The 70,674-nt window shown below is 48.5% G+C and overlaps 2 protein-coding genes across 3 annotated transcripts in view; both read left to right on the top strand.

Annotated features, from left to right (window-relative positions):
- Nucleotides 1-759, top strand: part of Smchd1 (structural maintenance of chromosomes flexible hinge domain containing 1) — a 112,957-nt gene extending 112,198 nt beyond the window's left edge. Inside the window, exon 48 of the mRNA XM_055610118.1 lies at nt 1-759. This exon is cut by the window's left edge and continues 128 nt beyond it. The gene's annotated coding sequence lies outside the window, so the exon portion shown is untranslated.
- A 21,325-nt stretch (nt 760-22,084) lies between these two features.
- Nucleotides 22,085-70,443, top strand: Emilin2 (elastin microfibril interfacer 2). Of its 2 annotated transcripts, none has more exons than XM_055610099.1 (8): nt 22,085-22,324; nt 22,724-22,846; nt 46,115-46,290; nt 51,147-53,039; nt 66,462-66,827; nt 67,161-67,193; nt 67,773-67,901; nt 69,868-70,443. In XM_055610099.1, the coding sequence occupies exons 1-8, from the start codon at nt 22,179-22,181 to the stop codon at nt 70,203-70,205; spliced, it is 3,204 nt and encodes a 1,067-aa protein (XP_055466074.1). In that variant the 5' UTR covers nt 22,085-22,178; the 3' UTR covers nt 70,206-70,443. The 2 variants fall into 2 exon arrangements, with proteins under 2 accessions (XP_055466074.1, XP_055466073.1); XM_055610098.1 differs by having other exon boundaries at nt 66,459-66,827.
- The last annotated feature ends 231 nt before the right edge of the window (nt 70,444-70,674 follow it).

Here is a 70,674-nt window from a genome sequence, read left to right as displayed (position 1 = left end):
AGATTTACTAGAATTAACCCAGTCATTGTGTCCTTCGGTTGTTAGCTTGCAAATATACACTGTTACCGAGTGGTGGCTAAGCTAGCACTGAAGAAATGCCTGCCCTGAATATGTGTAAGCTTCTTTTTCTCAGCATAATCATGACTGTATCAGAACTATTTCTTAAAAACAACCTTTTTATAGCTTTTTTGTGAACTTATTTAACAAACATGTTTTGTCTTGTGTAAGGAAAAGTTCTAAAACTAGGTATTTAATTGTAAATATGTGTGGAAAGTTGAACTCTGCATTAAAATGGAGAAAGCACGGGTGTCTAGGAATTTAGATGTTCAAATACATGGAAAAATAAATTGATGGTGATTGGATAGCCCTCAGATTGTGTCCTGTATATAAATAAGATACGCAGCAGCAGCAGCAGTTTTTATAAGGATTGTCTGAATTATTAATACTAGATCTATAGCCTCAGCTTTAATTCTATTTACATTATTTTCTAATTTTTTACAACTATTTTTAAGAGGTTAAAGAAAGCATACCTGAATGCAATAAGATTTTGTTAGGAACCTGTTATATAAACATCTAAACTGTGTATTAACTCAAGCTAACATACACTGTGTGTCTCCGTAAGTGCAAGACTTTTGGTCTATGATGTTATTTTGTAAGGAATACTTTGGGTACAGTTTTCTGTTCCAGAAAATGTGTGTGTTTAATCCTTTCTGATTATGCAGCAAGGTTAATAAACAATCATTTTGCCTCCAAAACAAATTGGTGGTTTTCTTTATTGAAAGCTCTGAGCTGGGCACTGGGTAGGGTGGTACACGACTTTAACCCCAGCGCTCAGGGAGGCAGAGGAGAAATTTAAAGCTCTGTGAGAGCTACCTTAGCACTATGACACAACTCCTCCGCGTTGTTGGAACTCAGTATCTGCATTGTTGAAGAAAGAAATAGTAATAGAATTAAGTACCACTGTGAAGAAGCACTCCCGTAATCCCAGGACCTGAGAGCTGAAACCAGAAAATCCAGAGCCAAGGCCAGCCTGAGTTATGTGAGACCCTGCCTGTCTTAGAAAATCTGAAGACAAGTTTTTGAAAATGAGCCTTTGCCCATTTGCATATGGTGAACCCTGAGATTGGTTATTTACTAGAAAAACCTGTTTCTAGCTATGGTGTGGCTCAGCCCTAGCACACACCTTTAGGAGTTTTCTTCTTGAATATTGTGAACAGGATTAAATAAAGTCAACCATAGGTCAAAAGGCAGAGCAAGGAAGCAGTTGACAGGGAATGAACACAGGAAAAAGCCATAGAGAGTAAGAGGAAGTCGGAGGATGGATAGAGAGATGCACAGCAAGTGGAAGGGTTACAGGATATTCGATCCCATCGTGAACTATAAATACCTGTCTGTTGTTCACCCCTAACACACCTTTAATCCTACAGCTGTCTATACGCAGGAATTAACAAAGTTAACCCTAGGTCAAGAAGCAGAGCAAGAAACCAACTAACAGGGATTAGCAGAAAGGAGAGACTTTGAGAGAAGAGTATTTAAGACAGCATGGAGAATAAGAAGGGCACTTTAGCTCTCTAGCTCTTGGGCTTTTAGCTGTTGCCTCTTTCCTCGTGGGCTATTGGCTGAGCTAGTAAGCTTTTAGCTTTGCACTTTTGGCTTTTTCCTTCTGAGACATGAGGCAGTTTTACCAGGACAGTAATAAAGAGACAGGTTGCAGAGAAAAAAAAAAAAACACAGGTGAAGATGGAATGAGCCAGACAATGAGAAGGAGCCAGAAGATTAGAAAAGATTGCTGGATTTAGTTTGAGGCCAAACAGCAATTCAGAGGCTGAGAGAAAAGCCAGATTGAACAAGTCAGCTGGCAGAAAGTTTTGAGCCAGAAAGCTGAGTTGAACCAGTCAGCTTTGAGATCAGGAAGAACAAGAAAGGGGAGCATATTCAGCAGTAAGTCTCAGAGACTGGAAACATTCTGGGCCTCGGTTATATTGTAGAAGCTAGAAGCTTCGGGCCTCGGTTATATTGTAGAAGCTAGAAGCTTCCAGGACTAGGCCTAGGATAGCAGACAGATAGTAATCCGTACAGAAAACAATTGAAGCTGGAATAAAAGTTCTTTTTGCATAGAAGGGAGGAACACTCAGTTTAAGGGTTTTTGGAGATGGCATGAAGGAGCATTTCTTCTTTTGGGACATCGGCCAAGTAGGAAAGTCAGCCAGGTGATTGCTCTGCCTCACTGAGCTGGCAAGCTTTCACCCAAGAATCTGGCTCCTGAATCTTTATTAGTAAAATTGAACATTTGAGATTTTGCTAAAAACAACATTTCATGCTCTGTCGGGAAATCTAGCTGCTAAGGTCGAAGTCTGGGGTTTCCAGATAGCCTCTGTATAAAACTACAAACTCCCTTTCTCAGCAAGACACCCCCTTCTCTGATCTGGGGAGCCTGACTGCCCACATCCTCTACCTGAGGACTGTCACATAGTCCTTAGGAAAAATTGCATGTTCAACTCCCTTTCTTCCCATAGAAACTATTCAGCAAGTACCTGGGGATTCTGGAAATACAAATACCCCACCCTATGCTAAGGAGATCTTAGCTTTCCGTAAATGACCTTCAATTGTCCCTGAAGCTCCTTACACACACACACCGTAGGATAATTAACCACTGTGTTTTCCTTCTTGAGATAGGACCATGCTGCCGCATGTAAATGAGGTACTCTACCACTACATCTACGTCAAGTATCCCTAGCACCTCTAGCCCCAGCAGATCAAACACATTCACCCGCAAAATTCCTCCCACTGCCCAATGGTTGTAAGACCCTGATTTATAAAATAAAGTCTTTCTGTTGTGCTTGTGCCATTCTTCCACCATGATGGCCTGAGACTTTTTCATTTATTCTGAGGAAGGGAGGGCTCCCTCCTCCCTGAAAATTTGCTGCTGAACTCCAAGGCTTGGCTGCCTTGGTTGCCAATGGACCTTTCTGACTGACCTCCTTCCAGTCAGACCAGGAGCCTTGCCTGACACATGGGCCTTGTTCTAAAGTGCACTAGCTGTTCCTGAGAGAAAGGAGACCTTTGATCTTGGGGTTCCTCTGTTCTTCAGAAATCAACCACACTCCTGCTGCATGAAGAAAGACAGTGTTCCAATGCCTGCCATGACCACACAGAAACCATGCCAGCTGAGGACAAACTGAGAAGCCATCAGATTTGGTAAGTCACCTGGAAAGTCCTCAAGGAAAGAGTTGGGATGGGAAATACCATAATAAAAGGAGTCAGACCCTGTATATTACTACTTGATAGCTTGAAAATAGAAGCAGAAAAAGAAAAGATAAATTACTTAACTGAGATTGATATTATGGTGATTATAATTAATATTAGTCTCATAATTCATATTTTAACTTTGATAGCCATAGTGGTTTTTGTGTGCCAAATATGAAAAGTAGATTGATAAGAGACAAACCTTAGAAAGACTTATACATAAAAATAAGAAAAATACTTAATCATCAACAGAGGAATTTAGACAAGAACCTACCACATCACCACATGATGAAACTGAAGAGGGGAGGCCCAGGGCTGTTAGAAAACCATCCTTAATTTATCCAGTTACCATGCAAAAACTACCAGCAAATGATAGGCACTCCCAAGATCACAGAGAAGTTAAATGAAATCCTATAGAAATATTGGATTTAAGGATTTAAGAAAGCAATTATTTCCTATGGTGTGCATTCAACCTATGTGAAGCAGATATTAAATTCAAGGGGAACTCAGAACAGAATTCTCTCCTAAGACTGGAAAGATTTGGCAATAGCAATATTGGAAGCTGATCCTCAGTTACAAGGTCTAACATGGTGAAAAGAGGAAGCTAAGGCCATAGAACATAAGGCTAGAGGTAGTAATATTTCCCAGAAGCAGTTGCTAAATGAAGGTCAATATGCTGAGTTACAAAGGCAGCTTAAATCTGATGATTACATCTTGGTGCTATGCTGTTTAGCTTCAAACACTTGGAACAAGGTTGAAGAATCAAGAAAGAGGTCTGAGGTATTCACTAAAATTATACAAGGCCCAAAAGAAACCTTCACTGATATTTTGCAAAGATTGACTTCACTTGTAAATAGAATAGTATCAGTTCAGAAGCCAGATAAATCATAATTGTATCTTTGGCTTTTGAAAATGCTAAATCAGAACGCAAAAGGGTGATCAGGCCTTTAAAAGCAAGATTAGCACCAATAGATGAATGGATTAGAAATACGGCTGTTATAGGCTCTCATGCGTGTGATGCTGCTCTGATAGAAGTATTTCTAAATGTTTTTAAGAAAAATCAAAATGTCAGTTGTTTTAATTGTGACAAACCTGGTCATTTAAAATTGGCAAGGTGTTCCTAGAAATAGTGTTTTTGTTTGTTTGTTTTTAAAGATAACCCAAAAAGAAGGGCCAACCTTCTGGAGAGAAGATATCTTATCATGGATATTTTTGGCACACAGAAAGCGTAAAAAATTAAAGACCTGTGTAAAAAAAGTTTTCTGAATTGATTCTGAAAGAAAAAAAGAGACTTTGTCAATTAGCAGGAATAGACCCAGGAGAAATTGTGGTACCCTTTACTAATGCTGAAATTGTCTCATTATGGACAGGAAATGAAGAGCTTGCAGTAATTTTTTGGGAGAGATTAGCAACAAATATCACAAAAGCAAGAGACTTCAATTTATAAAAAGAATTAATTGGATTCTCCCTCATAGAGTAAAAGGGACACCAATTTTTGGGTCCCCTACATTTTATACTGATGCAAATAAATCAGGAAAGGTAGGTTATAAGTCATAAAAAATAAAGTGGCTCAGAGCCTTTGTGATTTAGTTCAAAAATCAGACCTGTCTTTCATTCTTTAGGTACTAAGTGATTTTCATAAATTTCTTAATATAGTTACTGACTGGCAGTTTGCAAAAAGAGTTGTTTTACATATTGAAACTGCTAAACTTATTCTGGGTGTCAGAATTAATGTTGCTATTTATTCAACTACACGTAATCAGAAATAGATATCATCCATTGTATATAACACATACCAGATCTTATACAGGTCTACTAGGCTCTCTAGCACAAAACAACAATGAAATTGATCAGCTACTAATAGGAAATGTGTTAGAAGCTTTAGAATCTCGTAAGAAACACCATGTTGACAGCATAGGTTAGAAGAAAAATTTTCTATCACTTGGCAACAAGCCAAGAAAATTATAAAGAAATTTCCTACTTGTTCTTTGTGCAAACAAACTCAATTACTTGCAAGAAGTAACCCAAAAGTACCCAAAGGAATTAAATTTGGCAAATGGATGTTTTTTTTGTTTCTCAGAGTTTGGAAAATCAAAGTATGTGCACCACACTATAGACATTCAGAATTTCACTGGGCAACTAACTGCTTTACGTTCTGAAAAGACGGATGCTAAATCAGACATTTATTAAAAGTTATGACTATTATGGAATGCCTGTACAAATTAAGACTGACAATGCTCCAGCATATGCCTCTACTAACATGCAACGCATTCTTGCATATTACAACATGAAGAATATTACACGTATACCACACAATCCCACGGGACAAGCAGCTATAGAAAGAGTTAATTGTGCTTTAAAGGAGATGCCTAACAAATAGAGAGGGGTGAGAACGCCCTCCCCAGGGACAGACTACACAGCGCTTTATTAACTTTAAAAAAATTCAATGCTAATGAGAAAGGAACAACAGCTTTGGAAAGACACTGCATAGTAGGAAAAAACTGCCGAATTAAATCAGCCTGTGTATCTTAAAGATGTGTTGACCTCAGAATGGAAACTGGGATATGTGTCAAGTTGGGAAAGAGGTTTTGTTTTTGTTTCCACTGGAGAAGATCTCTTGAATAAGGAGAGGTGATAATTCATCAGTACAAACTTATTTAAAAGATTAACAGATGGCTTTCATTTGATCAGGTATGAAAAAATAAAAACCAATGTTTTCAAATGATAATTTACCCAAAGACATACTTGCCTTACTGGCATGAAATGAAAACTAGGTTTTCTTAAACCACGTGTCTTAATTCCATCGTAAGAGGTTAGACCGTAGATGGCCACATGGTTCATGCCCTTTTGGACATCAGCTTTTGAGTTTTCTTCTTAAATAAATAAGATATTTTTGTTGTTTGGTATTTGAAACACAGTTAAGAGATTTAAAGTGTTTTAAGTAAATTCAAAGGATTACTACAGTTCAAAACTGTTTTCTAAATAAGACTTAGAGTGACTTGAAGCTAAGATAAAATGTTTGGACAGGGCAGTGGTAGCCCATGCCTTTAATCCCAGTAGAGACAGACAGATTTCTATAAATTAGTTACAGTGAAGAAGGTGGTGGTGGCACAGGCCTTTAACCCCACCACTGAGGGACAAAAGTCAGCTACAGCTCCTAACTGGTATGTTTGAACACTAGAGAAATCACGTACCATATTTACGGATGATTATAAAAACCCTCTACAGGGTTACTAGAAAGGCAGCTAATTTCCAATGGGGACAGGAACCAAGAGCAGCTTTTGTGACTGCCGGCAAGCTCATCTCTGTGCAGGCAACCCTGACCAATATTGAACCAGATGATATCCTAATTATGGCACCCCAAAAAGAGGTGCCTATGTAACTGTGGGGACAAACAATGGTCATAACATTTGGCTAACACATGGTTTTCAGATGGTTCATCAGCCACTGATGGAACCAAAACTAATAGAAAGCAGCAGCCTCTAGCTAGAGGGGGGAGGGGTGTGGGAAGGGGGAGGGCAGACGGAATGGACAGTACCGAAGAAGGAACCACAAAACCAGAGCAGGACTTTTGGGGATAAGACAACAACTAGGAAAGCAAAAGGAAAATCTCTGTCCTTTCCCAATTAATTGGGCATAAGGTTATCAAATGGCAAACCACTAGCTGGCGGATAATTGGCAAAGACATCTGGTCACAGGAAGAAGGGATGGAAATGTTAAAACCTGGCAAAACTCAGCAAAGACTAAAATTTTATGTAGCTCCTACAGGCAAGACAGACAAAACATCTGAAAATAATGAAATAGTGGACAAATTGACATGATGGTTAACTAAGACTAGAATATTAAAATTTTGTCAGGGAACAAATTGAGAATAAATCAGCAAGAATGATAGATTACACATTCAAAAAAACTTTAGCTCTAACACTAAAAATTAAGGAGAAATGGAGAACTAAATTAAAACAGGACAACCCTGTGAGAATAACTATTATAAGGAATTCATAGCCAGATGGGGTTCACACCTTTAATCCTAACACTTGGGAGGCAGAGGCAGATACATAAGGATTATAGGGATTTAAATTTAAAAGCTTCTTGCAAAAGGCATGCTGAAACTCAAAGTGGATGTCTTTTGTAATCTAAAAATAAATACACTTAAAGAGAAAGGGGGATATAGGTATATTCATCCACATATACCAAGGTAGATTTAGTTTCAAATTTTCAAAAGATTAAAAAAAAAAAAAAGATTTTATTTATTTATTTTGAATGCTCTATGTGCTTGTACACCTGCATGCCAGAAGAGGGCAGTAGAGAGTAGAGATGGTTATAAGCCATCAGTGGTTGCTGGGATTTAAACTCAGGACCTCTGGAAGAGCAGACAGAGCTTTTAACCACTGAACCATCCCTCCACCCCTTCAACAGATTTTTTTTTAACTTCAATTAAAATATAATACTTTTTATGTTGCCAAAAAAAACAAAAACAAAACCATTTTGCCCTAGGAAAGATATATAAAAAAGGAATCCCCTCAGTGTTAGGATCAGGGCAGGGTTTTGCTTTTATGTTTCCAGGAGAATAAAAGCATCCAAATAAGGAGTCCAGAGACCACTGGACAAATGAAACATCTGAAGAAAAAGGATGGATCATCAAGAGAATATGTCCCAAGAAAAAGAGTAAATTGGCTGAGTGGTAGTGCCCACTTGCATCTTGTCTCTGCCGCCCTCTAAAGATGTAAGTGGCAAATAGGTCTTTATGTGGTCCCAATTCAAGTAAAAATTAAAGCTTTGGGGTTGGAGCATGGCTCTCTCCTTGTCTAAATTCACACATGCTTGTTAAAAGAAAACCCCAAATCTCTGTCTCATGTCAGAAGTGCTACCTGGTATGGGACAGAGGACAATAAAAATAAGGGATTGATCTCATAATCTTTTGGTTTTCATTTGGCTCTCTAAAACTTTTCTTAAGGTAGAAATATCTCAAAATTTATAGAATTATATATATATTGTTGTTATGACTACGTAGTCAGATGGAGTATTAACAAATTCTAAAAATAAGCTTCATCTAGCCTCCTGATGTTTTCAAGTTTGAGTCTAAAGCAGGTAACTAGGAACAAAGTTTGTGTACCTCAGATGTTCTTATTTATTGAGACACGGTTTCTCTGTATAGCCTTGACTGTTCTGGACTCACTTTGTAGACCAGGCTGACCTCGAACTCACAGAGATCTGCCTCCCCCTGCCACCCAAATTCTGGGATTACAAGCGTGAGCCACCACACCGGGCCCATCGGATGTTCTTAATAGATTATGGTCCTTAAACCTTTCAGGCATCTACTGAGTAGGGCATTTTAAATGTTTACATTTTCTACCATTCCTAACAGTAACCTTTGAGGTCTCCAAGAAGATGAAAGGACCCTACAATAATGTGTTCACCTGGATTGTGGTTTTGATACCACTGGGCAAAACTGCCCTGTGCCTCTTCTGCTGCAAACAGTGGACACCTTTGGGTTTGACTGCTGTGTTCACTTAGACAGGATTGCCACTAGGCTGACAAAGATCAGCTTTGGACTACAAACTGCTCAGGACAGTCAAACTGCTGAGTTCCTAAGAGACAGACAAGAACATTTTACAGAGCACTGAACTAAAGAACTACATAATGCTGACTGCCAAGTACAATCAAGCTGGACATTGCAGAAAGCTTGGCAGAGAGAGTTTTATTATTGTAAATGGTTTTACTGCGTTAGAGTTAAACCTTTCCCTTTTACTTAGACAAAAAGGGGGAAATGTTGCAGGATATTTGGTCATCTGGGGGTTTTCTCTGCTTCTCTGAGCTGGCAGGCTGGCTAGCCCAGCATCTGGCTCCCAAGTTTTTATTGGTAAAACCGGACGTTTGAGATTTTGTTAGAAACAACAGGTAAGCGCATGTCATCTACCGGGTTGGCATTTTACAAGGAAAATCCCTCCCCACCTCCAGACTTTATTCCCAGAGCCGACCAGGGTGGGCGGCTTGTTGCTGTAAGGGCCAGATCTGAATGCATTAGGGGGTGGAAAACAGCTATATAGAAGGAGAAGGGGGTAATGGGGCTCCCTTGCCCTCAGCTCTCACTCCTAGCACAGCGGTCAGGGTTAGTGGGACTGCTAAAAACATTCGCCCCTTGGTGGCGTCAGTCCAGAAGAATGGCTCTCGCCTTATGACATCTGCTTAGCGGAAAAGACAAGCAAGGTCCTGGGAGGTTGCCCTCGGCAGCAACAGCGGACAGGACTATAGCTGATAAAGGTCCAAAGAGAGACGTGGAGGTTTAGATTGACTCAACTCGTTTGTGTCTGTTAAACGGGCAGATGAAAGAGCATTCTTCCGCCATCCCCCGTACCTGAATAAAAGCCGTATAAATAAAACGGGTTTGTTCTGTTCAGCTTGATTTCAAGTTAACATGCTCAGGTCAGAGCTCCACGCAAATTCCAGGAATCGGTTCCCCAGTTTCCATTGTGTCCTGTTGAGCTCTCAGGACTCCGAATGGCACGGTCCACTCTACAACCCTCACGTACCCCACAGACCATGGAATTAACTGAGGAGCAGTCTTTTAGGTCTCATGTCTCCCTCCTCTGTTTTCCTCATCCCATCAGTAAGTACTAGGAAAGAGTGAGAAATAATCCCCTTCAACCATCCTGTCTGTGTTGGAGCGCCAAGGAAGAAGGTTCGGTGCTCACTGCGCTGGTCTGGTCGGTGGGAAGACAGCGGTTCTAACGCCCTGGGTCCGCAGGAATGCCGACTTCTGTAATCACAGCTTTGGAGGTGTGGCCTCTTAGGGAGTGGTGCTATTAGGAGGTACGGCCTGGATGGAGTGGGTGTGGCCTGGACGGAGTAGGCGTGGCCTTGCTGGAGGAAGTGTGACTGTAGCTGCGGGATTTGAAGTCTCCCATGCTCAGGGCAAGCCCAGTGTGGCACAGTCCCCTTCTGCCTTCCAGTCGAGATGCAGAACTCTCGGCCCTGTCTCCAGCACCGTGTCTGCCTGCATGTTTCCTACCTTGATGATAACGAACTATACCCCTGAGCCTGTGTGCCAGCCTGCTGCCCACTTTTCCCTCAAGGTAGCCAGGCCGGCTGGGCGCCGGGCTGGGCTGGACCGAGGGAAGCTTCACTGGGGCGGATGGGTGCAGTGCAGAATCTTGGTTGATGATGAGTGTTGCAAGCAATGAACATACCTGGGAACGGTCTCGGAGAACTGGTTTGGTTTATTGGGGTGGAGATTGGGGGTGGGGGTATTTATGCCTCTGGAAGGTGGCCAGGGTCTCTGGGACAAGGTTAGTGTGGCCGTGTGTCATTGGCCAGGGCAGGGGTGTTGGAAAGTGCGTCATCTGAATACTCAGGGTCTGTAGGGTCCAGAGAGAAACACCTTTACGGTCAAGCAAGGAGTGAGGCCTAATAACGGTCAGGGAAATAAATTCTTGATGGTGGGAGAGCGGACTTTGTGGAGCCAGGTTGGGAGGGTGGAGGTAACCAATTTCTGCCGTCCTCGTGTTGAAGCTTCCTCGACCCCTTCCTCTGTAACCATGGGTCCCAGTTAAATGTTTTCCTGTATAAGAGTTGCCGTAATCATGGTGTCTCGTGGCAGCGATAGAAACACTAAGAGACAGAGCACCTAGCAGTAGCCCCCACATCAGGTGGCTCCTAAATGCCTGGAACTGGGTTTCTGATGCCCTCTGGCCTCCATGCGTGTCTGCACACAGTATATATAAATCGAGATACTGCCTCACACGTGTACACAAAAATAACAATTTTTAAAAGAATACTCTTCTAAAACAAAGACTCCTAGCCCTAGTGGTTATTTCTAGGTCTAATTTCAGGACCCTTCCTCAATGAATCAGGTGGAAAGGTGATCAAGAATGACTTCCAACATCAACCTTGGGGCTCTACGCTCAAACACATTCATCCCACGTGTGTACCTACACACACAGGCAGACACACAGCACATATGCATACATACACGAGAAGGGAAAAGAAGAAAGCAATCAGTGTTGAAGGGCAGGATAGATATGACTTTAGGGGGTAATGACCACAGGAAACTCAGGGTGCTCATGTTCTGTCTCATGGTCATGGTCAGTGATGTTTAAAGGGCGCAGTTCTCTTTCTGAAGGAATGTTAAGCTGAGTGTGTGTGTGTGTGTGTGTGTGTGTGTGTGTGAGTGTGTTGGTGGGGGTAAAATTCGTGCCCTAGCACAAGCTAGGCAGGGCTGGCCTCTGCTCTAGGTTCAGGTGGATTTACAAATTTTTTTTTTTTAACTCTGAATATTACACTTAAGAGAACCTCAGTCTGGGCCAGAGAGATGGCTCAGAGGTTAAGAGCACTGGCTGTTCTTCCAAAGGTCCTGAGCTCAATTCCCAGCAACCACATGGTGGCTCACAACCATCTATAGTGAGATCTGGTGCCCTCTTGTGGCCTGCAGGCCTACATGCAGGCAGAACAGTGTATACATAATAAATAAATAAATAAATCTTTAAAAAAAGAGTGTGTGAGAGAGAAAGAACCCCAATCTGAGACACTGCAGATGCGACTCAGTTCGAGGAGGCTTGTTTAGCTGTGCAGAGCTGTGGACAAGCGTGAGGGAAGGACAGACAATTCAGCTGTGTGGTACACTCCTATCATCCCAGTGACACTTGGGAGACAGAAGAATAATAAACCAGAGCCCGATCCAAGCTACATCGTCAGATCCAAGCTACACAGTCAGATCCAAGCTACATAGTCATATCCAAGCTACCTTGCACTAATACCTGGGTGGGAACTGGGAGAGAGAACATTCAGATCTCCTTTTAAAAGAACTTTTTATTTGTGTATGTGTGTGTGTGTTTACATGAGTTTATGTGAGGCAAGTATGTAGGAGCCTTCAGAGGCTAGAAGAGAGTACTTGCCCTCCTGGAACTGGAGGCAGTTGTGAGCCACCACGTGGGTGCTGAGAACCAAACCTGGCCCTCTGCAAGAGCAGTAAACACTCTTAACCTCGGAGCCACGGCTCCCGCCCTGTTTTATCTGTTTAAATCAACAACAGCAGGCCGAACAGTTCTCTCAGGATTGAGCCAGCTGAACTGTGTTCTCAACCCCCAGTTCCAATGCTCCTTGTATTTTTCCTAGGAACCCTGGCATCACTGTGCCCCCAAACAGCCCTTTTGAGAGCATGACCTCAGAAGAGTTGAGAAATGAAACACTCTGTTTTTATATTTGGAAGAGCTGGGGGGACTCAAGAGTGTAATAATAAACCAGAGTGCTTTCTTCTTTGATGCTCTGTGGAGCCTGAATATGAAAATGATGTTCTTACCTCCTGTTTTCCATCAGTCAACACCAATTAGAGACTTTGCTGTGCCCGGAGCACTTGGTTTTGTTGTGTCCTGAGATGCCAGTGACGCCTTACCAGCCCCCTCACTGACCAGGAGCTCTGCCTCCATGTGCACTTCCTGAGGAGCTTAACGAGTGGCAGAAGGAAGCGTCTCAGAGGATTTATTCATGATCTGATTCAATCTGAGAAAAACGGCCAAAGAAAACTCATGCAAATATCCAGCTCCATGAAGAACCTAGTAGACAAGCCAGTCTCAAGTTGGTTTCTTGTACATGTTTGTTCAAGACAAGGACTTACTTTGAAGCCCAGGCTGGCCTTGAACCCACCATCCAGCCTCAGGAGTGCTGCAGTGACAGGCGGCTGCCACCACACCTGACTATCCGACTCCTTGTTTTTTTTGTTGTTGTTGTTTGTTTTTGTTAATAATATAAATAACGAAAAGTTCTCAAAATGGACCAGGCAGTAAGAACACAGGAGAACTCTGAGGACAAAGCAATGATCTCCTGACCATTGTGTAATTCTTTCCTGATTTCTCGTTTGACTGTTTGCACTGACATGTAAGGATGTTTTAACCTGTAAAAGGACAAGCGTTAGGCAAACACCATGTGACTTTCAGTTCATTTCCATTCTCTTAGAATGACCATATAATTTATTCTCAAAACCCAGGCACTTTTAAAGATCAAAAGAGCCACTAAGAATAATTAACAGTGTTAACTGATAGGCAACAGGAGCAACCTGGGACCCACACAGGCAGATCAGGTCAAGGGAGAAAAACACAGCCTCTCCAGTGACCCCAGCTCCCACCCTTCAACCCACTTCTCAGTGGTAGGGAGCAAATCCAGAGCAGTACTGATGAGGGTAAGTGCGTGCCACCGAGCCACACCCCTTTATGGAGACATTTACACTCACACACATCTCCCTCAGTTTCATGAGACACCCAATCCCACCTAGCTGGCTTGCACCGTCCTCTTCCCGGCTACTTAAGGGCCTTGCCTTTCAATTTGCTAATCTTGTTTATTAAAAATGTGGGAGTTTGCATGGTGGCACGTGGCCAGAAGCCTAGCACTCAGGTGGTGAAGGCTGGAAGATTGAAAGCTCAAGGTCCTCACAGGAGCCGGAGTGATGTCTCACTGGTTAAGAGTGTTTTCAGTCCTCCCAGAGGGCTCAGCGCCGTCACCTAGCAACTTCCAATTGACAGTAACTCCAGTATCAGGGCATCTCTGTCTGTCTGTTTGTCTGTCTGTCTCTCTGTCACACACACACACACACACACTGTATCAGTGGGAGAGTTTGCCTAGCATGAGCAAGGCCCTGAGTTCAACCCACAGCATCACAAAAAGAAAATACCCATATACTTTTTTTTTTTTTTTAACTGTGTAAGGTCCTCATTCAGTGTTTCTTCTTCTGCATTCATTCTGGACCTTACGGCTGATTTAAAACGAAACCAAACAGAAGAGCGCATGGCTCAACTTTGCCCCACTCCGGTCGTTCTGGATTAATAGTCCACTTTTCTCAGTGCCTTGGTCTCCGTTTCTCCAACAGAACCCGCGTCTTGTTTGGTTTTCGCTGTTCTATCTTCTGGTTAGGGGACCGAGTCAGTGAAGGGAAGAGGGAATGGGAGCCAGAACCGCTTTTTCTAGCATCATGTTGGCTAGTGCAAGGTCCAATACACAAAACGTCCTTCATATTCTGTCTAAGCAAATCCTTTCCAGTGGAACGCTAAGAAACCCAGGCCTCCTGCATGCTAGGCAGGGACTCTAGCACTGAGCTGCACCCCAGCCCTGAGCTCACCTTTCCCAGGCACAAAACTCTGCTGCCTTTTCCTGCCGTTCCCTCACTCTCATGGAGGTGTTATTCACGGATTCTCTACTTGTGAACTCCACGACTCAGTAAAGTGTATGGATAGTCTAAGAACGACACTGCTCACACCCTAGGTTCTCTGCAGTGATGTACCTGTGTGTGTGTGGGGGGGGGAGTGTCACTGCTTCAAGTGATCCCAGCTGGGTTCCAACAAGTGTTGCCCTTTGCAGAGTGAATGCATGCTCTCCACGGCAAATTTAGGGTCACTTTTGTACACTTTTCTGCATTTTGTGCATAAAAAATTGGACTTTGGAAACAAAATGAAGCACGTAAAATTATCTTTTATAATGTTTGATTTTTTTTTTTTCTTTCTTTCTCAGCGGTGTATTTTGCTTTCGGTGTCGTTTAAAATGCTGACTGCTGTCTAATGTTCTCAGGCACAAGAAGACTATGCTGTCTATTGTGGATGAAATTTTGTGCATCGGTTGCACTCCGTACAGCCGCGAAGTGAAATCTTGTCGCCTGTGAGCTCATCATTAACGAACCAACAGCATACATCGATCGCCTCAGTTATTTTCTCGTTGCTGTGATGAAGTACACTGTCAAAAGCAGCTCGATGGAGAAGGGGTTTGTTTTGGCTCACAGTTCCAGAAGGGTAGGTTTCTTCATGCGAGGAGGACAGGGCAGGGGCAGGGAGGACGGAGTGGCAGGAGCAGTGGGCTGGAAATTGGCCCTGCCTCCGGAGGCGGAAGCGGAAAGTGTCCTGCCCGCAGGACCTACTCCTGTCCGAAGGACCCATCCTGCCTGTAGGACCCATCCTCCCAGTAGGACTCGCTCCTGTTTCCAAACAGCGACACCAGCTGGCGACAAAGTGCTTGAACGCCTGAGCCCATTAAAGGGAATTTCATAATCAAACCAAAACATACAGATCTTGTTGGTGGTAAGAAACAGGCATAAAGTCATGTGTATATGTATGATCTGATGATTGAAAAGCCTATTTTTGTCATTTATATCTTATGATAGAAAAGACGTGTTTAAAACCACGACGACGCATCGGGAGTGCCATAGCCCAGGAGGCCGAGGTAGAAAGGCTGATGGTGTGAGACGAACATGGGCTACACAACCTTGTCTCAAAACACCCAAACACCAAACTGAACAAAAAACAGCGACCGGGTCTTATATGTAATATATGGTTTACAGGTAGCTTTCTTAGGCCACATAAACACGGGGTTAAAGGCCACGAAATTAGTGATTAATTTCCTTTCCTGAGGAAAAAATATATTTACTGTTGAACAACCTGGTGTTCTGAGTTAATTTATGACGAGTTATTAATCCTCCCAAACAGCTCATTAGATCACTCGAGAAAATAAATTCCTCTGAATATGGAGTATAGTTTCTGTAAGCTGAGCTTCCCTTGGGGAGCAATAGGGGAAAAGTCAAAAGCCTCTCTCTGTCTCTGTCTCTGTCTCTGTCTCTGTGTGCTCATGTATGCGTGGTAGACAGAGGTCGATATTAGGGGTCTTGTCAATCACTCTCCACTTGGGTTTCTCATTATATAACCCTATGTACTCATTTTGTAGACCAGGCTGGACTTGAACTCGCAAAGATTTGCCTGCCTCTGCTTCCCAGAGTGCTGTCTCTAAAGGTGTGTGCCACCACGCCCGGCAGTCTATATGTTTTTTGAAGCAGAGTTTCTCGGCGAACCTGAATTCAGCTCAGTGAGTCAGCTAGACTGGCTGGCCAGTAAGCCTCGAGGATTCTCTCATCTCTGCTTCCCCAGTGCTGGGATTAGAGGCATGTGCCACTCACTGTGCCCTGATGTTTGTACTGCGGGTCTGAACTCAGGCCCTCAAGCTTGCACACTTCGTAACTGAGCTGAGTCTCCACCGCCCAGCATTCTGGCCTTGAATCCCCCACAGAAGCAGATGAAGGGTGTGTGTGCATACTCTTCATACCTCTTGTTTGAAAAGATGGTTAGCGTCAGCACTGGCTGACACACAAAAAACTGTGGGCTTGCATAGGACCAGGAACCCCCACGTGCAGAGGAGGAAACCTGAGGATGGAGACACTTGTTTTTCTGAGGCCACTCCTGCAAAGTAGGTGAGGATGATATACTTGAACTTGTTTGGTTTTCGCTGTTCTATCTTCTGGTTAGGGGACCGAGTCAGTGAAGGGAAAAGGGAACGGGAACCAGAACTGCTTTTTCTAGTATCATGTTGGCTAGTGCAAGGTCCAATATACAACGGCATTGCATGAACCCCAAATATTTTATTCTTTCCCCCTTCTCATGGTTTGAATTTCCCATGTAAATTACATGACGGCACACCCCACACATACTACATCTTTTGAAGTTTCGTCTTTGCTATGTAGTCTTCAAGACTTGTCTTCCCATCGTTAGACAAGCAGAACAAAGAATCGGAAAAGACACCTTAGAGTAAACCAAGAAATTAAAAAAAAATAAAGTACTGAGTTCTAGAAAGTAAAGAACCAGATCTGGGAGCCTGGGAAGTTATGACTCTTAACCACATCCTATATGCAAATTAATTCCCTATTCAATGTCCCAGGCTCTGAGGACTGGGGTGGGCTTCGGGATGCACCAGGCCGTTGCTGCCTCAGTAATCCTCTTCCACCTCCTCCTCCCAGGAAACTGAGTGTCTAGGTTTACTGGGGGAGGCCTGGTCGGCTCTCTGTTTCCAAACACGACCTGATGGGAGCTTTATTTCACATTATCTTATTTTTTAAGACAAATACAAATGTTTTATTTAATACTTGCAGGTCGTCCAGCGGCTGGGTGGTGGAGAGCTAAGGCCCAGCAGCAAGGTCAGCGCAGCCTCTGAGCCTCTGCGTCAGCATGTCACCCCCTCTGACGGGGCCTTTGATGTTTCGGATGATAGAGCGTCCGGTGTCATCCACAAACCACACACACAGCTGTGCGCAGTCTCCATGCAGACTGGTTCTGCCCAGCACTGTGGTTATGCCAGCCAGCTTGAGGGGCTGCATGTGACATGTGTCCATGATGGCGGCCTCCTGACAGAGTTATAGTTATTTATTTATTTGTTGTTTTATCAAGACAAGGTTTCTCTATGTAGCCCTGGCTGTCCTAGAACTCACTCTAGACCAGACTGGCCTCAAACTCACAGAGATCCACCTGCCTCTGCCTCCCAAGTGCTCACTTTATTTTTAAAAAAAATGCCAGGTGGTGGTGGTACAGCTTTAATCCCTTGGCACTTGGGAGGCAGAGGCAGGCTGGTCTTGACAGTGTGAATATTAGGACAGCCAAGGCTACACAGAGACACCCTGTCTCCCTCTTCACACACACACACACACACACACACACACACACACACACATACACACACATACACACTCCTCCCTCTCTCAAATACCTATATGAATTATTTGAGAACTCCATAGAACATGTTTTGATCATATTCCTACTTCCATCTTCCATTTCCCTATCCCCAAACTTCATACCCTGTTAAAAAAGAAAAAAACACAACACCAAGTCCAGATTTGTGCTGCCCGTATGTTTTTGGATGTGGGGCCATCCGTTGTAGCTTCCAGCCCACAGGGACCATGCCCTCGAAGAAAACTTCTCCCAGAAGCCATCAGCTGTCAGTCGCTTCTCAGCGAGGGGCTCATGCAGTTCTTCCTTCTCCTCGCTGGCTGCAGTGTGGACAGACTTGATCCGGTGCAGGCATGCGCAGACGCTGTGAGTTTATGCGCGCAGGGGTCTGGTCACGTCTGGAAGACACCGTTCTGCGCTGGCTCTGACTCCTTCCTCTGAGATAGGTGACCAGCACCTTGTGTCATGACCAACAAGGAAATGAAGAAATTTGTTTTTCATTTGAGGTTCTAGGGGTGGTACCCAGGGCCCTGTGCCCGCCATGGAAGGATTCTCCCAGTGGGACTCCCAGGCAGGAATGGGTTCTGCAAAGCTGTTTCATCTTGGATCTTTAGGGTTGGGGGTGTAACTGGTGGAGTGCCTGCTTCACATGCCTGAGGCCCAAAGTTCAACCCCCACTACTACAAAAGAAAATTCATCTTAGATTTTTGCACCGATCAAAGGTGCAGGTTATTGCGGGTACTTTCATCTTAAGCTGAAGAGAATTTCGTCATTTCCCGTTAGAGTAAACTGGGTTTTGAGCACCCTGAGGGTCCCTGGCAGTAAGTACCGGAATCCTAACTTGCAACATTCTGCCCACTATTCACGTAGTCTCTTCTACTGGAACCGGATGACCTGCCCAGTTACTTTCCTTCCTTGTGTGCTTAAACCCTCCTTCTATACAGAACTCTTTCTCACGGAGGGTCCTTTGGCCCCTGAGTTCGTGTCATCCCTTGGTCCGACTGAAAGGGAAAAAAAGCTGTCCCTTGGTAACCCTCTGAGCACTGAGTCCTCTCCTATCTTCCTGGGGAAGTCCTGTGCCAAGGATACAGATCCCCTGCTGAGAGGAGCCAGAGCGATAAACAGGCTCATCACCGCTTCAGTGCGCAGGAATTGCCTGGAAGCTCTATAAAGTTCGGGCCTTCCTCAAGGAAACCAGCAGTTTTCCACAACACCTAGCATCTACAGATTCCCAGAATAGCCAAGTCTAGCGCCAAAACCTGTCGTTCCAGTGCTAGAGGCGGAGACCCTGGGTTCAAAGACAACTGGAGCCTCATAGACAGAATCTATCTCAAAACCCAAACCAACCAAACAGAAAGACTAGCGTGCCCCCTGCTGCTCAGAACAAAAGGTATCTACTGAGAAGCATCTTCTTTTGTTTTTCTGATTAAACATAGTTGTCTCTTGGGATCTTGGGATTGCTTCCACTACCTTTGTGGTTGCTAAAATCTTTCAGTGCTCCAAGACCCTTATGTAAAGTGGCACAACATTTGCATACAACCTGAGTACAAGTTCCCATAAGCTTCAACCAACTCCAGATTGCTTATTGTCTCAATGTAACCTACTTATATAAATATAATTTACAATGTAAACAGCACTTAGGATAAGTGTTGCTCTGCTGTGTTGTTTAGGGACCAATTTTTACAGTGTGATTGTTTTTGAATCCATGAATGTGGAGCTCATAGGGGCAGAGGCTGAATGGTTGGCCCATCATCTCAAAGCACAATTTATTCTTTAGGCAGAGGCAGGCAGACCTCTGATTTTAAGGCCAGCATGATCTACAGAGTGAGTTCCAGGATAGCCAAGGCTATACAGAGAAACCTTGTCTCAAAAAATAAACAAAACAAACAAACAAAAACCTGAAAAAGAAAGAGGAGATTGTGTGATCAGGTCAATTCACTTTCAAATTTGAGAATTGCCTACACTAAAAGAAGTTGGCACAGGCTGTGGTGGCAGTGTTGAATCGTTTAGTCCCAGCACTTGGGAGGCAGAGGCAGAGGCAGGTGGATCTCTCTGAGTTGGTTTACATAGTGAGTTCCAGGCCAGGGCTACACAGTGAGACCCTGACACACACACACACACACACACACACACACACACACACACACACACACACACACACGGGGGGAGAGAGAGAGAGAGAGAGAGAGACGTGATTAAAAAAACAGTTGTATCGGGAAGTGGTGGCACACACCTGTAACCCCAGCACTTGGGAGGCAGAGGGAGGTGGATCTCTGTCAGTTCGAAGCCAGCCTGGTCTACAAAGCAAGTCCAGGACAGCCAAGGCTACACAGAGAAACCCTTTCTCAAAACAAAACAAAACAAAACAAAACAAAACAAAACAAAACAAAACACTTAGGGCTGGACAGTTGGTTCTGTGCTTAAGAGCAGAGGACCTGAGTGTGGTTCAAGCGCCCATACCCTGAGGTGCCCAGTAGCCTGTAACTCCAGCTCCAGGGGCTCTGACACCTTCTTATGACTTTCTCGGCTACTGCACTCATGTGCAAATCTACACACACGCGCGCGCACACGCGCACACACACGTTAAATACATTAATAAAGTTATTTCTTAAAATTTTTAAAAGAAGGGAGTTGCTCGCTGCTAGCTGTAGACGGCCATAACTTGTGGGTTGTCTCCTATTTTTCCTTTCATTCCGTCTCCATTTCTGGACTCTATTTCTTCCCCATGGCACTCAGTGGACAAACCGGAGGTTAGAAAAGGGGCAACGGAGGAGTCACAGGACAGGCGTAGCTCGGGTTACACTGGACAGCCTTTTATCTCTGTTGTTTCCCCCCAGCGTGGCTCTTTTGAAGACCGGGGTGACTTCAGTCCGTATTTGCATAATCTTCCACTTCGAAAGTTCATCAACCGTGTATGTCCTTACACGGTACGATTTTCTAACTTTGGGAATTTCTTTCCTCAATTTGCAAATCAAAGAAGGCCCAACAAAACCATCAAAGCAAAAGCGTATGAGAAAGAAAACAACCAGTGGCTTCATTTAGTTTCCTCAAAGCACGGTCAAGCTTCCCTGTCCCTCCGAACCAGCAGGGCCTGCGAGCTACAGGTTCTGCTAGGCGCCTGCCACTAATCCTCCCTCCGGACCCTCCAGAGCACCACACCCTGGTGGTTCTGTACGTAGCCTAGGCTAGCCTCCGAGGCGAGTCTGCTGCCCCAGCACCCCAGGGGACACCACACCCTGCTGTGGCTGACTTTATCTCACACTCCTCCGTGGGGTTACTTCATGCTAAAAAGAAGTTGGCAGAGACTCCTGTAACTTTTGAGTAGGCAGAAAACATGACAGAGGGAGGAGGGAAGGATGCAAGAAAGGAAAGGAGGGAGGGAGAGAGGGAGGGAGGAAGGGAGGATGGGCACCAGAAGTGTCTAAACTGTTCAGAAGTAAAGACAAGACACTGGTATAATAATAAATGGCCTTTAAAAAAGTTTGCCTGCACGTGGGTGAGGTTGAGGACGTCCTATGTGCTCCTCTCAATCTCTCTGTCTCCCTCTGTTTCCTTCTCTGTCTCTCTGTCTCTCTCTCTGAAACAGGGTCTGTCCGTGAACCTGCAGCCCCAGGGATCCTCCTGTCTCCACCTCCTCAGTACTGGGATCACAGTTTTGCGACACCCTGATAACCTTTTAGGTGGGTACGAGGGGATCCAAACTCATGATGTCTACCCAGCATTTTGCCGACCGAACCACCTGCCTTTAACACCGACAAAAAGAGCAGGACGCCGCCTCTCAAACACCGGAGCAGCATAGGACGAGCTGCGGGGGCGCCCACCGTCCAGCGGCAGCGCGCGCATTAGCTCAAGGCGCGGCGCAAAACGCGCTGGCTGCGCTCGGACCAGCTCGCGCGCCCTCAACTTTCTCCCAAGTCCTTAAGGGTTGTTGGGGAGACGGCGGTGTGGCCTCAGAGGAAGAAAACCAAGCCGAGGCCCCCTGCCTAGGTCCCCCGGGGGAACTAACTGTTGGAGCGGTCCCGGGCTCCTGGCCGTAGGGCGGCCCCGGGGAGGGAGGTGGTGACCGCCCCAGGCTCGCTGCACTTCCGGAGGGGCTGGGGGCGCGCGGCTTGGAAGGTGAGAGGCGGAGCTGCCGGCGGCTGGGAAGAGACCAAAGGGATGAGTAATTGGAAATTCTGTAACCGAGACCCCGGGTCCTAACCCTCTGCCTCCTTCACCCCGCTCCCCCGCTCTCCCCCCCGAGCCCCCTGCCGAGAGGCGAAGGGCGAGAAGTGGCGCCGGGAAGGGTCACGTTTCGGAGAGGGAAGTGAAATAAAGAGGGCGGCACCCGGGGGGACCTGTGCGTCATTGAGGGACTGCGGAGCGGCCAGTGCGGAGGCGTGGGGGCCAGGAGCCGGAGGGGCCTCCGAGCGTCCCAGCTCGCTGCCCGTTCCCGCGACCCCGCAGCCCGCAACCTTGGGGGGGAGGCGCACGATGTGGCAGGCGACCCCGCCCCGACCCCGCGCGCCCTGCCGCTGGGCGCCGGCCCTGCTGGTCCTCCTGGCCCTGCTGGGCGGCTCGGGGTTGTGCCACGCGAGCTCGCAGGCCGGGTACCACGCGCGGCCCAGCGCCAGGAACAAGTAAGTGCGCCCCCCTTCTGCTCCCCACCCCCACCCCAAGCCCTAGAGTCCCGGGTCCCCGCAGGTCCCTCCTGAATCCACTCGCGGGCTCCGGAGCCGCGCTGCCAATGGCGACGGTGGGCGGCAGGAAGATCCCCGTGGGCTTTGGGGGCGTCGCCGCCCCCGGCTGACACCTCGGGCATCCTGCAGCGGACCCCGGGCAGTGGGGTGGGGTCCGGCAGAGCTACGTCCCGGAGCCCGCAGGCTGCGGGGCTCTGCTAAGTGGCGCCCTGGGGTGGCCGCTTTGGCAAGCTCCAGCCTTCGATGATGCCGGTGTCCCGGCAACTTGGTGGGTCACCTCGCTCCCCCCTCCTCCGCGTTGTGCCCCAAGTTTACCCAGCTCTTCTCTTTTTACCCCAGGAACTGGTGCGCCTTCATCGTGAGTAAGAACGTGAGCTGCACAGTGCAGGAGGGAAGCGAGAGTTTTATTCAGGCTCAGTACAACTGTCCCTGGAGCCAGATGCCCTGTCCGTCCGCTCTGGTGTAAGTCGGGAGGGGGTGGGGGAGGCACGAGGGCCGAAGGGGTGGGAGGCTTGGAATGTTCCTGCCCTCGTGGAAATCTCTTTCAGACCCTCTGCAAAGTCTGAGAGCTGCGCGGCTGCCGGCCACGCCGGGCTATTTAAAAGAGGGTGCTCTTCTGCGAGAACCTGGAGGATGCGCAGAATTTGGGAGTTAATGACTCCCTAGGCCACAGTAGAGGATGAACAAAGCCCTCGCCCCCGTCTCTCTCTCTTTCAATTTTATTACTAACATAAGGCAGCTGAACCTAATTAGATCCATATTGTATGTTCTGGGGCGCAGAGAGATTCTGAAATGTTTGAAATGAGGGGTTAACGGGGAGGTTCGGCTGGTTGGCGTTGTGAAGTGAGTTTCGTCCTGACCTGTTAGGTTTGTGGATTCAGTGGGTAGATCTCAGAATGGAATGGCCCCGGAAGACAAGCGGCCATATTTTTGCTTAGAAAGATCCCAGCATCTTAAAACAGCAGGAGAGAAATGATTTGTCAGTGTGCAGATTCTGCGAATGCATTGTACTCGTCCAATTGTGATCAGGAAGTTCTTTGGGTCTGTGTGGAAGTCTGACCTCAGGAGCTGGTGGGGATAAAAGGCTGTTGGGGACACGTGACGGTAGGGATTGTTTCCACTAAGAATAAGTTGTTTGTCTTCCAGCACATGGTCAGTTGCTGCACAGAATGGTCAGTGGTGGGCAGTTCTGCCGCTGGCCGCTCAGTCTCAGGACAGGCTGAGCTTGTACCCCAGCAAGCTGCCTCAGGGGGCAGGGAACAGGCTAAGGGGGGGGGGGGTGGTTGCGCTGCTTTTGGGGGAGCAGGGAGGGAGAGTTCCTGGGAAGCAAAAAGAAAGCTGTGCAAACTTGGAGACTACCCCCCCTCCACTTTTTAACACACCGGGGGAAAACGCTGACACAGCCTCTGGCCAGAACTGTCCATCAACCTTAGCGCGTATTTAGATTTAGACTTCACAGTCCATGGTCAGCTGCTGGTGGCGAGAGAACCAGGGGCGGTTTTTACGCCGTGACAGAAACACAACCGAGTATTCAACCTAATTTGGAAGGATTTACTTGAAATTAGAATAATTGTCAGCCAGGACAATTTCATTCACTCTATACAAGAACTCTGCTTTGTGGCTTCCTGTAATCTCAATTCTTACTATGATGATTCAGGGATAAACACATTTTTCCTTACAACTAAAACTTAAGGGAGGTGGGAAGGGGAGATGGCTCCCCGGGTAAGGAGAGCTTGGGGGCAAGCTTGACAATCTGAGCTTGAATCCTAGCACCCACACAGAAAGCTGGGGACGGTGGCCGCCAGGCAGCACCGTGGAGCACTGTGACAGTAGGACGGCTACTTCCTGCTTGAAACTAGCCGGAAGAGACTTTGTCTCCTCCAGCCTCAGTGAGAGACTTTGTCTCAAGGGTAAGATGAAGAGACATCTCTGCCACTGTCAACACCTGCACACACACAGAGATGCACACGCGCATACACACGCTGAACACACTTGCACATAGCTACACACATTTGTATACACATTGGACACATACATACATACGTATGTACATACACAGAAATAATTTGTATTTCTGGGGGTAATTTTTCTGAGACAGGGTATGACTGTGGAATCCTGGCTGGCCTCAAACTCAAATATCTGCCTGTCTCTGTTTCCTGAGGGGCAGAGATTAAAGGCAGGCACCAGCATACTCAGTGAGAAGTGGATGTGTGTGTGTGTGTGTTTAATGTCTGGGTTTTTGAAGCAAGGTTTGCTACGTAGCCTGAAACTCGCTACATTGCCCAGGCTGACCTTGAACTCAAGCTAATCATGCCTCGGCTTGTAGAGTGCTGGATTATGGACATACTCCCAGACTTGCTCTGTTTTAAAGATGGTCTGGGGCAGGGGTGTAGCTCAGTTGGTAGAGTACTTGCTTGGCATGCATGGGCCCTGAGCTCATCCCCCAGCGCTGCACCAACCAGCTGGGTAGCACCCTCCTATAATCCTCTAGCTGGAACAGAATTCTTCCAGCGTGGAAAAGGCTCCCTCTTGGTCCCAGGCTGGCTTGGGGTAAGCACGAGAATCGAGTGATATGGAATTCTCCCTGTGGGATACTCCCTTCGGGCAGCTGAAGACCCTGGAACTGAGGCTGACTTCCATGCCCTGTGCTTTCTATTTTCATAGCAATCCCGGAGAGTCATTGGAAAGTAGCAGAACCTATATCCAAGTCTGGGCCTTTTCTTTCCCAGCCTCAGCCTCCCCACTCCATCAACTCAATAGTCTCTGTTGTCTAAAAGGGGCTAAACCCATCCGTGTGTGTGTGTGTGTGTGTGTGTGTGTGTGTGTGTGTGTGTGTGTGAGTTGCTGGCCCTTCTGGTAGAAATAACTGTGGGACTAGCCATCCCTCCCTTCATACATCTTTCATGCTTCATGGCAATGACTCCAGATAGTTCCAGAACCTCCTGCTAGACCAACAGCTGTTAGCATTTGTGGCATCTGGAGGCGTCCTGCCCATGGCCAGGATGTCCAGGAAGTCCAGATGCAAACAGCCTGTATTTGCTTTGCCTCCCAATTTAGGGCTCAGGCTCTTGGGGCTGGGAGTTTTCTGCTCCCCGATACCATCAAGAGATTGGGGTCAATAGCACCTACTCCAGTCCTTACCCTTCTGGCCAGCCTTGTAAATGTAGTTTTTTCCCCCTTTTGTTTCCTTGCCCTTTGCTCTTTAAAAAATAATTCACATACTGTAACAGTCACCTTGCAAAGTGCTCCCACCAATGTGTTATGGCAAAGGTATACAGTTGTGTAACTAAAGATGAAACAGTTCCTGTACCCATCACTCGGCCTAACACCTGCTAAAGAATGTGCTGTCTTCCTTACCTATCCAGAAGGAGGGGACACAAACGGAACCTTTTGACGTTAGTGTCTTCCTCTTAGCATGAGACTTTTATTTACATGTGTGTGTCTGACTTTTGGTGTTTGGGGACAGGCTCTCTCTGTATGCTCCTGCCGTGGCTGAGAGCTTAGGTCTAATCCATTTGTTGCCTCCTCAGCCTCGTGAGGGTTAGGGTCATGGTCAGAGAACAATTTCAGGAAGTTGCCTTTGTGTGGGTTACCTTACTGAAAAGCTAGAGCACTTCTAAACCTGGAATCCAGGAACCCATTCCCGGATGCTGTGACTGCCACTGTCACTCTGTCTCAGTTTAAGATTTATTTTTCATATATGGGACTGTGTTTTGCCTACAAGTGCACCGCCCACATGCCTAGCACCCACAGAGCCAGAAGAGGGCATTGGATGCCCCTGGAACTCGAGTTACAGGTGGTCATGAGTTGCCAGGTGGTTGCTGGGTTCCTTGCTTGAGCAGCAGGTGCTATTAACCACTGAGCCATCTCCCTGGCCCTTGGTTCTGGTTTTATTGTTGTTTGTTTTATATCCCAGGCTGGCCGTGTATTTGAGGTCCTCCCCCCTTGGTCTGCTGAGTGCTGGAGCCACTGTATCTGTTCTAGATCACCACCCTTCTATAAAGCCACAGTCAACACTGCTGCCCGGAGAAAGAACAGTCTTTGTTCTTACGACACGAAGGGTTTGGGGCTTGTGGCTGCTGTGGAGAACTTTGTGAGAAGGCTGGCCTTGGAAGTAGGCTTCTCTGAAGCCAGGCTTCAGAGAAGAGTTGTTGTTCATTGCTTTTAGTTCCTGGGCTTCTGTCTGCACCCCTCCATGTCTGCCTGAGTTTACACAGCCTTCTTTCTGGTTTTTCTGTATTTCTCCTTCAGTAACGACCATATTAGTGCTCTCTCTTCCTCTCCCTTCTCCTCCCCTCCTCTGCTCTGCTAAGAATTGATTCCCAAGCCTTCCAAATGTTAGATGAGCATTCTACCACTGACTTCATCCCCAGCCCTATTAACAAAAAAAATAAAATAGAATAAAGACAAGCCCCAAGAGGGATGTGGGTGGAGTAACGTAGAGCCTGTGGCTGCCGGGGAAAACGTAGATCAGGAATCTGCAGCAGGTGTTGGTTCTGGGTCAAGTTCCAAGACACTTCTAATCTTCAGATTCCTAGGGGAACAGATGCTCATACAGTTGGAAAGAACGTTGTCTATTAAGGAACCATCCTCGCCAGGAAAAACAGTTTGTCTTTTTTTTCTTTTTCTTCCCTTCCCAAGTACAGAATGCTTAAGGCTAAAATAAAACCCCAGACAATTCCCCACACATACGTCTCCAGGAACACAATCCCATCCAACGCCGAGGGCTATTTCCTCACCTTTCACCTTTTAAACAGACATTTGTACGCAGCTGTGTGTTTGGAGTCTTGCTCCTTAGCACCGAAGGGAGGAGTCACCTGCAGAAGGTGACTGAGGACCGAACATTTAACCCTGAAGGTTCCATGATGCTGTGGAGTCCCTGCCCTCCAGCTCCTCAGGGCTGCAGCTTCCTGTAGAAGTCTACATCGTCTTCCAGGTTTCTTGCTTGTTTTCCCGTCTAGGGTGCTGTGTTTGGACGGGTCTTTCCAGAACATTCCCGTGGTTACCATCTCAGTCATGTTCCCAGCTTAGAGTGGGTGGGGACAGAGACTGGGGTCTCGGGAAGCAAGGCTCTAGGTTCCATCCCTGGCATCACAGTAAAACAAACCCAAAACTTCTGTGTTTCCCTTTTGAACTTTTCTTTTTAATCTTGAAGATAAAGAATACAACTTAAATAATAGCCATAGTCTTAAAAAAAAAAAAAAACAAGACCAAAAAAAAAAAAGAAAAAAGTCACTTCCTGTTAAAGTGTTTTAGTCTAATCAGCGTTTCTCTGTTGATCTGTTCCACCTGGCTTAGCACGGGGTAATTGAGTTAAAATTCTGATATAGCCAGAAAAGGGCAGCTGGTGTGGGCGTGGGTAGCCTGGCCTGTTGGAAGCTGTGATAGGCCATCCAGGCCAGGCTCCCATGGCTTCAGTCCAACCTGTGGGATGGCAACATGTCTTGGCTGAGAAGATAGGAGGCCTGGCAGCTGGCCTGAGCTCCCAGACACCACCCTCACCACCGTGAGACACAGGTAAACCACCAGGCATCCGAGGCACGTGTTTTTCAGGGCTAAAAGGCAGAGAGCTGTGTCGAGGAGGCCCAAATTCAGAAAGCCAACCTGGCTGAGAGGACTTTGAAAACCCCCCTTGGAGGCATCCCTGGCCCAACACCTGGTGGGTTTTCGTTGGCTTTGTGTGACCTGATGTGGCCGCCTCATGAATGGTGCTGTTTTTGAAGCCTTGAGAGCTGAAGGTCTTGCTGACTTGTCTGGGGAAGATCAGAGTGCTAAAGAGAGTAAATAAGGCAGTGACCTGACATAGTAAGAAAATGATGTGCTGGAGATGAACTTTTATAGGGTGTTTGAGCCTCCGCATGTTGGGCACAGAGCCAGCACTGAGGTCTGGAGTTCGAGGCAGGAAGGGCCCCTGCTGAAGGTGTGAATGAACTGCTGCCTCTGTGGGTCAACAGAGACTCTTCAGTGGGGTGTCCACACAGTTGACTCCCCCTGCTCCCTAGGCGGTCATCCCTCAGCCACTGAAATGTTGCTACGTTGCTTGGATTCTGTTTGGTTTGTTGTTTTGGTTTTTGGTGCTAGGCATTAGATCCAGGATGTGCTTGCTGCATGTCAGCTATACCACCATGATACACACCCCCCGAATTCTTCAGGAGCCTCCCACATATGGAGAGTATTAAGATGTGCTCATGGTTGTGGACTTCGAAGAAGGCAGTAGGTGCCGAATATAACAGTCACACCCTTCCTCCCAGGAGGAGTTTAAAACCTTAGGCTGATCAACTACAAATAGGAGATTGCTTCCACTATGTCAGAGTGTCCTGGGTTACTGCTGGTCACATGACCACCCACCCACCCACACTCCCACACTCAGAATTAACTGCTTTGGTCCTTTCGTGAATCAGTTTTCTGAGATTAAAATTAATGTCGAACACCTGACCAAACTGTGTCTCTACAATGACGTGACAAAAAGCAGCTTTACTGGGAGGAATCAAGGGAGTCACAGTAGTTTTCGATGTCATGGCAGTTCACATTGGAGGAAAAATGATAAGGTGATTAAAGATTAAACTTTCCAGTCACTTTTGTCCCTTTTTTAGTTAAACAGGTGGCAGGTACTGGGGCAGGTGGAAGAGGGAGGGTTCAGATGAATCCTGAGTTAAAACTGCTGTGGAAGGCAAACTCTTTGGGTCTCGTCATTGGGAGGGACCCAGCTGTTCTTAATTCTTTTCCACCTAAGAATACTAAAAGATGAGGGAATGTGCTTAAAGTTTTCGCTTTGCCGCGTCAGCTTTTCAGGACAATGTATTTTGTTATGCATGTGGCTAAGAGGAAACCAGTTTGGGCAAACCCATCTCAAACCGGTCCTCTCCGTGGGGAATCTGCTGCAGCTTCTCTGTGTTTTCCCAGTTTCCCATCTCTGGACTTGAGTAGGCTTAACTGGTTATTCTTTTGCAGAGATTGGCTCAGTGTGGTCCCTTACAGAGAGACACACGCCTCTATTCCTAGCACACGGCAGGCTGAGGCAGGCAGATCTCTACGAGTTTGAGAACAATTTGCTGTATAAAGTGATTTCCGGGCCAGGCAACACCATAATAGTGAGACCATGGCTAAAAAAAAGAAGGTGCTAGGAGTTTCCTTCAAGTTGGAAGTTCTTTCACTCTGTGTGCCAGAGAGGGATAATGAGATAAAGGCATAAAAATGTCTTCTAAACCTTAGTTGGGGGAAATACTGCTTGTTTTTCTGTGAACTGAAGCTTTTCTGTGTATCTGAGGAAAGGAGATTGGAAGCTGTGATGCCGATTGCGACAGAGCTTGGGCTCAGGGTGGGGTGGTTACGCAATCCAGCCCTTCATGGGAGGACTGTCTCCCTTAAAGCCCTTCTCTGTCTCCTGTCAGGTCACAGGGCCTCTCACATGTCCTTCCTTCCTTCCTTCCTTCCTTCCTTCCTTCCTTCCTTCCTTCCTTCCTTCCTTCCGATGGACCTGGAGTCCTCAAACCTAAGCACAGCTCTTCACCCAGCCCTCTCTCACGTTTGGTTGAAGGGTGTTGGCAGGGAGGCAGCAACAAGCCTTCCTTGATATTTGGAACCAGTCAAGACTCTTGTATCCAGCCTGCAGAGGAGGCGGCATCCAGGCCTGTCTGTGGGTCAGGTGTCTCCAGCCTTGGAGGGAGCCTGTGCAAAGGAGTCAGCCCAGCAGTCCCGATAGGCCACGCCCTCTTCCCTATCACAATGCATTGCAACATCCTTTGCCTGGCCTTGAATCACTGCAGAAAACAAGTTCAAGACAGAGCTCCCTCTCTGGTACAGGAGGGAGCGCAGAGAATGGCATGTGTAGCTCGTTGTCTGAAACAAGCAGCAAGGAACCTCCCAACCCCACATCAGAATCGTTACTGGAAAGCTATGAACCCCGACTGGCACTCGGTACCATCTTCTTACATTGTATGGGAGGGGGCACAACATTCTTGTGGCGGAGGCCATCTAGGAAGTCTTCCATGGTTCTGGGGACTCACCAGGCTGGGTGGCAGGTGATTTACCCATCTTATCAGGCCATTTTCTGCCTTTTTTTTTTTTTTTTCTGTCTTGAAACACAACCGTGTTTCTCTGTAGCTCTGACTGTCCTGGAACTCACTCTGTAGAGCAGGCTGGAGTCAAACTCATAGACATCCACCTGCCTCTGCCTCCCTGAGTGTTGGGATTAAAGGTGTGTGCAGCCACCCAGCTGTTTTCTGCTTTTTTAAAATTACTGTTTTTTCAGACTGGATCCCAGGTAACCAGCTGGGCTGAGAGCGCTCCTGAATTGCTGGGATTTCAGCTGTGTCACCAGGCTCGTGCCAGTGATCACTGTTTGTGAAGCACAATTAAATAAATCTGTGAGAAATCTCATGTAGAAACTAAAGCCGGCATCCCGGGTCATTTTTGAAGTTTGTTGTAATTTCTTTTCTTTCTGGTTCTAGGGCTTGAACACAGGGTCTTATACATAAGAGGCATGTGTTTTGCCACTGGGCTACACCCTCAGATTTTGTATTTTCAAAAACCAATATCTGCCTATTTTCACATATAATTTTCTACAATCTAGCGCTTTGAAGGCAGCCGTTTAAAGTCCTGTCTTTCTTAATCATCAATTCTACACTTATCTTACCTTTTGTGTGTACATGTGTTTTGTGTGCATGTACGCATGTGAACAACATGCGTGTTTGTGACCAAGGAGGTCAAGGTCAAAAGAAGGCATCAAATCCCCTGCAACTGGACTTACAGTAGTACATGTGGGTGCTGGGAATCGAACCTGGATCTTGGGGGGGGGGCTGGAGAGGGGAAGTGTTCTGAACCCCCAAGCCTTCTCTCCAGCCCCTGATTCTATACTTTAAAAGTTAAAAAAAAAAAAAGGGTAACTTTTCAATAGGCAAAACAATTGACTGTGATGCCAAGGCGGAACTCACTACATTCAAAAAGGTGGCTGCTCGTTTGAAAAGGACGCAGTGATGCTGTCTTTAGCCCGTACTTGAGACTCACTGTAGATTGTGAGCTCAAGACCAGGGCGCTTTGCTTCCTCGGACTTGGAGGTTTTATTTTCTCATTTTGACTTTTAGTGCTGGGACTGTGCATGCGCCTCCACATGTGCATGCCTTGCATCTTCCCTTGGAGCCGCGCCGCCAGCCAGACCCGGAGATTCTAAATACAGAAACGGTTCATTTAGTGAAAACAACAGCTTTATAGACAGTGTGTAGGACCTTTAATCCCACAAGTCAGCAGGCAGAGGCAGGTGGATCTTCTGTGAGTTCAAGGCTGGCCTGGTCTAGAGCACAAGTTCCAGAACAACTGAGACTACATAGAGAGACCCTGTTTCAAACAAACCGCTCGTACACACCAGCTTCGAGGTGTAGATTGCACTAAATATGTTTTTGAAGTTGTGTAACTTCCTGTTCAGCATGTGTATACACCCACAAAAGCAACATTGTGGTCAGGGTGTGTGCCGTGCTGGTTAGATTCATGTCAACTGGATGGAAGTGAAGAGTCATCGGAGAGGCGAAGGGTCAGTTGAGAAAATGCCTCTATAAGACCAGACTATAGGCAAGCCTGTAGAGTGTTTTCTTAATTAGCGATTGAGGGGGAGGGCCCACCTTCCAGTCCGTTGTGGGTGGGGCCATCCCGGGGCTGGTGGGCCTGTGTGCCATAAGAGAGCGGCTGAACAAGCCATAAGGAGCGAGCAGGTGAGCAGCGCCCTCCATGGCGTCTGCCTCAGCTGCTGCCTCCAGGTTCCCGCCCTGTTTGAGTTCCTGTCCTGACTTCCTTCAGTGATAGACTGTGGAACAGTGAGTGAAATAAACCCTTTCCTCCCAACTTGCTTTTGGTCATGATGTTTCATCGAAACAGTCGTAACCCTAAGACAGAAGTTGGTACCAAGATTATGCGGTATTGCTGTGACGGTGCTGATTATGTTTGGGGAGGATTGTGGAAGGACTTTGGAACTTTGGGCTAGAAAAGCCATTGAGTATTGGGCTCTTCCATGGGCATTCGGAAGATAAGATGTTGAAGGCAATGCAGATGATGAAGGCCAGACTTGTGTGGTTTTAGAGGGGAGTGTGAAGATCCTTTGGGAAGGGGGGACATTTGCTATTTTGAATTATTATTATGTGGTGTCTGGTAAGCTCCAGATGAAGAATCAGCTGTGATTAACAATAAACCAAAACCAATGAAGTGAAATCTTTGGCTCTGCTGGCCTAATCCTTGCTGGCCACCCGGAGCTGAGAAATCCATGGTGATGAAGAAGAGACCAGCATCGTTGATCAGCATCTTCTGGGAAGTGTTTCCTCGGAGTCAGCACACAGAAGCTGTGCTCCAGAGGTGCCCGAGGCGGTGTAAGAATCACCCAGGTGGCAATGATTCTGAAGTCAGGAAGGCATCGGGAGGGCAGTGGAGGCGTGGCGTTGTGTGATAGGGTTGTCCTTGAAGAGAGCCCAGGCGAGGCTGTTGGTGAAAGTGCAGTAAGAGACCCCAGAATTTGAGAGATGGGTACCATGGGGTGGCCACAAGGAGCAGCAATGGTAAGGGAGTGGATGCTGATGGGGCCTAGAAGAGAAACTGGTGCTGTACAGGGTGGAAGATCACGAGTGGATCCCAGATATTGAGCCCCGAGCTAGTTACATAGTTGGAATTTGGTTTTGCTTTATTCAGACTGTGGCTGTGCCCTGGTTCTTCCTTCTTGAAGAAGAAGAAAAAAAAAAAACTTATTTTTTTTTATCTTACAGGAGCCCACAGTTGAGAAAATTTGAACTTTCAAAGGAGATTTTGGAGTTTCCTAAGATTTTGGAGTTTTGTTTTATTTGTTTTGGTTTTAGAGACAGGAATTCTCTGTGTAGCCTTGGCTGTCGTGGAACTTGCTATGTAGACCAGGTTGACTTAAAAAAAAAAAAGTTTGGATTTTAAGAGAGACTATATATTTGTTTAACAACTGAATTTTTAAAGTGTTTGAATTTATAAAGACTTTGGGCCATTTCTGAGCCTGTACAATGTTTTTCTTGTGATATTGATGTTTATGTATGATCTTGGAATGAACAAGAAAGGGAAGGTTGTGGCTCAGTAGTGATGTGTGTGTTAAGCTGATTATAGGTTGGTTGATCTGGCTAGTTTTATGCCAACTTGATAGACGCTAGAGTCATCGGAGAGAAAGGAGACTCAACAGAGAAATTGCCTGCCTAAGACCAGGCTGTAGACCGCCAGCCTGCAAGCATTTCCTTAGTGACTGGTGAAGGAGGGGCCGGCCCACTGTGGGCAGAGCCATCCTTGGACTGGTGCCAATCCTTCCCCAAATCTTCTCAAACCTTTTCTTAATCCCTCCGTCCACCCTCGTCAACAAATCCTCATTGGAAGCTGCCAATATCTGCTTTCCTTTCACTAGTTTAGCTCAGTTTGGAATGTTCTAGAATTTTGCATAAATAGGACCACGTGGAATACAGTTGTTCTTTGATCTGGCTTCCTTTATTGAGCAGAACTTCTTTGGCCTCGTTCCTGTTGTGCTTTGTACCAGTAGTTGACAACTTTTCTTAGACATTTCATGTCTTTACTGCCATTTGCACAGAGTTGCACAGCAGCTGAAGATTTACCTCAAGCTACAGACTGTTTATACAGATCACAAGGTTACTTCTACTTTTCTGAAGAACTCAGAGATTCTAAACACATAGCATGCAGAACTTGACATAAAACCATAATGGGGTTTAAGAACACACTTTACACCCATCGTCTCGGAAATATGAAATTAGGAATGCATAAGCAGCCTGAGCCATTGTGAATCTGTAGGAAGCTCGGTGAGGATGAGCTACTCCATTCCATGAAATTGATTGCCAAGCCTACATCTGATCCCCAAGCTGGGTGCCATGGGGATGGAACAAGGCCCCTCTCCTGCCCTCCAGAAATTCACACCCAGGAGGTGAAGTGAGGCAAACAGAAGCAGTTACGAAGGAAAGATTGCAAGAAGATGTTTAGGACATTCAGAAATAGAAGACACCGTTTCCAGTCAGGAGGAATCTGAGGACTTGCCTGGAAATCCCAACATCTTGGCAGGTATTTGCAGGAGGGCTCTAGCAAGGATATGTGAGGATGCGGGAGAAAGGCAGCACCAGCATAGAATTCAGCAGTGGGGAATGAAGGGGCCACGGCGGAGTGGAACATCAGAGTTGCTTCCTTTGGAGGTGGGGGTAAGCAGCTGTGAGGGACAGATCTGTTCTAGGGATCCCTTCCTGGGCCTGCTGGAGGCTGCCATGTTGTCCCTGTGGCTCCCATGGGCAGCATCCCCCCCCACCAACGAATATGAGTCATCGTTATAGTGGTCTCACCTTACCTTGGTGATCTTGGATTGCTGTGGATGCTTTTATCAAGTAAGGCTACTTCCTGAGGTCCTGGGAGCTAGGTAGGGCTGAACTATTGGGGGGGGGGCACAATTTAAGTCCATGCCAATGTGGTTGTGAGTTTGGGCTTCATTGTTCCAGCTTCCAAATGTTGTTCACCTGGCAACACGCTCGGTAAATTTGTGTGGGAAGTCTGGATAGGGGTGGGAGATGCAGGGAGATGGATTCTTTAGGAGACTGGACTTGGTCTGTCCTGGGACTTATGGGTAGTGGGAGAATTGCCCAAGTCAGAACAACGTGGGCACAGTGGTACAAGACCATGACCCTGACGCTTGGGAAGCAGAGGCAGTGCTCACCACATATTTCAGGCTATTTTCATCTGCAGAATGAGTTCTAGGCCAGCCAGTAACACTCAGTGAGACCCAGCTCCACTCCCTACTCTCCTCAGAAAATAAATCAATTAAAATGTTGGTGGCGGGGGACGTTTACTGACACAATGGCTGGTGCTTTGTTCAGGGTTCTGAGAGGAAGGGTCATGTGATACAAGGGGAGGGGAGCAGATTCTCCACAGAGTGACGGTTACAGCATGATGGCTTCTAAATTCTTATTTGTGTGTGTTGGACAGTGTCTCGCTATGAAGTCCAGGCTGACATAGAATGCTTGATCCCCGTCTCCCACTTGCTAGGATCATAGGTGTGTATTGCCATACACAAATCGCCAACATGGCTTTTAGCTGCAAGACACTGTGCCCTTCCTGTTGATCACTTGGTAGCTGGGCAACCCCACCATGCAGCCAACTGAATCCATTATTATGGAAGGAACCTGTATTTTTAATTTCGTAGCAAGCTTGTTCATATATACACCAAGTCCCCTGTATAGAGATTTCATTTGTATGAAGCTCTCTCCCCTGTTATCTAATTGTTTTCATATCTGAGAGACAGAAGAAGGGAAACATAAACTGAGCAGAGAAACATCCTGGTTGCTCTGAGGTAGCTGGCTGGTGAAGCTGGAAAGAGGTACAACGTCTGACATTTTAGGTGTTTTTTTCCTTGTGCATATGGTCTCCAGATAGGTAAAATGTTTGCATATTGGGTTCTGGAGGCTCAAGGAAAGACACTGAGGAGGCCTGGGTACCCCATGGATGGATGGAAGGCAGAATGTCCATCTTCCTTCTCTTGAACTGAGCTGGCTTTCAATTCTCAGATACAGTGTTAATTTGAACAGCTCCATGGCTCACTGAGCCTCCTGGGTTCTGAGGTGGGTCTCAGAACCACCCTGGGTTGGCTTAGAAGTGGATGCCTATGCCTTCAAACTCTGATAAAAATCTTGTCCCACACACAGAAGTGAGGGCTCTGAAGGTTGTATCATGAATAATGTACAACACATAGGTGTCCTTGGACTTCAGTGCCACCTTCAGTAAACCTTGGGGAAAGTGTTCTTTATTTCCTATTTTTCCATGGGTCTTCCCTCCCACTAAGAGGGAACTATTTTTATGCACATGATCATGGGAATACATACATGCCAAAGGTAGATATTGGGAATTACTTTTCAATTTCTTTCTACCTTTCATTGAACCTGATTGAATAGGCTGCCCAGCAAGCCCCCAAACTCCCCATGTCTCTGGTCTCCTAGCACTAGGATTAAAGGTTTGAGCTACCACACCAGGATTTTGTTGTGGTGGTTGGTTGGTTTATCGTATTTTTGCTTTGGTTTTGGTATGGGTACTGGAGATCTGGGCTTAGGTCTGTCATGTTTGCATATCTAGTCCTTTTACTGAGTCAGCTGTCTCCCCAGCCTCCAAATTCTTTTTATCTTCCTAAGCAGTGCCCTCCACCCTTAATACTTGCTATACATTTAGAACCTGGTGTAGAGGTCAGGGCCATGACAGCATTCTTCCATGTTATATATATATATATATATATATAATGTTTTTTTAACTTTTTTATTAATTACACTTTATCCACTTTTTATCCCCCTATAAACCTCTCCCTCCTCCCCTCCTAATCCCACCTTTCCTCCATCTTCTTCATGCATGCCCCTCCCCAAGTACACTGATAGGGGAGGTCCCCCTCTCCTTCCTTCTGATCTTAGTCTATCAGATCTCTTCAGGAGTGGCTGCATTGTCATCTTCTGTGGCCTGGTAAGGGTGCTACCCCCTCAGGGGGAGATGATCAAAGAGCAGGCCAATCAATTCCTCACTGTTTTCTTGATGGACTCCTAGCCTATAAGAAATGGCAAACTTCTTAGTACTCTTGTTTTCATCCTGCTTCCCAGTGTGGTCATAACTTGGAAAACAAACACAAGATGATGATTTTAAAGTGAGAGTAAGTTGGCACAACAAAAGAATCTCTTCTGTCCTCAGAGTCTAGGTCTTCTGTGTTTCTGAGTGATTGCCACCACGTCGTGGGTGTGGCTGAAGGCCCGCCACAGTCCGCAGACTTCCCTTCCAGGCCTGGAATTGATTAGTTGTGGGGTGGTGCAGCCAATTCTTGTATAGTCTCCCCCACCACGAAGGAGCTCTGAGAACACGGACAGGAGTGCGCTATGGAAGAGGACAATGAAATTGGAGGGACCGAGCTTGCAAAGTCATGAGCATCTGAGTTGAATGAAAGAGAATTTTGTAATTACGGATGATTTTTTTAAATAGGAAAATCCAGGCAATTTAAAAAGAAAGGGAATCATCAAAGTAAGAGTTCTTAGGCCCACAAGATGACTCAATGGTAAAGGTACTTGCCAGCAAGATTGGCAAAGAGAGTTTGGTGCCCAGACCCTATGTGGTGGCAAAAGAGAACTGGCTTGTGCAAGCTGTCCTCTGACCTACATGTATACATTGTAGTGTATATGAATTAACACACACACACAACTAAAAATTAAATATTTCTTCAGCTGCTCTGAGTCGAGAGGCTGGGCTCACAGACCACAGGAAGCTGGTATGCTTCCTGGCCCAGGCCAACAGATGTTCTCATGGTCCACACTGTGGGAACTCAAGGGTGAGTTCACTGGGGAGTGATGTGGAGCTGGATTCTCTGACTACACTGCCAGAAATGAGGAAACGGGGTAGAGGTATGAGGAGCAAAGCCGTGTAGACTAGGCGGACAGCCTACAACAGAGCTGGGCCTCCCATGGAGAACTCTTATTTAAAAACATGTGAGCTGGCTGAGGCTCAGGATCCCTGTTCTTTCCCAACGCCCAGGGACTTGATTTGGGGATGTATTCTCAAAGCTAAGAGTGTGGCCTCGCTGGAACACAGCCCGCCTGCCGCCAGCACCAGATAAAGGCATCTTCAGCAGCTGCTCAGAAGGCAGGTTCTCACCTTTGAGCAAATCTAAGGGCCTATGCTCCACTATCTGCCACCGCTGAGCCGGGCAGCCTCGGTGCCGAGCCACAGTGGTTTTCTTTAATCCTTTCTTTCGGAATGAAGATTGTTTTCTAGTATAATTATAAATTGTGGGGAAACCTACTCATTACTCTGTATGATCAGGGCAAAATGCTGAACGGTGGAAAGGATTTTGGGCTTTGAAACCTAACTTGTTCCTAAGTGTATAAGGAAATTAATTCAAGGAAATAGAAAAGCCATCAGCTTATAATTATGGTTTCCCCAGCAACTGTATCCCTGTACCAGGAACCAGACGGCCTTTCCAGGAAGACATTTTCATTCTGAATGCATTGCTTTGATCTAGGATCTGTTACTTTAAACACACACACAAAACTTTCTTGTAAACTGACTTTAATCAAGGCTTATTAACCTTACATTTAAGTTCATTATATACATTTTATATTTTAAAATATCATGGACTAAGAATTCTGGCTTTTTAAATTTTCGGTGGATTTTCTTAAAGAGCCAAGCTTCATATTTCATGTTTCTTTGTTTCCATGTTAAGTTCACTGTGTAGTGATCCAATTAAAAATGTGTAATGTGGCAGAAAAAGATGAAAATTTTGACTTCGAGTTTGTTCTTTAAGCCGTTAGGAGGACCTTGACTTGGAATAAAGCCATAGGAAGGAACCCAAGACCAGAGTCCACCTCCTAATGTAACGTAGACCATCTTTGAAGATGGCCAGGGTATGAAACAACCATTTTGACTTTTAGTGGAACATGAGATTCAAGTGCGAAGGGCTTTGAAATTCCAAAATTTCAGTGTTGAAATCATTTCCAACTTTATGGCCTTTGCTGCCTAACTGCATTTGCTTTTGGCAGAGGGTCAATAAACAGAAAACACTCATTTATTTATTTACTCAGACAAAAAAAAAATAAAAACAAAACCCACAAAACTAAAAAAAACCTATCATGGTTTCTAGAAAATCAGTCTACTGTCTTGTCAGTTTCTAAAGGAGACCAAGTCTGTAACAGTGGATTGCTTGTAAAAAGGGAAGGAAATTGACACACCCTGCATCATGGAAGAACCATGAGGGTGTGAGAAAAGTCAGACAAAAAGACAAGCGCTTTAAGACTCTATTTGGGTGAGGCAGGGAGAGCCATTGATCTCACAGAGCAAGTGGTGACCAGGGCTACATGACAGGGAGGGCCAGGGAGTTAGTGTTCAGGGGCCGCAGGGCTTGGGGGAGGATAGCGTCCTCAGACCCGACCGTATGATGGTGGTCACGGTGGGCCGGGTGGGCTCTTAGGTGAAGCTTTTGCTGGATACAGATGCCCTGGGCTTGAGTGCCCAGGGCTAATAAAAAACATAAATATGTGAGCGAATGTTAGGATGCTAAATTTTATGTCGTGTGTGTTTTAGTGCAACTTTATTTTGAAAGAAGAGAACTGCTGCCTGGGGTGTGGCTCGGTTGGTGGTGTTTGCTTAGCATGTACAAATGCCCGAGTTCAATTCTCCAGCAGCCCACACAATTAGGGGTGGTGGTGTGGCCATGTGATTCCCCACACTGGGAAGCTGGGGGGTTAACAGTCATGCTGGGTGGGCTACGCAGAGAGTTTGAGTTGAGTTGAGGTCAAAGGGGAAAAAGCGACTCGTCAGCACACACTTTTATTTCCTGGGATGCTCTGGGATGAGTCATTCTATGTGGGTCCTTTCTCCATCCTCCCAGGTTTGCACCAGCCATCAGGACCGCACATGCCAAATTAATGCAGAAAAGTTGGCTCCGGGCTATGGCAGCCAGTGAATGGAGGAGAAAGAATTTCTAGAAAGCGTGGCTTTTTAGAAGCCCGTCCCCACAGGGGTGCTGAGTTTTGGATCTGTGCCATGTTGTCATAAATAGAATGTAGATAAATGCCAACTTCAGGGCCAGGAGCCTGGCTGTTTGTTTGGCGTGTAGGGATGGTCCCTTATCAGAGCCCGTGGTCCTCTTGGGGAAGATTTTTGTTTGAGCTCTATATGGCATGTTGGACAAGCTGTCTCCTCGAAGTCTACTGGGCCCAGAAAGGATGGTTTAAAAGGGGTCGGAAATCAAGGTCTACGAGATGAGCCTCTGCAGCTTCCTGCTCCATCTCATTTGTTCTCTGCCTCAAGCTCTGTCCGGTGAAATTTTCTGTGGTAACGTTTTGTGCTGTTGTGTACTTGAAATGTGGGTGCTGGGATGCAAATTTAAATAGCTTCTGTGTCTGGCACCACGAACAGCACAGCTCTGGGTCATTCATTTCCACACGGGGACCACAAAGTCCGCTTTAGTTCTGAGGAGGTGAAGTCTCTGCTGCTTAGACCAGAGGAAACAGTTTCCTTTTTAAAATAGGGTATTAGATCACACAAACTTTGACAAATGTAACACTTCCATTTGATTAACCAACCATTGATCCAACCAACGATTAAAAAGTGTACTGAACGAGGTCTAAATACAATGCAGTATTACTCAGCCTTAAAAATAATCGGTCTCGACGGGTCCCAGCGCTCAGCAGGCAGAAGTACTCTGAGTCCTAGGCCAGTCTGGTCTACAGAGTGATTTCCAGGATGCCAGGGCTACCGGGAGAAACCCTGCCTATCTTATGTAAATCCGTCAGGCCACAAAAGCCAGGAGGAACTAGAAATGGTCCTAATTGCAAAAGAAGCCAGAAGCCAGACTGTAAGTAGTCCCGGGACTTTTAGGGTAGTGAAACTGCCTATAAGACACTGCAGCGGTGGTGACAGGCCACCCTCAAACCCTCAAATGCACAGCACTGAGCACGAAGCCAGCGTGAACCCCAGTGTGAATCGTGTGCTGGGGTGATGGCGGCGAGCATGTGCGGATTCTTTAATTGAAATGAATGTGGGCCTCAGCTGTAGACCAGGCTCCTGCAAACACACAGGGTGCCGGTGTGGAGGGGCCCCGGCTGGGACCCAGCAGCCTTGTACTCTCTGCCTTGACCGTCCCTTGTCTGTTTCCTTGGTGTGGTTGCTCTACCCTTGGGACATCAGCTAAGGGTCTCGGTCAGCATCTGGGGAGCTCTTCCCACTGTAAGCGCAGCCCAGGCTCTCGGGGACACAGAATGTGGGCTCTTCTTCCCCAGTGCTCTGGGGCTCCAGGTACAAGGAGGTGGGTGGGTTCCCTGGAGGAGGAGGAAGGGAGCCTGGGTCTGGGGCAACTGGACCCTGCGGCGCTTCATATCTGCGTGGGGAGTTTTGAAGTGTGAGAGCTTTGGGAAGAGCCGGCTTCAGGCCCGCCAGCGCTCCCGTCACTAAGCCACACCCCTGAACGATTGTGAAAAGTTTGCGGTAGAATTTTCCCCTTTCTTTTTCTGCAGCGCCCTGTGTGATGAGGGCTCCTGGAAACTGTCGCGGCTCCTCCCAGCACCCTCCCCCCCCCCCCGCCCGGAGCCCCTTAGACTGGCATTGTGCTAGTGGGAACCCCATGTCAGCTGGGGGTTGTGGGGCTTGGCCGCTCCTGTGTTCTACCCCTGGAGGCTCCCACGCAGACCCGCGGACTCTCAGGAAGTCCCCAGGTCACCTCAGGGGCCCGTCGCTTCACGAAGGAAGGAATTCTGGCGGCCTGATCTCTCCCAGCTGTTGCTGCGGTCATCCTCACAGCCACCTTGAGAGTCAGCCTCGGGGCAGCGCCAGACCCTGCAAAGGGTGGGCGTGGCTCGTGCAGTCAGAGCAGGGTGGGAACTGGGAGACTTGGCCCCGCGGTGGTGAGCTGGCCGCAGCTACGCCCAGCCTCCAGTGCCGAGCACGCTGGGAGAGTGGCTCCTTCCTCGCCCTCCAGCTCCGGGGTCAGGGTTAAGGGATGGGTGTGATGGCGCAGAACCACGCGCTTCCCTTCGGGGACGCAGGCTGCTCCGCTGGGTTCAGCCTCATGGAAGGTTTCCTGCGAGTCGTCATCTGCTGGCAGAGCCACACGCAAACACATTTTCACATTCCATTTAATGCTCGGAGGAGCAGAGTTTCTCTGAGGCTACACATTCCTCCACCGTGACGCTCTGCTTCGCCATGCAAGATGTGCCGCGCGATTGTCCCTCTGCGTGCAGGGATTCCACGGCGGCGGGTGGGAGGGAGGGAGCCCGCGGCCCGTGGCGGCCTGGACCCAAGTCTGCTGCGTGGGGAGGTCGGACGCTTCCTCCCCCAGGTTTTAGGGCTTTCTGGACTGTCTCCTAGTGGGATGCTGCTTCAAACTGAGGGAAACTGCCAGAGGCTGGCCGTAACAGCGTGCTGGGAGGGTGTGTGTGACACAGAAGAACACAGAAGTTTCTGCTCCATTCACTTGAGGGTGAACTTGGGCGAGTCATCTCACCCCTCACATCTCTGTTTTCTTCCTTGTGACAAGAGGGCAAATTAGTATGGCCAAGGTGTGTTTTGTTTTGTTTTGTTTTGTTTTTCCTCCGTGTAGCCTTGGCTAGCCTGGACTTGCTTTGTAGACCACGCTGGCCTAGAACTCACAGAGATCCACCTGCCTCTGGCTCCCAAGTGCTGGGATTACAGGCGGGTGCCACCAGGTCCGGCTGTGATTCTTTTTTTAATGTTTAAAATTATATTTATGTGTGTGTTGTGTGAATGTGTACTAATGAGTTTGTATAAGTGTGTGTCTTTCTGAGTGTACATATGTGTCTGTGTGAACATGGGTGAGAGTGTATGTGTTTTTGCATATGCATGTATGTCTGTGTGTCTCTGTATGTGGTGAGTGTGTGTGACATATGTATGTGTGTGGATGTATGTGTGAGACTATGTTTGTGAGTTTGTATCTATGAAAGTGTGTATGTGTGTGTGGTGAGTACGTGTATGTGTGAATGTGACTGTATCTGTGTGTACGTGTGTGTGCGTGGGATGTGTAACTGTGTGAGTGCAAGTGTGTGTGTGTGTATGTCTGAGTGGTTGTAGTATTTGTCAGTGTGTGTATGTGTGTATTAGCCTATGTGTGACTATAGTAAACTATATGTGTTTATGTATGTCCTCTTCATTCTGCAGGGTCTTGGATTTCGGCCGGGCCTGGGCTTCCAGATAGAGAACAGGGGTTCTGCTTCTCTCGGGGGCCACTGGAGCGCTTAGGGCGAGGCCCGAGTGCGCTAGGCTGGGGTGAGGAGAAGTTTTCCACGGACGGAGTGTTCCAGATTAGCCTTTTTAGCATGAGATGGCCGGTGGCAGCGGAAGCTCAGGCGTTCCCAAGCCGATGGCGATACCGAAGGGCTACAGCTCTTGGTCAAGCTGCTGTGGCTGGGCAAGAGGGCAGGCTGGTGAGATGAGACTGGTGGGGGTGGGGGTGGGGGGAGGGGTGGGAGGATGAATGAGGAAGCTCCCCCACCCTATTCCACCCCCCCCCCAAGGCGGAAGGCTGATGGTATTCCTGCCAGTCAGCAGCGTGCACCCACCCCAGCAGGTTTACTTGAAAGCAGGGATTTGCAAACCTTTGGGAGGGATTTTGAGGGTGACTGCATTGGATTCCTGGAGCCAGGGGTCAGGGATACTTGGTTTGCGGGTGCCTCATTTCCCATGCAGCAGCAGGGTCCTACCTGTCACAAGAAGGAAAATAACAGTCCCTAATCATCCCGGGGGGTGGGGGGGACCTCCAGTTGCAGCTGAAGGTCACTGACAGAGACTGAGATCCTTAGCAGGGTGACGCGGCTCCAGGAGAGGGTCTGACTATCATCTGCCTTCCCTGACCTAGGGTCACCCAGACTGGGGGGAGGGGTGGGAATTTTGGGGCCTTGCTGAGAAAAAGGAGGCCACCACCATAGGCCGAGTGCAAATAAATGGCTGCCCAGAGATTGCAACCTAATGCAGCAAAGCCCCACACATGTGTAAGTGTATGTGCGTGTGTATTCATGTGTGTGTGTGTGTGTGTGTGTGTGTGTGTGGTGTGTGAGTGTACATGTGTATGTCAGAAGAGTTGCTGCTTCTTCAAAGTCAGGTTGGACTCGGTGGTGAGCCCTTTTATCTGCTGAGCCAGCAGCTGGCTCACTGAGCTGGCTCACTGGCCCGATGGCACTGTGAAGAGCCTGCGGGAGGCTTTGCTCCTCCAGCTCTCATGGTCACCCAGGCCTTCCCTGCTGCTTCCTGGCTTCCCCTTCAGTCTTCTCTGGGAGCATCTTGAAATGCGGAGGGGCCTGAGACCCACCTCAGGCCCATCTAAGGAGCGTGTTGGGGGGAGGGGTACAGGCATTTGCCAGCATTCCTTGGGTGGTTCTGATGCCAGAGTTGAGAGCTGCTGCCCTCCGAAAGAGGGCCACTGAGCAGGAGACTTTCAGGAATTCTGCAGTGGGAACCTCCTTGGAGGGGTCAGTGCTGTGCCTCTGACCGTCGGGGAAGACATAAGAGCGTTTCCTGCAGTGATTTATGACTTTACTGGGAGTGCCCAGCTCCAGAGTGGGAACTTAACCTGGAGTTGATTGGCTGACTGAGCCCCGCAATCCCGAGCCACCACAGTGTTCATTCTGAGCCCCCGAAAGCAGCACACAGCAACCCCGAGGAAGCGATACAATTTCTCTGGAAATTGGCTCATAGAGAAGCCCAGCTGCTCCCGCTAGTGTGGAAAATGAGAAAGTGAAGAGGAGCAGAAGGTGGCTCCAGGCCAGGCACTGGGAGTTGGGTAGAGTGTAGGAGGGCTGTCCTGTGTGGTTGGGCTTTTGTTTGTGCTCTGAGCACAGATCTGGCTGAACCCCTGTCTCCGGGCCTCCTCGTGTGTGCCTGAGCAGCTGGCTTGTCAGTGTCCCCAGTCCAGCCGTGGGTCCAGAGCATTTTCCAGCTCCCTAGACAGTCTATTGTGAGGAACACACACTTTGTTTGTTTGTTTGTTTATTTATTTATTCATTTATTGTAAATCAAATCTCATGCTTGGTAAGGTCTCTACCACTGAGCTCCACTACAGCTCCTGATGTATGAGCTGCAAACAGGGCTTCAGAGCCCCTGATAATGGATCAGCTTTCAAGGAGGAAAGGTTTGCTTTGACTCAAGGTGTCCATACTTGGCTGGCCCTGTTGCTTTGAGGCCTGAGGTGAGGCAGCGGCAGATGATGATGGGGCATGAGAAAGAGGAGTGGGCAGGGCCAAGGTTTTAACATCTCCTTCAAGGGCACACCCAAGTAACCAAACCTGCTCCCAGTACGTCCCACCTCCTCAAGGTTCTGCCTCAGGCTGCTGATCAAGTCCTTGGCACATGGGCTCTGGGGACATTCATCTAAACCATAGCAGCTTCCAAATCTCTGTCCTTGGAAAGGCCAACACACCTTTATAAAGAAGTGTGAGTGCCAAATCCCCACAGGGAAGAGGGTGCAGGGGAGACTATGAGAGCTTATGGGGGCAGGGCTCCAGGGTGGTTCCTGAAAACAAAGCAAAAGAGCCCTGAGCTGTACTGGAAAAGTTATCGCCAAAGAGCTGTGAACTGCAGAACGGAAATTGCTATGGAAGTGAAAACTCGTTTTGAAATCCGGAAGTGTCGTATTGAATGGATGTTGCAGGGATGGATTGCCCCTTGGGTCTAAGATATGGGAACACAGGTCTGATGGCACACACACAATCTCAGTGCTCAGGAGGCTGAGGCAGGAGGAAAGGCAAGTTGGGAGACAGTTTTGGCCATATAGCCCTGTCCAAAAAACAAACAAACAACTACCCACCAAACCAAAATAAAACAATAAAGAGCAGGAAGGGCTGCAAGTGACTGAATTGAGTTCTTGATGGAAATGACTTAGAGGTGGAAAGATTTATTGTGACTCCCAGTTTCGGAGGTGCTGTCCATGGTTGGTGGATCCATGCTCTGGAACATATTAGCAGGAGAGCTTATGATAGAGGCTGGCTGTGCCTGTGCTGGCCAGGGAGAGAAATGGGCAGGGATGGTGTTCTTCCGAGAGCCCGCCTCCTCCAGCTAGGCCCCACCCACAGCCTTTAGAACCTCAAAGTAGTGCCACCATTTGAGGGACAAAGTATTTAAAGTAGAGCCTGTGCAGGACACTTCCCATCATAGTGAGGTCGCGAGGGAGGGCTGGAGAAGCTCTGAATGGTGGTCACTGAAGTGAGACGCTGTTTTCTCTGACTCCAGGTACCGGGTAAACTTCAGACCCAGATTTGTCACCAGGTATAAGACAGTGACCCAGTTGGAATGGAGGTGCTGCCCTGGCTACAGAGGAGCCGACTGCCAAGAAGGTCCTAGAGACCCCATGAAGACCCCGCGGCTCCCACCTGCTCGGCCAAGAAACAACCTGAAGAAAGCCACAGGTAAAGTGTCATCAGTGCCCTACTGGGCATGGCCAAGTTCCTGGTGTTGATACAAATGGCAGGGTCTAGGACAGACAGGCGAACACCCATGTGGTGGAAATGTTATTTGAAGGGGCTCAGGGCTGCTTGTCAAACATTTTCTTTATTCATATAACCGAATTTGAGGGAGTTAGGATTATCTTTTAAAAATATGAAGCTTAGCCAGGAGTGGCGGTGTGCGTCTGAGAGGCAGAGGCAGAGGCAGGAGGATCGCTGGGAATCTGAGGCTCACTGGGGCAACCCACTGAGACCTTGTCTAACAAATGAATAAACCAGTGACTCAATAAGATGCACATAAGTAGACTTGTTCCCTCTCTGTTCGGATGAGCTGTTTGCAAAGCTTGAAGTCAGAATTCTCATGTGTCAGCAACCTTTTTGCTCTTAAGCATAACGAGGGTGAACTTCTGTGGGTAACTTCTCTTCTTACTATTTTACCCTTGTAGCAGCTTTATTTCCCCTCTTTTTAATTTCAAAGAAATGCAGACCAACTTGTTCTGTAAAATTAAATGTTAAAGTATTGTTTTTTTTAATTTTCCCATAAGACGCTTTAAGTTTTGAAACTAGTAATGTGTCAGAATATTTTTGTAAAGTAGATGTTTAAATAAATTTTATCACCAAAGTAATGCATATAAATTAGTGAGTGTTTGTAAATCACAGGAATTTTTTTTTTTTTTTTTTTTTTTTTTTACTTTAAAATAGTAAAACTTTCAGGCATTGAATGTCTTTAGGATAAATACGGCAATGATTTGCTATGGCATATAAATGTGGGTGGTGACCTCCATTAAGTTAATTAGTACACTCATCACCACCCACACTGGGCTTTAATCCCTGAACATATTCACACTAATAGCCAAAGGGAGGTGCCTTTGGCCAGCGTCTCCCCACTTCCCCCAACTCCAACCAGTCCCCAGTACCCATCATTCCTTGTGCATATGAGTTTGACTCTTTAGATTTCAAGTATAAGTAAAGTCAGAGTGAGAGTGTCAGGACTATACTACATCAAATAATGCCCTCTAGGTTTATCTACCTTGTCTCAAGTGGCTAGACTTTCTTTTTCTTTTTCTTTTTTTAAAGATTTATTTATTTTATGTATATGAGTGTTCTATCTGCATTTACATTAGCCAGAAGAGGGAATCAGTTCACTTTATAGAGGGTTGTGAGCCACCATATGGTCGCTAGGAATTGAACTGATGACCTCTGGAAGAGCAGACAGTGCTCTTAATCACTGAGCCATCTCTCCAGCCCCTCTTTTTCTTTTTAATGTGTGTGTGTTTGTGTGTGTGTGTGTGTGTGTGTGTGTGTGAGAGAGAGAGAGAGAGAGAGAGAGAGAAAGAGAGAGAGAGACATGTTTGCAGGTCCCTATAGATCCAGACGAGGGTATTTGGTCTGTCGGTTGTAAGCTATTGTGAGATGCCTTGTGTAGGAGCTGGGAACCGAACTTGGGTCCTCTCTGGAAGAGCAGCAACCATTCTTAACCTCTAAGCCATGTCTCTAGCCCTGCCTCCATATCTGAATACCAGTACTGCTGTAGGTGAATTTCAAAGCGAAGACTGCTGTGGTGTTTTATATCTGTAATCTCGCATGCAGGAGGCAGAGGCACAGACTGTGAGTTCAAGGACCCTGTCTCAAACCTGCCTGCCCTACGAATGTTTATTGACCTTTTTCTCACAAGCTGGATACTAGCTATTTGGGATAAACCCAACACAGTTTCTGACTCCTGCAAAATAAGCACTGAGCAGTCATTGCAAGCATTGTGAAAGAAATGCTGTGGGAGATGTGAAGCAGGGGCCTGTTGAGTCCCAAGAACTTTTTTTCGGTTCAAGTTTTACTTTATCAAAGTTTAAACATATGTGTAACTTCACAAATCAATGTTTTATGAGGACTAATGGAAGGACACCGATTCACTTTCTGCTTCAGAACTAATTTACTGTCAACACTATTTGCTTTTCTTCGTGCGCTGGGAATTGAACCTAGGGCCTTGTTCATGGCAGGCAGATGCTGTACTCTTGAGCCATGTCTCCAGCAACTTTGACTAGTAGCTGAGTCTAGGAATTGCCCCCTTGTCTGTCGTCTTCTCATTATGGAAGATGAAGCTCTAACTCCCTTTGTCCACTCCTCCGAAGTGCTTTCCAGTTACACAGTCTTTATCCATCATGGATATTTGCTGGATACAGTGCAGTAACTATGCAGAATTTTGTAGGTGAGCCCTGGAGTGCATTATGAATTCCTTAGAGTTGGAAACTGTGTTTTTCCTTTGTTTGGTCTTCAATGCTTTTATTTCTATTTCAACCCAAACTTGTCTCTGTTATGTCTGTCCCTCCTCATGTCCAGGCACAGCAGCAGCATTTGCTTGAAGAGACTCTTCTAGGAATCTTCTCCCACATCCCTCCCACATCTGTAACTAGTCATCCTCCAGCCGTCACCCTGGGGTCTTAACCCTTCTCTCTTGGTTGGAATCTGTCTCCTCAGTTCATCCCTTCATCTGGCTTGAAGACAGCTTCCCATTGCCGCTTTCTCGTTTCTTTCTTTCTTCTTTTGAGATAAGGTCTCATATAGGCCAGGCTAGCCTCAGACTTGCTGTGTAGCTAAGAATAACCTTGAACCTCTGCTCCCCCTGTGTCTATCTCCAAGTGTTCGCAGGTGGGAGCCACCAAGCCTGGTTCGTGGAACTAAAACCCAGGGCTTTGTGCTTGAAAGGCAAGCAAGCAGTCTACCACTGATCTGTGCTCCCAGCCCCTTACAGTTCTTTTATGAAAAGATTATGTAGTAGGTGAACTTGTTTTGCATGTATGTAGTGTGTGCACGCGTGTGCGTGCGCGTGCGTGTGCGCGTGCATACACACGCAGGGGTGTGAGCACATAACTTTTCTTCAGAATTTTTAAGACATGGCTCAATTTTCCTAACTTTTCGATACTGCTGGTACCTAGTCCAAAAACACCCGATTGTAACTTTTCTATGCTTTGGGGTGATCTTTGTCCCTTCTCTTTTATTGCCACATTAATGGTGTCTTTCAAGAAAGGGAAGAAAAATGCTTATTTTCTAGCCATTCATTAGACGGCGAAGCACACATATAATGGCAGAACTTGGAAGGCTACAGCAGGAGGGTTGGAAGTTTGGGATCAGTGTGGTTTACACAGTGAGACCCTGTCTTGAGAACAAATGCTTGCTTTCTCTCTGTAGTATCTTTCATTTACTGGCTTCAGAGAGCGTAGCAAGTACGATTTGATTTTGGTTACTCAAATTATAGATAATTTTTCATTATTATAATTATTTTTTTTGGTGGGGGGAGGATTTGAGACCAGGTTTCACTATGTACCCCTTGGCTGTCCTGGAGCTCCCTATATAGACCAGGCTGGCTTTATGCTCACAGAGATCCACCTGCTTCTGCCTCCTGAGTGCTGGGATTAAAATGTGCACCAACATACTCAGCTGCTCCCCTTGCCTGGCTCAAAATAACATTTTCATTATCTGCGATTCTCTTTTGCTTGTTCTTTTTTTTTTTTTTTTTTTTTTTGAGACAGGATTTCTCTGTGTAGCCATGGCTGTCCTGGAACTTGCTTTGTAGACCTGGCTGGCCTCAAACTCAGAGATCCACTTGCCTCTGCCTCCCAAGTGCTGGGATCAAAGGCATGTGTCACCACTGTCCGGCATTATTTCTAGCATCTTAATATGGAATAAAAATTCCGGTATGTTCTTTATAGTTCTCTACGGGAAAGTACTTGCTTAGGAGTTCAGATATTTGGTTTTGAGTCTTGTTTTCCTGCTAAGCGCACTTTATGAATAAAGGCTGCTTGCTGTGACAGTCTGTGTGAGAGTCGAGAGAAGAGACAGGAAACATGAAACTGGCACACCTACAGCGTGCTGGATTCCAGGCTCTTTCATTGCCAGCCACATGTGCAGCCTATGTGATCGCGACCATGTCATTTGGCTTTCTCCTTTCCGTTGCCTCTCCCTCTGGTTGTCAGGCTTGCTGGTATGAGCCTCGTCCAAAGTCCCTCTACTCCATGGCCACCCAGGGTGGGGAGTTTTTGTCTCCTACTCTTTATTCAGTTGCCTTAGGTTACTGTAGCTGCTTTCTTTTCTTTCTTGTTTAATTTACTGCTTTCTCTCTACTGATGTAATTCCATTTCATGATTCATTACTGTGTTTATTATCTCTCTGTCTTTTGGATTGTTCCCCTACGTTCTTTTTCTCAAAATAAGATTGTTAGAAACCAAATGTTTATATGCTTCCATCTCTTTTTCTTTTCTTTCCTGTCACTGCTCCCCTTTTTCTTGAACCTGGGACTTCATGCATGCTAGGTAGACATCTCGTTTGCATGTCGTATCTGCCATCTCCATAACAAGGCCCAGCAAGACTTTTAGCATAGTAAGGATGCTAAGAAAAGTGAAAGAACATTTCTGGGGGTATTTGAGGACAACCTCTAATCTGGGATGTCACCGCTGAGACGTTTGATCTCTCCGAAGTGCTTTGTGGCATTTTATTCCCAGCAGTCAGCTTATGGGGCACCTACAGTTCAGTGGGAATGATGTGTTCATACGACACAGTAGACAGTAGGCTATAATGACGTCAGTGTGAAAGACATCGCTGACACCTTGCTTGGTGTGCACACTCAGCCCTGGCTCGGCTGCTCATCTTCTTTATAGGGGAGAGCAGTGAAGCTTACAGCGCAAGTAGTAAATAGTAGAGCCCCAACCCCTTCTCTCCCACAGAACTTCTTGCAGCTAGACACTGGGGCCGCCATGGAAGGCTTCGGCATCTTCTGCAGGCACCTTGTAGAGACTGCTTGCTCATGTCCAACCCTTTCTCTGTTTCAGATACTGACCCAAGCCGGGTCTCACAGCCTAAGGCAACCTTGTCACCAACGGACGCAGCACACCCAGGAAAAGCAGCAGATCCAAAGCAAGGTCCTCCGGAACATCAGCAAACCAAAGTCCAGGTGCTGGAGGAGAAGGTTGTCCGACTCACCAGGATGGTACTAGACCTCCAGTCTTCCGTGGAGGAACTGAAGGAGAACCTCAAACACACCATTCAAGACGATGGCAGCAAAGGGCCAGCCTCCTGGCTCGGCCACCAGCACCCGCTGCCAACCCCCGATGGCACCTTTGCGGAAGACACAGAGCTGAGCCAGCTTCCTAGAAGCCTTGGCACCAAGGAATCCGGCATGAAGGATATCAAGTCTGAATTGGAGGAAGTCAAGGACACCCTGAAGACCAAGAGTGACAAGCTGGAGGAGCTGGATGGGAAGGTGAAGGGCTATGAAGGGCAGCTCAAGCAGCTGCAGGAGGCTGCCCAGGGCCCCACCGTCACCATGACAACCAACGAGCTGTACCAGGCCTACGTGGATAGCAAGATCGATGCCCTGCGAGAGGAGCTCATGGAGGGCATGGACCGGAAGCTGGCCGACCTGAAGAACACGTGTGAGTATAAGCTTGTGGGCCTCCAGCAGCAGTGCGACGACTACGGCAGCAGCTACCTGGGGGTGCTCGAGCTGATTGGGGAGAAAGAGGCGAGCCTGAAGAAGGACATTGCTGCCCTGCGGGCCCAGCTGCCAGGCCCCTCGGCCCCGCCAAGTTGCTGTGACAGTCCAAAGGGTGGTGACCTCGGCCAACAGCTCAAGACATTAGACCAGAAAATCGAGAGGGTTGCTGAGGCCACCAGGATGCTGAACGGACGGCTGGACAATGAGTTTGACCGCCTCTCCGTTCCAGAGCCAGGCGCGGACTTTGATGCGCGATGGAACGAGCTGGATGCGAGGATCAACGTGACGGAGAAGAACGCAGAAGAGCACTGCTTTTACATCGAGGAGACCCTCCGGGGCGCCATCAGCGGTGAGGTGGGTGACCTGAGGAAGCTTCTCGACCAGAAGATCCATTCCCTGGAAGACCGGCTGGGGATGGTTCTGCACGTGGCCAACAGCTCCGACGTGGAGTTTCCACCCGAGGGCCCAGCCTTGCCCGGGCAGCCAGGGGCTGGGAATGCGCAGGTCCTGATGGAGTTAAGCCGCCTGAAGGACAAAGTCCAAGTGGTCGAGGACATCTGCATGCAGAGCCTGCCCCACGGGCTGGACGGCGCCCTGCCTAGTGAAGAGGACCTCACACAGGTCAGCCTGAGCCTTTTGGACTCCCTCAATGACACACTGCACAGGAAGTTCCAAGAGACGGACCGCAGCATCCAGAAGCTCCGAGAGGACTTGAGTGCCCTGCACTCTCAGCTGAATCATTCGGGGTGTCGGGGCGCCTGCTCGCAGAGTGGGCTAAGCGACAGCCGAGCCGGCGACAGTGCGGAAGCAAGTGGCTTTACTAAGACCGGGGAGCAGGAGAGGACAGCGGGGACTGTGGCTCCGTGCTGTGGCCAGCTGGAGGAGCGCTGGCAGAGGCTGCAGGACCAGATGCTGGCTGAGCTGGACACGTGCAAGGAGGGTACCCACGGGGTTCAGAGCGGGATGTCTGCCGTGGAGGGCAGGGTGGCCCAGCTGGAGCAGACGTGCAGCAGGCTGGATGCCATCTCGGGGGGTCTGCAGAAGATCAAGGAGGGGCTCAGCAGACACGTGGGCAGCCTGTGGACCTGCCTCCGGCAGATGAACGGGACGCTCAGGTCACACTCCAGAGACATTTCTGGCCTCAAGAACTCCGTGCAGCAGTTCTACAGCCACGTTTTCCAGATTTCTACGGACTTGCAGGATCTGGTCAAATTTCAGCCATCAGCAAGTAAGCGGGTGGACGGCCCCATTCCGTCACACACATTCTCAGTGCAGGGCCCAGCTGCAGTTTGGGAATTAACTGTATCAGTGCTGCCCCAAGTAGGAGTCCTAGGTCAGTGCCAGGGTTAGGGCTGGGGTCAGGAGCAACAAGCCGACAATGAGGAGCCTGGCCAGGCTGGGATGGAGCTGAGCTGGGAGAGTTGCTCAACGGCATGCCTGAGGCCTGAGTTCAGTTCCCAGCCAGGTCAAGGGAGGTGTGGTGGCTCCTGCTCATAATCTTAGAACTTTGGAGAAGGCAGGAAGATCAGAAGTTCAAGGCCAGCATAGGCTACACGAGACGCTGTCTGAAAAGAAATGCATACGAACTCACACACACTCACTCACACTCACATACACTTGCATGCCCACGCACATAGCAGGCACACACACACACACATAAACACACACACACACACACCCCATGAACTTCTGAGATAATATAGCTTCCTGGCAGCATTCAAGCACATGACCTGAACCTTATAAGAGTGTCAGTTTGCAACACACTGCAAATAGAAAAAGGGAAACCTAATTTAGCGCAGACAGATGGCAAAGAATTGATCTGGGCTACGGCTGGGGCTGGGTGAGGGTTTGGCTCAGGGGCTCGGGGTGTGTTGCACTAGCCTGTGCTGGGCGAATCCCCTCCACGCAAAGCCATTGACGTCTCTCCCGGCATCACACTTTGACTGCGTTGTTATCATCTTTGTCACCATCACTTCCATTTCCTAACATCCATTTCGGCCATGGCGCACCTGGGGTGATGTAGATACACACAGGACGCCAGACAAAAGCAGTTTGGGGGCAGGTGACCTAGGAATCCCAGCCATAATGCTAAGAGCAGTGCTCACTGCAGCAGAGGCACACAGCAAGTGTTTGTGGAGGGCTGGAGGCAGCGGCAGTCCCTTGAAAGTTTTAAGGAATGCAGTTCACAGTGGGAGTTTTACTTTTGCCATTTTCATCTAAACTTCACTTCTCTATAAACTTCACTTCTCTACAGCTCTTTCTAATCGGAGTCGAGAGGAGAGGTTGTCTTAGTCAGGGTTACTGTTGCTGTGAAGAAACACCATGGCCAACATAACTTGGGGAGGAAAGGGTTTATTTGTCTTACACTTCCACATCAGTGTCACTGTTCTTCATAGAAGAAGGTCTGGACAGGGAGTTAGGACAGGAACTCAGACAGGGCAGGAACCTGAAGGCAGGACCTGATGCAGAGGCCATGATGCAGAGGCCATGGAGGGATGCTGCTTCCTGGCTTGTTCCTCATGGCTTGCTTAGCTTGCAAGATTTCTGAAGAACCCAGGACCAGTTGCCCAAGGATGACACCACCTGCAGTGGCCTGGGCCCTCCCCCATAACTAATTAAAAAGTGGTTACAGGCGTGCCTATGACCCAATGTTACGAAGGCATTCCTTCCTTTTTATTAAACATAGATTTTTTTTTTTTCCTATCAAGAAGTAAAATCTACAGTTTCCCTCCATCTATTCCTCCCAGTTCCTTCCGCCCATCTGGGTGGATCCGCCCATCTGGATCTACTCCCTTGCTCTCTCTCATCAGAAAAGAACAGGCTTCTAAGAGATAACAACAAAACATAACAAGATAAAACCCAAACCTATCATATAGAAGGCAAACCAACAGAAAAATAGCCCCAAGAGAAGGCCCAAGAATCAAGAGACCCGTGCGTTCACACATTCAGGATTCCCATGAAAGCATTAAACTGAAGCTGTAGTTTTGACCTGCCAAGGATCTGGTGCGAACCCCACAGGTGTGGGCCCCGTGATTGCTGCTTCGGTATCGGAGTTCATGCGAGCTTTGCTCAGTTGTTTTAGAGGGCCTTGTTCTCCTGGTGTCATCCAGGGTGAGCGGCATGGACCCATCTGCATTCTACATGTGACAATCCCGTTTGAACAGCACCACTTAATGAAGATGCTGTCTCTTCACAGTGTGTATTTCAGGCCTCCTTATCAAAGATAAGCTGTCCATGGCTACATGGGCTTCTGTCTGGATCTGCAATTCAATTCAGTTGATCAGTGTGTCTGCTTTTATGCCACTATCATGCTATTTTTATTACTATACTTTGTAGTATAAGAGATCAGGCCTGGTGATACCCCCAGCAGTTCTTTTGTTGTTTAGGATTGTTTTAACTACCCTGGGTGTTTTGGGTTTCCTGTAAAGTTGAGAATTGTCCTTTCAGGATCTGTGAAGAATTGTGTTGGAAGTTTGATGGGGATTACATTGAGGATGAAAATTACTTTTGGTTGGATGGCCATTTTTACTATGTTAATTCTAGTGATCCATGAGCATAGGAGATCTTTCCATCTTCTGCTGTCTTCTTCAATTTCTTTTTTCAAAGTTTTAAAGATTTTGTCTTTCACTTGCTTGGTTAGAGTTACCTCAAGATATTTCATATTATTTGAGGCAATTGTGAAAGATGCTGTTTCCCTGATTTCTTGTTCTGTTTGTCATTTGTATACAGGAGGGCTAATGATTTTTGTGAGTTAATTTTGTATCCAGCTGCTTTGCTGAAAGTGTAGTTCTTTGGTGGAATTTTTGAGGTCACTTATGTATACTAATGTATACTATCGTATCATCTGTGAATCGTGATACTTTGACTCTTTGCTTTCCAAACTGTGAATCCCCTTGATTTCCTTATTGCCCTTATAGTCTTATTCATCTATTTCAGACTATAATACGACTATTAAGATTAATACTCTCATTGATCTATTTAAGACTTCAAGTTCTATATTGAATAGGTATGGAAAGAGTGGAAAACTTTGTCTTGTTTCTGATTTTAGTAGAATTGCTTTGAGTCTCTATTTCAGTTGATGTTGGCTATGGGCTTGCTATAAACTGTGGAGGAATTTTCTTTATTGAGGTTCTTTCCTCCCAGATGACTTTCGCTTGTGTCAAACTGACATAAAATTAACCAGCACAGAGGTCATGTTTATAAAACACTTTCTGTGTGCCAGCATGGTCCAAGCCCTCGAGGGACACTGCAAACGAATGCGTGTGCGCGTGCACACACACACACATACACACACACACACACATGCATGCATGCACGCACGCACACACTTGCATACACACAGCTACCTGGATGGATTCCATAGCGGGTAGGTGGAGATGAGATGCAAGCTGACAGCATGTAAAAATCTTGTGTCTCCCAGGGTAGAATGCCAAATTCCAAGGCCCATGAGCACTCATGGAGCACCAGCTGTGTGTCGAGGAAGCCATTTCCCACTCTCTGCTCTCCTAACTTTCTCTTCTCTTGTCCTCCCACAGGCTTCTCACTTTTTCTACCTTGTTCACTCTGGGTGACTCAGGGCTGTGCCTCCCAGCTGAGTCTTCCTGGCTCCTGGGAGCCTACGCAAACTTCCGAGTAGGCCCCCACCGAGAAGGAGCCATGGGGAGGGCCAAAGCCAGGTCCTGGCACCTCCTGAGGTGCCGGGAGAGTTCATGGTGGTCATGTCGACATGCTCTGGACTTTGTCTTAGAGCACCGTGCTCATTTTACAGATAAAGAGTCATCGGGGCCAAGCAGGGCTGTGCACTGTCCCCAGGCTATCTGCAGCACACCCCACCGAGGCTCTCTCTCAGCCGCTTGTATCTCTGGAATGTACAGTTAAGGTCACCAGTCCTGTGTGTTCACAGAGCAATTGTCCCTTGCAGTCAAAATGCTGTCTGGATTGTGCTTTACAATAACAGACACAGCCAGATATTTCCAGTTAATTGGCAGTGCTGGACAGCGTGGGAATCTGTCTATTCCTAGGCTCTTCTGTGTGAGGTTGGGTAACTCTGGAGACGATGCCGTTTCCACGCACCATCCTTCAGATTGGGGCCACACTGTGAATGTGGACCACGTGGGCTTGGGAGAACTTGTGATTAAGAGGAGCCAAAAATAAGCAGTGTTCTCTGACCTCCAGAGCCACACCCAGGGCCCAGGAGACTGAGAAACCAACAGCAGAACATTTGCTGAGCACTGCATGTGAGGCGCTGTGAGGGTGCGCAGAGACCACGGGTGCCATCCTTCCCCACAAAGCATCCTCAGGTCTGTGAAGAGAGTGCAGTCTGAGCTCAGTGAAGGAGGGAGTGTGGGCTGTGCAGGGACCCGCTCTCTACCCAGGAGCGCTCAGTGCGCCCCCTGTAAGTAGGATCCAGTGGCTCGGTATGCGGCAAATGTGAATAAGATAAAAGGCCAGCAGGGAACCAGACATGGAGGGTCACAGGAATTGGCTGTGACCTCACTGGAACACTGAGGGCTTCTCAAAGGAAGAAGCCGTTCATTGCCGTTCATTGAGCTGTTCATTGCTGAATCTAGTTGAGAAGGGAGGATAAGAAAAACTTCCAGAAGAATGTGCACGGATAACTGGGAAGTGAGAAGTCACGAGACAGGAAGAGAAGGCATCGGTGGGAAAGACTTCGGTGTGAGAGGGTGGTATTTTTCTGTTCTGTAATCTCCTACCCCAATCTCGGTGGCGGCTATTTTCCGATAGTCGTGGGTCAGGAGGCTGCACGGGGCTCAGCAGCTCTTCTGTGCAATGTCAACCCAAGTCAGTTACCCACATAGCTGTGCTCTGTGCGTGGCAGGAAGGTTCAGGTTCACGGCGGCCACAGACCTGGCGTCTTGGTGAGCCTCTTCCTGAGTGTCTGTGTGGACTTCCTCACATTTTGCTGCTCTCAAGGAGTAGAATGTCCAACGTGGTGGTAGCTGGCTTACAGAGAGAAAGCAAAGCTATGGTCTCCTACAGGCGTGGACTGGAGCTAGCCTGGAGCCGCTCCTGCGGCGTTCATTCTGTCGGTCACAGCAAAGGAGCTGAAGGGTAGCATGGTTTCCACATTGGGAGGACAGAGTTCCAATGTGGAGTCCCTCCTCCCACAGAGAGCAGCAGCCCAGGGGAGGGGGTGAGGACCGATTGCAGGCCGGGAACATAAACTCGTGTTCCCATTGTCTGCTCACAGATCCTGTTCTTGTGAGGCTCGTGTGGAGTAGGCTGAATTACCCAGCTGGCCTCAGTTGGGTCTTTTCTGTATCCCAACAAGCCACGTGCTCTTGTCTGGGGCTTAAGAAGGATTTGTATACAAAAAATATGTTCATATATACATATATATGTATGTATATATATATATACATACACACGTATGTATATATATATACATACATACACACATATATGCACATATAGACACACATATGTGCATATATACAAGTATACATGTATGTGTGTGTATAAGTGTATACTTATATGTATATATGAATTTCCTGGGACGCTGATGAGTATACAATTTCTGAAAGATGAATAATTATACATTTACAATAATTACTATTATCCTTTAGACAGGCCTCGATCTTGAGGTTCCCCAGCCTCCTGAGGCCTGGGATTGCAGGGTGGCCACTGTGGTGTTCCGTCACTCTTGACTGCAGCTCTCCTGACTCCTTACATTTCCATGCATTCATTCATGTTTCAGTCACTCACTAAATCTCTCACCTGAATCCCAGTCTGGCCTTGAACTCATGGTAGCTGTCCTACCCCAAGCTCCTGAGTGTTCCTAGGTCACAGACATCACCACTCCTGATTCAGTAGTTTATCTGGCAGATTTCTCCTAAGCTGTGTCCTATTTCAGCCATCATGGATCTGATACTCTGCAGGAAAAGACGGAGAACAGCCGTGCTAGTGAAGACCCAACTTTAGTTAGCAGCCAGGACCTTGAGGAAAGATGAAACATAACAGACAACGGGAGACAAGAATTTGTTTTAGCTATATGCTCAGGGAGGGCGTGCCATGAAGGTGACATCTGAGATACAAATCTATTGAGGACGTAAAACCCGCCGTGATCTGTGCAGGAAACCGGCCCACTCAGAGGGAACAGTGTGATCGAAGGCTATGGGTCAGGAATGGGTTTGTTCTTTCGAAAAAATAAGGTTGACCAAGAATATCAGCCAGCAGAAAGTGAGAGGCTGCGTGGTAAAAGAGGAGCAGAACCTGGTTATGCCGAGTTACGTAGCTCTGATGAGGGCTTTGGGTTTGGAGTACGAGGAACAACTGGGAGACTGTGCTGCTCCCGCAGGCTTGAAATCTCATGCGCAGGGAACCGTGGCTTGGGTAGGTTGTGCACCCTGAACATGACCTGCTTTCCTCATCTGTGAGGTGGAAATAACGGCGCTAACGGTGATTTGCCAGTAGCAGGGATTATACAGCCCTTGGTGAGAGTGGAGGAGAGTGGAGAGGGGAGCCTTGGAACGGGTCAGTCCCTTCCAGGGACATCTGCAGAGAGACGCAGGCTGCTGGTACTCCCCCTTCTTTCCTGTATTAGGGGCCGCATGGAGGGTGTAAGCACCTAGAAGTCTCCCTGCCGGAACCCACACCATCACATCCTAACACCCTTCAGCACGGCAAGCTTGCTCCTTCTGAGCACAGCGGGAGGTTGGGAAGTTTCTAGCCTTTGCTCTGCACACCAAGACCTTCGGGTCGGGGCGTAGCCCTGGGTTTCCGCATGGGTGGCACTGTTGGTCTTCAAGCCACCTTCAGACATCCTTGCTTTCTTGTCCTTCATTTCATCCTCCTCGGGCTGTGGCTGCTCACCCAGGCCCTGCCCCCAGATGGACATGAAGGGCAGTGTCAGCTTTCCTGCCGGGGACCTGGGATAGCCCTAGGCTGCAGGCGTCAGCAGAGACTGAGGTTGCAGCGTCACCAGGCCTGAGCTTGAGCTGAAGCTCGGTGTTGTAGGACTAGCTGAGAGGAAGGGAGTGTTGCTGTGGTCAGGGTAGTCTCTTGTCACGATTCCAAGAAGGCACAGCCATGCGTAGATACACCCACACGCAGCCGTTCAGCATCCTGTGGGGAGAGCGTGTAGGCGTGGGTCTCATTTTGTGGCTCCCGGTCTTGCCCCCAGGGAATCCCTCCTTTGGAATTCACAGACTTAAGGGTCCTATTTTTACCAAGCTTCCTACGGTAAACCGGTAAACCGTAACAATGAAAAGCGCAGACTGGTGAAATACGGAGCCTTCAGTCTGGCTGGGGCTGGTGGCCTGCCAGCGGCATCCTGCTTGGCTTTGGCCACAAGCTTGAACTCCGCTGAGCTTGGGGGCATCTTGGGCCCAAGGTACAGGGATGGACTCTCAGAATTCTGTGAACTCACAGAAAATAAATGCACATGCACATCAGGCTGTCAAAATGCACAGGCTGTTCTCCCCTGGGGCATCTGGCTTTTATTACACCCCCCTGCTTGTAAATAGCAGCTTTTATTCATCAAAATGTTGAATTTTGGGTCTGGAGAAATGGCTCAGCAGTGAAGAGCATGCAAGGCTCTACCAGAGGACGGAGTTCAGTCCCCAGAACCTACACTGGGGAGGTGCTCATGGCCTCCTGTGACTCCAGTACTGAGGGGGCTCCAACACGTCTGGCCTTCTCGAGGACCCCTCCATTCACATGCATGTATGCACTCGAGTGCGCGCAGGCACACACGTGTGAACAGAGGAAGACATGGGTGCACACACACAATTTAAACAGTAATGATGCTAAAACAACAGCAGCAGCAGCAAACTTCTGAATTTGACTAGAGCCTTCCACAGGGCCACATCAGGCAGGGGATTCACTGCAGAGGTTAGGTGAGCCCTGGAGGTCAGGTCAGTCTTAGAAGGGGAAGGAGCATCACCTCACAGGGGCCGGGCGGGTGCAGCCAGAACGCAGTGGGGCAGATAAACTCCTGGACTCTGATTACCACTAACACAAGGTCGGCTATGTGAGGGAGCCGCTGGCAGGCGCTGTTGTCTTTCAGAGTTCTTCCTATTTTTAACCTCTGCATAGAACCCACTCCCTTGAGCGTGCTCAGCCAGTCCCTGATGGGCCTCCCTCCAGAGCTCATTCATAGAAATACCAGAGTTACAAGCTTTGTGTGAGGCCGCCCGAGCCTCACTCTCCTCTCCCGCCCCTTGCTGTAGTGCAGAGACATCAGTTCTGATGTCACTGCGGAGAGTAACACGTGTGATACAGCTGTATGGGGACTCCTGCTGCCACTGGTCTGGAACAGGCAGACATTAGGTTCTTGGACCAGTTTTGCCCTTCTGTGGGTTTCCCCATCCTCTCAGCTGACTCCCCTTCCACTGGAGTGGCCACAGGTTCTCTGTTCTTGAAGGTCCCTGCAGCGTCCTCTGTGATAGAACCCAGAATCTCTCTCTTCATCTAACCCGAACGGGAAACCCACGGGAGGGGTCTGGTCGGAGCAGGGCCCTCCTTCTGCTGGGTGCGTTCTGCTGCCTCTCCTTCCGTGCTGTCGAGAGCGACAGTTGAGATGGCGCAATGATGGCCTGTGAGATCTGAGCGGCCTTTCTCGTGCTCACCAGCTGCCACTTCACGGTCAGGCCTCCTGTCTTGCTGTCACCTCTCCACCTCCTGCAAGGAGGGCCAGTACCTGGGAGTGACGTTGGCGCCCTGGAGCCCATGTTCCTGAGTACCAAAGCGGCTGCTTCTCCTGCTGCAGGCTGTCCTCCCGGACTCGGGCCAGCTACTCATGCTGGAGCCTGGGTTAGCCTTGAACTCACTGCCTCAAACTTCCAAGTGCTGATTGTACAGGCACTACAGCTAGATGGTAGAGCTTTTTAAAGTTTAAAGTTTCAATGACCAGATCCTCCAGCTTCAATATGCGGCTGGAAGGGAGAGCGTCTGCCAGGCAGGCCCAACCCATGACCCACAGGCCGTATGTGTGGTTAGCCAAAAACAGCTACAGATGTGGCCTGACGTACAGCCACAGACTCGAAACATGATTTGTGTGTGTGTGTCTTTGTATGTGGTGTGTGTGTGTGTGTGTATGTGCACACGCACCTGTGTATGGAGGTCAGGGTTCAAGCTTGGAGTCTTCCTTTGTCATTTTCTACTTTTTAATTGTTTTATTTTTTCCTTTTTTTTTTTTTTTTTTTTTTTTTTTTTTTTTTTTTTTTTTTTTTTTTTTTTTTTTTTTTTTTTTTTTAAAGAGGGTTTCTCTGCAGCCCTGGCTGTCCTGGACTCCCTTTGTACACCAGGCTGGCCTCAGACTCACAGAGATCCGCCTGCCTCTGCCTCCCCGGGTTGTTAGTGTTTTATTTTTTTTTTAAGGCTCCTATTACTTGGGTGTGTCCACAGGAGCACGCAGATGCTCCCAGAGTCTAGGAGCATCTGGTTTCTGGGGCTGGAGCTGCAGGTGCTCGTGAGCCACCTAAGCGGGTGCTGGAACCTGGGTCTTTGCGGGGCCGCGCCGCACACTCACGCCAGGGCTCCTCTCCAGCCTGTCTCCCTCCCTTCTCCAGACAGCCTGGAACTCGGTTTCCCGACTTGCCGACAAGCTCCAGGCATCCAGTGGTCTCAGCCTCTCTCGTAGTACGAAGTTACAGGCACTGTGGGTGCTGGGGTCCGAACCCAGGCCCTCAGCCTGCATGGCAGGCACTTTAGTGAAGAGGCCAGCCCCCATCAGCCTTTTTTCTTTTCTTCTCTCTCTCTTGCTTGCTCACTCACTTGCTTTTAATTTTCAGTTCTTGAGCAAATGCTAGACACAGGGAGAGCAGACCTCACCGCCAGCCTTCTGATGGATTGCACGCAGTGCGCTGTGGTCAGGACCTGCCTGGCTGACAGGAGGGAACACTGCCGAGTCGGAGGCTGAGGACCACGGAGCTTCCTGGAACCCGGGATGGCAGACCCTAACAGTGGCAGTGAGGGTCCTTCTTGTGTTCCGGGGGCTAGGCACCATCCGGTGGCCAGGGGCATAGCTGATACCTGCCTCTGCCTCTTGCTGGGAGCTCGGCCCCTGTACTGGTGGGGTACTGAGGCAGCAGATAAGGGTCTAGACTCCGGTGGGTGGAAGGAAGGTGTCAGTGCAGCTGGAGTAACACTCCAGCCTCCTCGGGAGTCTTGAGTGACTTCAACGTTGGCTTTTAATTAGGGAACCCCATCCCCCTTATTTTGAGATAGTTTTGCTCTGTGTCCCTGGCTGGCCTGGAGCTCACTACATGACCCAAACTGGCCTCAAACTCATAGCAATCCTCCTGCCACAGTTTCCCAAGTGCAGAGATTATAGGCACGAGCTGCCACATAAAACTTAACCTGAGCTCTGGAGGACAGAGCAGGGTCACCCAGGAGTGAGCCCTCCTCCCCCTCGCTCCTCCATCCTCGCCTGTTGACAGCTGGGCCTGCTGCCCTGGTGAGTGTTCTCACACTCACTGCTCAGGTACACAAGGAATTCACCATCCGAGTGTGAACAGTGTGTGCATTCAGAATTCTCTCTCTAGACTGAACGGTGCTGCTCAGCCTTCGGTAGCACTTGGTAATAAATGTCCGAGGAAACACCATGTGACACTGGGTGGACCCACGCTGGGAGAGGCTGGGCCTCAGACCAGGCCTTCTCACTGCTGTCTAGCTAGGAGTTGGCTGGCAGTTTCCCAGCAGCAGCTCTGCTCACCCCTGCAGCCCTGCCTTCCCCTCGGAGACTCTTTGCTCCAACAGGATTTTAAGTTCTTGCTTTATGGCACACCTGGCATTGAGGGAACGGATTAAATTAAAAGGAATTACCATGGTCCTGTGTACCCAAACTGTCCAAGTAGAACCGGAGAATCGTAGTGATTTGGGGGTAGAATTAGGAGTCCCAGTGGCCTGGCTGGATGGCAGTAACCGTCATACTTCTAGAGCCTCAGCGTCATGTGCCAAGTCCTGGGGACCAGAGATAATGAAGGTGCCCCAACTTGCTTCTTGCTTCAGAAACAAGATTGCTCAGGCCCCACTGGGCGGATCTCGGGCGGTCACAGAGGTGATGGTGTGCAGGCTAGCCTGCACAGATGGGGGCAGGCCCAGCAGAGCAGAGGGGCCAAGCCAGGGGGTGCTCTGGGGACAGCTCCGGGATGGAGGCAGGAGCTGGGCAGCAGGGGAGACGAAGTCTGGTTTTAGGGCAGTAGAAAGCAGATTTCAATTCATGTCTATGAATTGTTCGAAACGGTTCATGAGGCTTTTGTGTGAGTGCCCAGTGCTCTTGACCTTTCACCTCCCCTCACCCTTCATTCCCTCATCCCCTTCTGCGCTGTTTTAAAACTTTGATGTACATGCTTGTTTTACGCATTCATGTGTGGAGGCTGGGGATCAAGGCACACGGTCTTTCACAGTTTCTAGCTTCCTTAAAAAAATGTATATTTTGTGTGTGTATATGTCAGTGAATAAGTACACACACGCACACACGCAAAAGAGCCTAAGAGGATGCCAGATCCCCTGGGACTCAACTTATGCACAGCTGTGAGCTGCCACGTGGGTGCTGGGAACTGAACTTGAGTCCTTCAAGAGTAGCCATTGTTTTTAAGTGCCGAACTCTCTCTGGCCCTCGGATTCTTACTTTGTGGGCATGACTGTTTACCCACATGTATACACATGCATCAAGTTCGTGCCCATGACGCTGGCGCTAGGGTGGGGTTCATGTTCGCATGCGCACCTGCAAGGAGTTTACCCACAAGGCCTCTCCCTAGGACTCTGTGCCTATGAGAAACCCTATGAAAACCTCCTTCCTTTTTACTTGCCTCGTGCTCTTCCTCCAAAATAGTCTCCCTCCTGCTTGCACCTCCTGTTTGTTTCTGTTTTTGAGACAGGGTCTCACCATGTTGCTGACTGTCTCAGTGTCTGATCTTCTGCAGACCAGGCTGGCCCCTCAAACTCAGAGATCCTCCCTCCTCAACCTCTTGAGTGCTGGGACTAAAGGCGTGCGCCACCACAATTGGCTCCTAACCTTTCAGTAAAAACAAGAAAGTGCATATTTACCACGGAATGGGGAGAAGGCTCAGAAGCGCCAAGCAGGTGTGAGGAGTTGGGACTCCCTAGAACTCACATACGTGCAGGTGGCTGTGGAGCCGTGCTCCTATCCTCAGATGGCAGAGGTAGGGCATCCCCAGTGCTAGCCCTGTTAGTGAGCTCTAAGTCTGACGGAGAGAACCTGTCCCAGTGAAAAATGGAGAGCCACTGAGGATGATTCGGTGACATTTGCATCAGTTTGTAACACATGAGACCTGCACATCACATGCAGGAAACACGAAAATAGGTTTCCTGTGAGGAGACGTGCTGCAACTTCCAACAGCCTCTCCTATAAAACATACCCAGGCACTTTGTAGTCCCATGTTTAAAGTATTAGCGGGTTTTCCTTGGGAACTCTACTTCCTGCTCCAGGCTCCCCACCTGTGTCTTCCTCACCTTTGTCCTGTGTAAGACCCTAAACTCTTCATGGTTTCCTCCCTTGTTTCCAGGAGGGTGCTTGTGCCAGTTTTTATTTTTCTGAGAGGTTTCCATCGTGTAGGCTGGCGGAGAACTTGTGCTCTCCTGCCTCAGCCTCCCGAGTGATGCCAGGACCTTCACACCATCGCATCCACATACTGCCTGCATCCACAATGGGATGGTCCAGGAGTTCTTCTTAGAGCTGAAATCGCCACTTCTAGAATTCCTTTCTGTGGAGCTTATTCTGTCATGAACACTGGTCAGAAAAGGCCGAGAAATAACTCCCTGGGGTGCTCTGGCCACCTGTCTTGGGTGGAAGGGGAGCATGCATTTGACTTACAACATAATTTTTATAACTCTTTAAAGCAGCTCTAGACAGTGGGCCACTGATGGTCCCTCATTGGAACTGTCCAGCTCTGGGCCCTGGAGCATTTTAGGCATCAGACTGAAAAAGGAGGCGGGTGGTCTTTGCCTTTGCAAGTGCTATGTTCTCAGATGTTTTGTGAGCAATAGCAAGGTCTTGTTGGAGAGCCACTTCTGGGAACGTATTCGGAGGAAGGAAGGAAGGGGCGGCAGTTCTCGGCTGAGTCATTGTGGTGGCCACCTCAGACGGGCAGACACGTGAAGGATGAGGTTCCTCTCTTGGGAGGACCCTCCACCGGTGATCTAGACGTGTGGGGAAATGGTGGCGCTTCTTTAGGGTCAGTGCCAACCGTAGGGGCCAGCAAGGTTCCTGACACCTGCCTGGCAGTCAACGGGTCTTCAGAGCAGCCCTTTACAAGCCAGCAGTGAGGCCACCGGCCTGACCCTGAGGCTAGCTTACTTTAGAGGCTGCAACGGCACTAGTTCCTCATGGGAACATGACTCCTCTGTGATGTGAGCATGCGTTGAAGGGACATGGGGTGCTGGAGCCATGCTGTTTTGGAGTGTCCCCATTTACATCCAGGAGGCCCCAGTTGTCTCCCCAGCGTTCCCTGGGTGATCTGAGGCAGCTTGGCTGTCATTCCTTGAGAAGATGCCAGGCAAGCTGACCCAAGCTCTGGTACTCTTCACATCCTGTTGGGGACAGTGTCTTGGCTACACAGGCACAGCCTTTGTAGGAAATCCTTGGCACTGATCAAGGGTCAGGGGAGCCTTACACTGGGAACCTGGAGACATTTTAACGGTTTTTCTCTCTCACTGCTAGCAGAGGAGCCCTCAGAAGCCACCCAGGCGCCATCTGGGAAGACCCCACCAGAATCCACCAGACCCTCAGAGGAGGCTCCCACTGAGCCTCCCCTGCTGACCCCACCGCCAGAAGATGCTGCCAGACCACCACAGACAGGCCAGCGGCCCGTACTGCCCCAGAGGCCCCTACAGCCACCGCCTTTGCCTGCTTGGCCTGGTCGCCAAGGCCTCCCCTTCCTGCCTGGGTCTAGCGGGGTCATCATGGAGACCGGAGAGGCTGGGCCTCCAGGCAGGATGGGCATGTCGGGAAGGGGCCTGCCCCAGGGAGTGGACGGACAGATGGGGCAAGGGCCCATTCCTAGCTCGGAAGGCTACGCAGGCGCGCCAGGTAAACCCACGCTGCAGAAGGCACAGGGCGGCAGACGCTTCTAGCCTGTGCCTGTCGGTGGATGTGTGTTGTGGGTTCAAAGTTCCACCTTTAAGGACCACGTTCAGAAAGGTAGCTTCCACAGGGTATTAGGGTAGAGGAACCTCTCTTTGCTGATCTGACGTGGGCACTGGGGACACCTCAGAACACAACAAATATTTAAAATGTACTTTGCCTGCTGTTGGGGGTGAGAGCAGTGATGCCGACAGCCAGAGTTAGGGTTACAGCCATGCTAGAAGGGAGAGTTCTGAAAGGTACCTGCTCAGGATCTGACATCCGCTCTCTTGTTCGCAGGCTACCCCAAGTCTCCTCCTGTAGCCACCCCAGGTATGTCTACTCAGAGCCCTGCACTTCCTGCCTCCTCCCTTGAGGCTGCTGGCATGGCAAGAGGGCCAGCAGCCTTTCCATGCCTGGCAGCCCCATGATCCCAGCCTTTATGGACTGAACGGCCAGAGGCTCCGAGGCAGGACCTTCTCTTCCTACCGGTCTCTGTTCATGTTTTCCAAGCGGGATGGGGGGGGGAGGGGCTGGGTGGGCTGTCCCCTGTGTGGTCCTGACCCGCTTCATTCGCTGGCAGGCAAGCAGCTCCCTGGAGGGTTCTCTGCGCCCAGCACCAGCCCTGATGTGGCTAGTGCACAGCGTCTCTTCTCGTGCTTTCTTGTCCACATCCTCAGCTTCACATGTGCTGACTCCAGTCAGTCCCCTTGAGGCTTTCGTGTGTGTGCAGTGTCTGTGTCGCAACCTCCCTCCCCAGCCGCCCCCCATCCCGGTTTCTCTGGGGGCACCCTTGGTCTGACAAGGGAGCCTCTAGACCTAGCAGGAGGCATGGCTTGTACCCTAACCCTTGTCCACTAACCCTTTCAGAAGACAGGCTAGTCCAAGCTCGCCTGCCCCTCTCTGTCCTAGGGGTGCCGCTGCCTGCCCTGGTGTCCTTCTCAGCTGGTCTTACCCAGAAGCCTTTTCCCAGTGATGGAGGTGTGGTCCTTTTCAATAAGGTGCTGGTGAACGATGGGGGTGTGTATAACCCCAACACTGGTGAGTATCTGAGGGAACTCTGCTCTGCTCCACCCACATGCAGGTAGCCACCCCCTCCTGTGCTGGCCCCCAGAGGCTGGGGAGAACCTAGGCTAAAACTCCAACTCTGGGGCTGCAAGTGCAGGAGGGAAGCACAGGGGGTCATCACACACTCGAACTGCTGCTGCTCTAATTTTAATGGTTGCTAAAAGGATTTTTTTTTTTTTTTTTTTTTTTTTTTGCCAGCCCTGCCCTGGCACACTCTAATCACCTGTCTTCCAGCTATCCTCTAGTTGGTCATCAAGCGTGCTTTATCTATGAATCTTCAGAGGCAGAGACTCCCTTGAGAATCTTGTGTTTTATGATGAGCCGAAAAAGGGCTGTGATCTCTCCAGAAGGGGCTGAGCCTGCAGTGTGGGACCTCACACAGAGACAAAATTAAACAGAGGACTTTGGAGGGCGTCTGGTCCAGGGAACCTGCTACGAGCTGTGACAACACAGCCTTCCTTCTCTTCCTCCAGCTTGTACTGTCTCACCCCCTTCCTGAGCCATCCCCTGATATGCCAGCCCAGAGCCCTTCCTGATGGCCACGCATGGGTCACCCAGGACAATTCCATCTGGGCCATGGGGCAACCCTCTGAGGCAGACAGGAAGGAGGTCTAGCCTTGCCCGGTTTCCTTACCTTTAGCAGTTATTGCTCTCATTGATGAAGACATGAACATGGCCTCCACAGGAGGGGAGAGGGTCTTGATTGTCTTCCTTGTAATTTTTAGCCACATTTTTTTTTTTTTTTTTTTTTTGCCACAATTCCCTGCCTGGTCACCATCTGCCTAGGTCACACTGGTTCTGATATGTCAGTTGCACCAAAGTCACTGGCAGACCTTAGAGAAAGAATTCAGGCATCCCAGACTGCCAAGCTTTGCTCCCAACAGTCTTTCTAGTCTGTACCTAGAGGTTTTGTACCAGAGTTGGTTGTTGATTTTGATTGAGAATGAGGTTTTTCCTTTCGGGCTAACCTGGTTGTAGGAGCACTTACACAGGCGGGTGATCTTCACAAGCAGGCCAACAATTGCTGTCACTCCTAGAACAAGTCCATGAGCAGGCTGCCATCAAGGTCTGGGTGACCTGGAGCTAGGCTTGCCCCCAGGACACTGTGGCCTGATCTGCCCTCAGTCAGGTATCTCCTGACACACTCCAGGATCTGCAACAGGGTGGACCCAGCCAGACTCAAGGCTGCACTCTTTGAAGGCTCCTTTCATAGTTTCTGGATCCTAATTACATGGTGACATCTGGCTTATTGGTTAGGTGTAAAGGCCTGATACCTTCCTATCCTGGGATGGAGGCTATGAGTGGTCTTCTCCAGTCACTTCCTTTGCCTCTCAGGACATGTGGGCACTGGAGTTATTGGAGAGCAGGGCTTCTGGCCACAAATGACCATCACCTATACCCAAGAGGCTGCAGCTTTCAGATGAGGAGGGTTAACATGACCTCCTAGGGCCAGGTGGTTCAGCGTGTTGGACAGCTTTCTTTTCATCACATCTGAGATTTAGTAAGATGTTTTACATGGCTGGGTCCTGGTCCCAAGTCTGCTGTCCCACCAGGGCCATGGCTGGTTTGTTTCTAGCCTGCTATATATTTAGGCAACAGTAACACAGCTCCGATACCCTAGGACTGGAGTATAGGTTTTGGACGTTAGGAGCCCAGGATCGTGGGCTATGACATGAGTTGTGGTCTGGTTCTGTGGCTGCAGCGAGAGGTCACACCGGGCCTGGTGACGGACAGCGGTCGAATGCTTGTTGGAATGCCCCGGGCCCTGGGGTTGCTCTTCATACTGGAGAAGATGGGGCAGGTGGCACGTTCTCCCTAAGCGAGCCTGCCTTCCACAGGTCTGGCTGACCGGCCGTCCTGACCTGTGCAGGGCGACGTCACCCAGGGCACGGGCAGTGATGGCACCACCTCAGCTCACCTGTCTGCTTGGCTCTTCCAGGCATCTTCACGGCGCCGTACGATGGGCGCTACTTGATCACGGCCACCCTCACCCCCGAGAGGGACGCGTACGTGGAAGCCGTGCTGTCTGTCTCCAACGCCAGTGTTGCCCAGCTGCACACCGCTGGGTACCGCAGGGAGTTTCTGGAGTACCACCGTCCCCCTGGGGCCGTGCACACTTGCGGGGGCCCGGGCGCCTTCCACCTCATCGTGCACTTGAAGGCAGGAGACGGGGTCAATGTTGTGGTGACTGGGGGCAGACTGGCGCACACAGACTTTGATGAAATGTACTCCACCTTTAGTGGCGTTTTCCTGTATCCTTTCCTTTCCCACCTCTAGGGGAGTCGGGAGGGGAAGGAAGGCTGGACGAACCCCAAAGCGCTAATATATTCAGTTTGTGTACCTGGAGCACAGCTCTAGCTCGCTGCACACTCCACCTGCCCCAGGTCAAAGGCCTTACCTCCCTGTAGAGACTGCCACCCCTAGTTTCCAGACAGCTGTGCAAGTGACACCTGATTAATGGGGCCCCCATTTTCCTGTCACTGTAACTGGACGAGCAGAAGACGTGGTGAGTCCCCGTGGCTGGAAGCTGGCTTCTCCTGTGCTGCCTACCCTCCAGCTCTGCTCGAGGGTCCTGGGTTGGGCCCACTCGGTGCTACCTGCGGAGGCTCGAGCTGCTCCCCAGCGGGATGAGCCTGGGGCAGCTGGAGAACACGCGCCTCTCTACACTGCACATGGAAGACGCTGAACACTGAAATGCTGGTGTGGCCTGGACCTGGGGCTCACTGTGGGCTGGTCCACACTTGGC

The sequence above is a fragment of the Psammomys obesus genome, unplaced genomic scaffold (genome assembly GCF_907164565.1).
Source record: "Psammomys obesus unplaced genomic scaffold, mPsaObe1.curated_primary_1811, whole genome shotgun sequence".
In the NCBI taxonomy this organism is placed as follows: Eukaryota; Metazoa; Chordata; class Mammalia; order Rodentia; family Muridae; genus Psammomys; species Psammomys obesus.
The sequence above is the reverse complement of the archived record's forward strand: the minus strand, read 5'-3'. Positions and strand labels throughout refer to the sequence as shown.

What these genes read in the sequence shown, in the direction of transcription:
- Emilin2 (XM_055610098.1), top strand. Translation starts at nt 22,179, where the DNA reads ATGTGGCAGGCGACCCCGCCCCGACCCCGCGCGCCCTGCCGCTGGGCG. An exon ending in CAAATTTCAGCCATCAGCAA is followed by an intron (nt 53,040 to 66,458) that starts GTAAGCGGGTGG and finishes TCTCACTGCTAG; the next exon opens with CAGAGGAGCCCTCAGAAGCC. An exon ending in TGTGTATAACCCCAACACTG is followed by an intron (nt 67,902 to 69,867) that starts GTGAGTATCTGA and finishes TGGCTCTTCCAG; the next exon opens with GCATCTTCACGGCGCCGTAC.